Here is a 72,089-nt window from a genome sequence, read left to right on the forward strand (position 1 = left end):
AAATGAAAAATAGAAGTGTACTCAATGGGACATACATTGAGAATTGTCATTTTTTTCAATGATTTAAAAAGCAAAAATTGTGCCTTATTTAGAAAGTTGCCCCAGACATTCCTCAGGAAAAATAAAAACAACTTTCATAAAGATCTAGCATTGACTGACAAGCATCTTTAAAAATTTCAAGATCAACAGTAACTATCTGGCTGTTTGCAATGAATAGATCACTTGATAGCTCAATAAACATGTCAAATAAATGTTCCTTATAGTGCATAGTAAATTATTAGTAGATTAATTGTATTTCTCATATTTTGATTGTGTATGCATGAAATAACCATGATCATAAAATTGTCTGTCTAGAAGTTCAGAACTCAGATGTTCAGTATGTAGTAATTGGACAACAACTTTTATACTTTATGCCATATAAAATTAATTTAGTTAATGATGAATACTAGAAAATAAAATTACAAATTTCAGCAAGAAGAAACATAGGCTTGATTTTATATGAGGGAAAATGAGAGGGGAGGGGAGAAGGAGAAATAACTGACCAACACTTTGGTGTCCTAGTCAGGAGTCAACATAATTCACTTGATGTCAAAATGTTAAACATATTTTATTACCAAATACTGGACTAATAATCACTGGTGTAGTTAGTCTTGCCTTGGTAATCTTTTATGACAAAGTTAGTTTCTTTTTGCATGATTGAGAAAAAATAAATAACAGAAAAGTTTCAGAATAACATCCTTTTTTATATAAGAAAAAAACATAATACCTATTTCTTACAGCTACTCAATTTTTCAGAGAATCCAATATTTTCATTTTCAAAAGCACTTAATATTGTATTAGTTTCTTAATTTTAAAATGTCTTTGTTTATGGCATTTACCTCAAAGAAATAGAAACTATGTTTACACAAAAACCTATACATGAATGTTCATAGCAGCTTTATTTGTAAGAGTCAGAGTTAGTGGTCACCAGGTATTAAGGAAGTAGAGAGAGAAAATTTTTGTTTCTGGCTATAAAATGTGGCACACAGGGTCTTTGTGATGGAACTATTATGTATCTTGACTGTACTGATGGTCACAGGAGTCTACATTGTGGGGAAATTGCATAGAGTTAATGCATACACAAACACAAATGAGTAGATGTAAAACTGGTAAGATAAATAAGGTTGATGAATTGTATCGATGCCTATTTCCTGGTTGTGATATTGTGTAATATTGTGTGACAGTTAGGCAAGATGTCACCATTGAAGAAACTGGGTGTAGGGTGAATGGTATATTATTTCTTATAACTGTATAAAAATCTACAATTATACCAAAATAAAAATGTTTTAAAAGCAAAGGTGCCACTCATGTTCAAGGGAGAAAGAGATCAGTTTTAGCTGAGAAATTGGGTAAGAGTAACGAAGGTATCATTTGAGTTAACCTGTAGATGTTGAATATTATTTTCTTTTAGGTGGAGATTTTTGTGCCAAAATATTCTAGGAGGGGAGAACTAGCAAAAGTATTAGTGCTATTCATTCATTCTTTAACAATTATTGATTGACCATTACTAGATATCAGGTACTGTGCAGCATGTTAGAAATAAAAAGGTAAGTAAAAAATATACTTTTGTAAATGGCATATTGCTAGAGTGAATTCTAATATAATTAAATATTGTACAAATATATGTACAATTTTCACTTTGGCTTTCATAGAGAACAAATCAGAAGGGGAAAATTTTCAAAGATGTGCAATCAGTTATATTGTAATATTCCAGGTGACAGGAGCTAATGCAAGACATGTTTGGAAGTATCAGATTTAATTTTAATGAAACAAATGATATGTGGAATAAAAAATAAGATTAGGAATGCAGGTTTAATATCAGACCTTTTTGCATTTGGCATACCATTTATATCAGGCACTGTACTAAATGCTAAGGAGTGAAGGGCATGTCTATTTCATGAACTAGTCTAGTAGTTGGAGAAAGAGACAGAGTGACTAGACAAATAAAAAAGATGGTTATCGAATATGATAAGTTTTGGCAAGAGAACAAAACTGAATGTTATGCTAAAGTATATGATGAGATGATGCTGCTGATGGTGGGACTCAATAAAGCATTGAATAGAATAATCAGACAAAGCTTCTCAGAACAAAGTGCCTTTTAGCTGAAACCTGGTAAAATGTGGCCAGTGATTGGAAATAGGAATGGGAAGACATTCTAGGCAGTATGAAAGCAAATGCAAAAGCCTAAAATAGAAAATGACTTGCCATCTTAGACGAACAGAAAAGAGGCTGCGTAGAATTTAGTGATTGCCTGAAGGATACTTGGATTTGTTACATACTTTACAGGCTAACTCTAGAATAGCTCCAGTATCCTCCTGCTACAGCCAAATTGTTTCCCCAGCACAGGCTGTGCATTGTAATGAGTGGTTCTTGGTTCCGTCTCAAGATTCTTCTGTCTTCCTGTTCTCATACCGATTTGGTTCCAGTTTGTCTCTTTACTGACATAGCCTATGTCTAAATGCAAAGTCCTGCACACAAAACTCACATATAAGAAGATGTAGTTTTCCCTTGGAAAAGTTGTCACTTTGTGGGGGGGCGGGGAGGGAGAAAATGAGGGAGGGCTTGGGATTGAGAGAAAGATAGAACTTTCTCTGCTCTAGGGGCAAACATGCAAATGTGAAAGAAGAGTCTGGAGGCAAATGTAGCTAAGAATGAACCACCTTAATCCTATCTACTCCTGCACTAAAGACCTGCTTTTGGAAAAATAGCTTAGTGGAGGCTGACCCTCGGCTTCCAACATATGAGGTGCTGGTGTCCCTCAGCTGAGGTCACACAGAGTAAGGTGAATGGCTATGGCTTTATTCACTTTGACATGTGACTTTAAGCAGGTGATCGTGGAAACATTTAAAGCACTAAATAAGAAGAAAAATGATTGCTAAAATAATTTGTATAATGTTAAAAACATCACCTCCTATTTTATGAGAAATTTATGAGGTTGGTATTATATTATTATTCTTGGTTTACATGGGAAGCATATGAAGCCTGATGAAGTTAGGCAACTTACAAGATTTGCCAGCAAATACATGCCAAGGCCAGTGCCTAAATTTAGTTTTTCTGATTCAAAAACCCATGCTCATAACTTCAGTATTAGACTGCCACCAAAGGAAAGTGACAATGGGCCTCAATTTCCACATCTGTCAAAGGGGAGAATTGGGCTTTAAGTGCTTTAACATCTCCAGCACTAACATGCTATAATGTTCCTGGAAATTTACAAAGAACATTTTCCCATTTAAAACACCTGAAAAAGCACTTTTTTTGTTTGCCATATGTTTTCAGTAGAAATATTACACTTATTTCCCCATGGAGTACTGTGCTGAGGACTTTTTTTTTTTTTTTTTTTTTGTAGGTTAGTGTTTATGATGAAGTATTTCATATGATTTTATGTTTTTAATATATCACATTAAATCTTGGGAAAGTAATGGACAAAAAGAGAAGAAATATGTTTATAAATGAACTAAATCTAATCACCTTCTGTCTAGATTATGCACATGGCAAAAAGGAAAACTGTAACAATTATTAGAATTCTTGAGAATCCAAGATTTTCAAGCACCTGAATTATTCAAGCTAATGATTAGATTATTGTAACATGACTGAAATCACATTCACAAAAGTTGAAAAAGATTTGTAAATTGTTAAATTTCCAATCCTATGAAACGATATTTATAACACTTAAGTAAAATTTTTATTTTTAAGATCATTTAAAAAATTTGGAATAAATATTTAGAATACTATGAATGTCATCATTTTATTTGGTTTGAATGCCTGTACTGTTTAATTATTCTCTCATTCTACCTGAAATTTTCCAAGAGAAAAAAATAAAATTAATATGGAGGTAGTATACAGGCACTAGATTTGGTCTTTATTAATCCAAATAATGATTTATACTTTTATTTTATTTTTTGATTGCTACTTTTAAATAAAACGGAATTTTGCCTATGTGTATAACTAGTACACTGAAGAACTATAGCTCATCAAGTGCAATCAGTAGATCAACTATTCTTTACTTCTGGCCATTTAACCCTACTCTGTGAAATCATGCTATCTGCTCACACTTTGATAATAACAAATGTCCTCTGATGAGTTTTAGTAACAAACAAACAAAATTCTCAGTTCCATAATTAGTACATCTAGAGCCAGTGCTAATAAAAATATTCTACATCTGTATTGTCTGCCAAAGTAGTTATGTGTAGTTATTGAGCACTTCAAATATGGCTGGTGTGACTGATGAACTGAATTTTTAATCTTGTTTAATTTAAATTTAAATAGTCAAACTTGGCTAGCGGCTACTGTACTGGGTAGCACAGGTTTAGACCAGAGTGAACTTTAAAACCTCCAAACTTTATTTTAAAAAGCCTCTTTTCCTTACCCAGTCTAGGACCCTTTGAGTTTGGTAGCCTGTAGCAAGGATGGAAAGTTTGGTCAGCTTTTCCCCTTTATCTTGTTATTTGGCCAGGTTCCTGCCCCCTTACACACCTCCCAAGAATCTCTTCTGCTGTGTTGGGAGTCGAGGCATTAAGGTAGTGAGGAAACAAATACATGAACAAGAGTGGGAGCCATAGAGCATTGATTACCTCAGGCTCTGACCAGTGTTTACAGCTAATCTTTCTAGGCTGGGTGATTGATGTTGCATTCTTTTCTTGGAGTGCATTTGAGACGATTGGAAACTTTCTGCGTTGCTCCCCATGATATAAGCAATTTATTTTCCTTCAGCCAGACACCTATCATTTACTTTCTTCTCTCCCTTTAGAATCCAGTAGTTAATAGTTTCTCCCCCACCTCTTTTTTTTTTTTTTTTTTTTTTTTTTGAGCAGTGGTCACCTTGCCTAGCCACCCAGTCTTCTTGCAGGTGATTTCAATTAGCTCTGGAACTTCTCTCAGTCTTCACTATGGTCCATGAAAAACAGTCATGCACTCTCATCTCTTAGATGAAATATAACTATTATCTAGTATGCTAGTCAGTCCACTTTGTTCCATTTGTTTACTTCTGGTTAATGAGAAACACTCATACATCCTTGTCCTTATCTCAAATGGAAATGTAAAGCTTCTGAGCTACCTGGCTCTCTCTCTCTCTCTCTCTCTCTCTCTCTCTCTCTCTCTCTCTCTCTCTCTCCCCACACACCTTCCTCTTTCTCTCTCTCCCCATAGGTGAGTAACCACACTTCTCGCATATACATTTTTTAAAAGTATGGGTTCAGCTCTAGGCTCTGAGCCCCAAAGACTTCAGGCGACCACAAGTTAAACTTTCCTTGTGTGAGGGAGAGGACGCTTCACCGCTGCTCTGGAGGGTGAAGTTGGGAGTCATTTCAAACTTAAAGTTCCCAGTAATAGCCATTGACTATTTGCGTCTTCTCCACCTCTTTAAAGGTTGGAGTGAGTGTTCAGCTCAGCTAAGTACCTAAGCCATTTCCTTTACAAGTCTTACTTAAGGGATCCAGATTTTTCAATTTGCAATGTTGGAATAGCAGACAAAATGTCTCAAAGGTCTCAGCTGAAACAGAAAGAAAAAGTTCCAATTTTAAAATTGTTTTACTTATATAGCAATTACATGAGCCGTTTTTTATCATAAGCAATTTAAATGCATTATTTTATATCAACTATATATGGAGTAACTATTATTAGTATGCACAATTTACAAGTAAGGAAAGTAGATGAGATAAATTAAGTAACTTGCCATGGTCACATAGATTAGGAAAAAATTGCAGGTAGGTAAGGGATAAAAATCAGAAACTCAAGTTTTTCTTTCCTTAAATTCACTTTGTTGTACTAGAGGTATGATCACAAGATGCGGTGAATGTTTAAATGAAAAAAAAATTGCTACAGTAAAGACATTGCCATTAATCCCCCTCAGCCCAAGAGTCCCGCTTGCTTTGAATGCACTTATCCCATCATTCTTGCCACTTTCTGAGTGTCTAGTTGTACTGTTGTGGCTACCTTGTGTCCTGAATCAGTTTAAAACGTTTTCCTTTCATGGTCATTTTGATGTTGGGGAAGAGCCAGAAGTTGCACAGTGTCAGATCCAGTGAATACTGTGGATGAGGACACACCGTAATGTTTTGATTTGAGAGAACTTGCTGTACCAGAAGCAATGTGTGATACAGAGCATTGTATGATGGAGAATGAAGTAAAGACACCCACTAAAGAGGACTTCCAGAACTGCTTCAATAAGTGGCAAGAACAATGGGATAAGTGTGTTCGAAGCGAGGGGGGGTATTTTGAGGGGAATTAATGGCAATGTGTCTTTTACTTTAATAATTTTTTTTTAAATTTAAACATTCACCGTATTTTGCAATCACACCTCGTACTTTTCTTAGTTAGTTTAGGCATCAGTTTCTATAACCGCAAAGTAGTAAGTTGTGTTTGAGCAAGTAGTGTAAATACCGTGCAGAGGAAAATATTTTATATGCATATATATTAGTAAATATGCATATGTATATTTCTTTTCTTCTAAGTCACACTTTTTTCCTCCTATATTTATAGGTATTATAAATTTGAGTGCTTCTTAGAATCAGTGTATAATTTGCTTTACTAAAGTATTTCCTCTGTTTTCTAGAAATGCCATTAATAAATTAATGTTGTATTTAACAATTTGGCATCTTAGAATCCAATACATATTGAATGAGCCACTCAAAGAGAGACTCTATCAATACAAATGTGCACTGACCCATTCCTAATGCAGAAAACATATCAAGGTTCAACAGGAAATAACTAACATGTAAACACATTCTGATAATAGTCAATGAAGAATTGGATAGATCCCTAGAGTTTGATCAATTAACAAGACAATGAAAACCTCAATAAGTTTCATTTTAGACATCATGTTTTTGAAAACGCAATTTGGGACAGTTTGAAAGATAAAGAATATAAAACTAGATCTTGTTAAAGTAAAAGCAATTTATCCTGTCATTAATCCATTGATAAATTCAACAGTTATTAAATATATGGTATTGTATTAGTCAGAACCAATAATCATAAAGAATGTAAAAGGAAGGTGGCCAGTTGGCTCAGTTGGTTAGAGTGCAGTGTTCATAGCATTCAGGTTGTTGGTTCGATTCCCACATGGGCCAGTGAGCAGCGCCCTCCACAAATAGATTGGAAACAATGACTTGACCTGGAGCTTATGAGTCGTGGAAAAACAGACTGTTCATCAATATTACCCAACGAAAAATTAAAAAGAAAAAAAATAATGTAAAAGGAAAAGAATATTCAAACTTCTCAGAAACCTGTCTAAAGATTGATATCTTTGACCAAGAGAAATTTATTGAAATTTTACCCTGAACACAGTTAATACTTTACTAGTTGTATCTTGTTGACTTTAAGCATGTAAAGAATGCAGGAGCCTCTTTACTTTAAAGCTATTGGTACTGTACTGTTGATACAAGAAAAAATAAATCTATATGCATGCAGTTAAAGATTGATACTATAAACATGTCAGGATGTATGAAACTGATTTCACATCTCTATCATGAACACATCATGTCCTATGAGCATGACAAGTTTATTAGGTATGTGCACATAGAACTTTAAGTGAAATAATGAAGTGCCTCGTTTTACATACAAGATCTAAGGAAGTTATGTGATTCTCTCAAGTGCTAGTGTCAGTTGATTGCAGAAAAAAAACAGATGCATTTAGGATTCCTCTCACATATTCAGGGAATGAATATTTTGAGATATCTTTTAAGAGAAATGATTCTGAGTTTCTGGGTTATTCTCAATCTAACGTTATATTGCATATGTTATATTTTCTTTTAGCAGAATATAATTTATGAACATAGCATAGCCAAACACATACAAATACAATTTAATAGTGAACAAAATGTTGTATCCTGGGAATAAATATGATCGGGTGTACTTATAAATAAACATCTATGTACATCAGATGTTTTTATTCATGAAGGATATATGCTCAATAGCACAAAAAATGTTAATTTTTCTTCTCACACTCTTCCTTCTCCTAGCCCAATTGATATTTGTCTTGACATCAACGTTTTCTTATCTCTTGATGTAGCCAAGCCCCAGTTTCATCCATGTCCTAACATCTTAGAACATCCAATTAACAGGTCATTTAATTTATTGCCCAAAGTCATTCTCTCTTTTCTTCCTCGCACCAAAGTTACTGTGAGTATGTGAAGATGTGAGCCGTTATTATGCTGATACATCTCTTCCCTACCTGAATTTTGCAGCAGAGGGAGATTTTGGCCTATTTAGTGAATAGTAGTTTAGAGTGAAAGGCAATTTCAAGTAGTCACAATTATATCTACCACTTACTGTCTGCTGAATAGTCTCATTTCTTTACTGCTCAAAGAAAAGTATAAAACATGGGCTTTGCCATATTCATAAAAACTTATCTTCTGATATTGAAAGACTTTCACCAGTTGAGATGTTGGAGGAAAGAAGAGGTTAGTGAGATTTGCACATGCCCCACATCACATGATTTTAAAAAGTTATTATTTATTTACCAATTGCTAAAATTAAGTTATTCCTCAATTTAGTGTTTCACAATACATTAAAGTTTTTTCTTAAAAGTAACTGTAATTTTGAAAAAAAAATTAAGTGATAGATTTTTGGAAAATACTGTGTTTCCTACTTCATATGTTTAATGTTTGTTCATTCTATAAAGACTGAGTAGCTTATGGTTTGCAGGGGCTGGGAATACAGAGATGAATAAGAAATGAATACTGACCCCAGGAAGCTCACAGTTTAAAGTATAAAAGAAACAATATAGTTGAAAGCTGTTAAATTTTATGAAGCTATGATATATCTCTGATCCCTATCATAGAATCAGAGAAATGTAAAGCTGAGTCCTTAAATATCACCTGTTACACTAACTTATTCATCTTACAGATAAAGAAAACATGCCCTGGAAATTACCATTTCTATTTAATAATTATTGAGTCTATTCCATGTGCCAAGCACAGAGGATACAGTAGAGAACAATAAAACTTAGTTCCTGATTCAATACTTGTAGTAATTTCAAAATATGAGATGAATACTATTACAAAGGAAGTAAAGAAAAGTAAAGGAGCACAGAAGATGGGAAATTTACCTAGATTTGCAGGGTTTGGGGATAGTTACTGGTCGAGGTGTTGTTTAAGATTAATCTTGGGAGTTGAGTAGTTTTTCATCAAAGAAGAAAAGGTGATGGTGGGACTTCAGGCTGAGGGCTAGCAAAAGTAGAAACCTCAGAGGGAAAGAGAACTCAGTAGGCTGGAGAAACTTTTGCTGTATCATAAAGGGTGGTCCTGACATGAGATAGAGAGGTCAGCTCTCAGATGAGGGCTCATATTCTTCAGGGCAGTGAAGGACTTTCAGAAGGTTTTAAGCAGGGGATGGCATGCTCATGTAGTCTTTTTAAAATGCTACTGTATCTTTATAAAGTGGATGGGGGAGTAGTAACACTAAAGGTAGAGAGGCCTATTAGCAAGTGATTTCAGTCATTTAAGTAAAAGATGATAGGAACCAAAACAAATAGTGAGAGTGTGGAAAGGGACCAAAAGAATAGATTTGAAAGATCTTTGGGAGGTTGAACTGGAAATATTTGGTAACTGAATGGAAGTACAGTATGTGAGACAAAGAGTCAAGGATTTCCCCAGATGTCTAACTTGGTCAAGAGAGTAGCAAGGAGAGACTCTGATTTCAGCAAGATGGATGATTATCTTTTCAATTATAATATACTTTGAAGAAACTATGAAACATCTAAGAAATATGAAGGAGACAATTACATAAATGTCTTTGAGCCTCTGGAGAGATGTGGGCTGGCCAGTCTGTCTGTCTGTCTGTCTAGAATATCCCTCTTGGGTGTCTTTGCCCAGCTAATGCTCATTCATCATTTAAAATTCAAATCATGGATTGTCTCTTTAATGCCTGAACTGACCACATCTTACGTATTGCCATAGGAGGGATGTTTGTCATAGCTCTTATCTTTTTCAATTGCTTATTTTCTCTTATTACAAAATTGCTTATTTCTCCTTTCTCATGGGAAGGAGAAAGATTTGCCTCTCCTTCTTGCTCAGTTCCTTGAAGACAGTAATAACTCCTCCTGTTTAGGGCCTTCCTTAATTCCTGGAATAAATCTAGACTCATAATAGGCTATTATAGTAAATGTTTGTTGGATTGAAACTGTACCAACTAAATAAAGTAAAGCTATATATACTATGAAAGCAGTAGAATTTAGGTTGGCTCCAGATTGTTCAAGGTCTTGTATGCTTAAGCCAAGAGTTTGGATTTATTGTTTTCATTGTGACTACCAATCTAATTGTTAATGTCTAAAAGAGTTATTTTATCATGATTTATATGCAGTTTAGTGAACATTTATTCCTATCCTCAGGAATGTCAGATATAAATTATGTGTAACCTTGGAAGTTACCATGCTCCTTATTCAAATGGTTAATGATAAGACAAGGCAATGGTTTCTGTTTGCTTTTGGTAAGCTAATGTCACCTTTTTTCAGCTGTTTTGACTACAATACAAAAACCAAACAGCTTTGTCCTTGCCTTGGTATGCTAGAAAACTGGGCTCTATTTTGGGTCTGCCACTTAATGTATATCATCTATATCTATATCTAGATCTATCTTAATCATGTCATCTATTAAATTTGGTGGTTAGATTAAATTATATCTAGATTCACTAGAGCTAAAATATATAGTGGAATTATATCTAAAGTATGCCAGGACTAAATTGCTTGATATCTCCTTCCTAAATAAAATCCTATTATCTTTTTGGTTCTGCATAAGATTTCATATGGTTAAACTTACTATGGCTAAGCTTACTACAAATCTACACATTTTAGATGGGCTTTTTAATCAGAAGCAAACTGAACTCCTGTAATGAAATCTTCACTAAAAGCACTAATTATAATGATTACTTATCAAACTTAGTACGGATGTGTTTTTAAATATCCACTTTATACTTTTGTTTCAAGAATTCTGCTAATATTATTCTGAGTAAGGCAAGAGTTTACAGTTCTAATTGAGAAATTCACAATGATTATGAGCTAATTTGATAGATTGCCAAATGAATACTAATTTTTATACTCGTGAAGTGTTTTATTTCCATGTTTAATTGAAGGAATGATAACAGACCATTGTAGCAATTCCATTATTGTAAGTGGTGTGCATTGTGAATTAATCACATGGATGACAATAACTTGTTACTATCTATAGCTCCATTTTGATATGTAAAACTACTATCAAAATGGTTTCATTTCATCATCCCTAAAATAAAAAAGAAATTTAGTAGTCTTTTTGAATATTGAAAGTTATTATGTTTATGAATACCACACAAATGTAAATATAGACAATAATTTCTTCAGTGTTTTTTACTGTAATTTCTCAAATAATTTTCATATTTATTCTAGATGTAAAAGTTATTCTATAATAACAGACAGAGCTACCTAAAAGAGGAAGAGTCACTGGCTGGTACCTCATATCTCAGCAGAGAAGCCAATGATGGCTACTCAGCCTTATAAAGCAGGGTTTGGTTTCTACCCTCAGAGAAAAAAAAAAAAAAAAAGGGTCTGGCCACCCTTGAAATGACAATAGCCTCTAATGACAGCATTATGGAAGAACTCAATTTCTTTTCTTTTTTTTATTAAAGTTTATTGTGGTGACAATGGTTAGTAAAGTTACATAGGTTTCAGGTGTACAATTCTGTAATACATCGTCTATATATCACATTGTGTGTTCACCACCCAGAGTCAGTTCTCCTTCCATCACCATATATTTGATCCCTTTTACCCTCACATAGTACCCCTCGCCCCCCCTACCCTCTGGTAACCACTAAATTGTTGTCTATGTTGATGAGTTTTTGTTTCTTTCTTTCTTTGTCTTGTTCCTTTGTTGCTTTCAGTTTTATATCCCACATATCAGTGCAGCTTTATTTATGGTGACCAAGACATGGAAACAACCAAAGTGTCCTTCCGTAGATGATTGGATAAAGAAGACATGGTATATACACACCACGGAATGCTATTCTGCCATAAGAAAAGATGAAATAGTGCCATTTACGACAACATGTATGGATATTGAGATAATTATACTAAGCAAAATAAGTCAGAAAAGGTAAAAAACCATATGATTTCACTGATATATGGGATATAAAGCTACCCTATGTCTCTTGATTGGAGTATTTAATCAATTCACTACTAAAGTAGTATTAATAAGTAAGTAGTTATTGCCATTTTATTGTTTCTTTTTTTTCTTCTTTTCTTCTTTCTCCTACTTCTCCTCCTCCTCCTTCTCCTTCTCCTCCTCCTCCTCCTTCTCTTCCTCCTCCTCCTCTTCCTCCTTCTCCTCTTCCTCCTCCTTCTTCTTTTCTTCTTCTTTTCTTTTTATTCTTCTTCCTCCTCTCCTCCTCCTCTTCCTCCTTCTCCTCTTCATACTCCCCTCCTCCATCTTCTCTTCCTTCTGCTTAAATACCATGTTTTGCTGAAAATAAGACCTAGCCAGACCATCAGCTCTAATGTGCCTTTTGGAGCAAAAATTAATATGAGACCCGGTATTATGTTATGTTATATTATATTATATTATATTATATTATATTATATTATATTATACTGGGTCTTATATTAAAACAAGACTGGGTCTTATATTAATTTTTGCTCCAAAAGATGCATTAGAGCTCATGGTCTGGCTAGATCTTATTTTCGGGGAAACACAGTAATTCCCTTTAACATTTCTTGTAATACTGATTTGGTGTTAACAAATTCCTTTAGCTTTTTCTTATCTGGGAAACTCTATCTGCCCTTCCATTCTAAATTATAGCCTTAATGGGTAGAGTAATCTTGGTTGTAGGTTCTAACTTTTTATCACTTTTGATATTCCGTGCCAAACCCTCTGGCCTGCAAAGTTTTCATTGAGTTATCAGCTGACAGTCTTATGGGAGCTCCCTTGTACATACCTCCTTTTCTCTTGCTGCTTTTAAGACTTTCTCTTTGTCTTTAAACTTTGTCATTTTAATTATGCTGTACCTTGGTATGGGCCTCTTTGGGTTCATCTTATTTGGAACTCTCTTAGCTTCCTGGACTTGTATGTCTATTTCCTTCATGAAGTTAGGGAACATCTCCATCATTATTTCTTCTAATAGATTTTCAATCCCTTGCTCTCTCTCTCTCTTATTCTTCTGGTATCCCATATGATGCGAATGTTGTTATGCTTGATGTTTCCCAGATGTCCTTTAAACTATCCTCATTTTTTAAAATTCTTTTTTCTTTTTATTGTTCTGATTGGTTGTTTTCTGTTGCCTTGTATTCAAATCACTGATTCGATTCTCTGTTTCATCTAATCTGCTATTGATTGCATCTAATGTTTTTTTTCATTTCAGTTATTGTATTCTTTCTTTCTGATTGGCTCTATTTTTATGGTTTCTATCTCTTTGTGTAAGTTCTCACTGAGTTCAATTATTTCACCTAAGTTCATTGAGCATGCTTATAATCAGTGTTTTGAACTCTGTGTCTGATTGCTTATCTCCAGTCCCTTTAGTTTTTTTGTTTAGTTTGTTTGTTTGTTTGTTTGTTTTTTTCCTTGAGTTTTGTCCTGTTCTTTCATATGGGACAGAACTTTTGTTTCCTCATTTTGGCTGACTCCCTGATTGTTTCTACTTATCAAGTATATCTGTGGCTCTGAGACTTAGCATAGTGGCCTTATGTAGAAATTTTCTTGTAAGGCCCAGTGGCACAGTTTCACTGGTCACCTGAGCCAGGTGATACAGGGTTGTCCCTTGTGTGGGTTGTGTGTGCTCTCCAATTGTAGTTGACCTTGATTTATGTTGGCCCATCAGTGGGTAGGATTGACACTCAGGCTGACTGTCTGTGAGGAATGGCTGTGACTACAGTTGATGAGCTGTTGTGTGGGGTCTGACCCCATGCAGCAGGACTCGCTTTGTCGAGGCTCTGTTGTCTGCCAATCCCCCATTTGGGTGTGTTGTTTATGGCACTAATTTGGTGGTGCTCTGTTGAAGTCAAAAGCTAAACACCAGGTGTATCTGTTCGGGAGCCAGTTGGGAGGGGCTACAGTCTAGGCAAAGTTCAGCTGCTGCCTGTACTCAGTCCTGGGCCACCAGTAGGAGCTACAAAGTGATCTGCAGTTGGTATCCACATGTTCTGGGCTTGGAGGAACCTGGGAGAGGATATGCTATGATCTGAGGCTGGCTGCCACTAGTGCCATGCTTGGGGCCACTTAGAATGAGACACAGGGCATGCTGTTGCCAGCCGTTGATTGTTTGAGTTTTTGGACCTTTGAGAGATTGTAGGAAGGTCAGCAGCACTGGCCATGGCTAGGTGTTTCTGAGGAATAGCCACTGAAAGGGGTTTGGGGCAAAGTGTGAGTTGGGTGGGGCAGGACCTCAGGGACTCTCCAGGGTGAGGAGGGCAATGGTAGCCAGGTTGATGGAAACTCAGATTTGGTGCTCACCTGAGTCTTCAGGCTGGGTGGGGGTAGGACTCAACATGGGAACAACATTGCCAACCAGTAGCACTGTCCTTGAAAGAGCTGCTCCCTCCAGCCCTTGACCTAAAGCTGTACAATTCAGCTCCTCCTCATATGTCTCTGGTGCTTTTTCAGTTGCTACCCTAGTGATGGAGCTGAGAATGAGTGAGTTTGTGAGTGAGTTAGTCTATGCACCAGTCCTTTAAGACCCTTAGCACCTAGGTCTCCACCAGCCCTCAGTATCACTCAGCCACAAACCCCACTTATTTTCACAGCAGACATGAGAACTTCTCTTCCCCTCACTGAAGCTGTGTCCTGGGGAACCTGGTGTGGGGCTGGGACCCCTTGCTCCTCAGGGAGGATCTCTGCAGCCTAGATATTCCTTCCATGTTTTAACCACCACACAGGGGTATGGGACCAGCCTATTCAGCATCTCCACCCCCCTATCAGTCTTGATGTGGCATTTTCTTTATATTTTTAGTTATAAAAGTTCTGTTCTGCTAATCTTCAGATGGTTCTCAATTATATTTATTCTGTAAGTTAGTTGCAATTTTGATGTGGTCGTGGTAGGTGAGCACAACAGTTACCTACTCCACCATCTTGAACTAAAGTCACCTGGAAGACCTTTCTTTCCTAATTTTTAATTTCATAAAAAGTTAATAATTTCAAAGAAATATATTGGCTATTAAGAGTAATATATGACAGCAATTTTTGATTCCAGATCATTGAGTTTGTTAAAATAGCTTTCTTATTGCTATTTAATGACTTAAAAATAAAAACATTTTAAGGATTTTTGCTTAAAATTGATATTTCATCAGCATAATTTTTTAAATATACTTTCGATAATATACATAATGTACAAAGTATCATTTGAAATGAGTTTTTTGCTCAAAAAGAATATATACATATTCCTTTTGAGGATATATATATATATATATATATATATATATATATATATATATACACACACACACACATACATATATATATATACACACATATGTATGTATATATACATACATATGTGTGTATGTATATACATATATATTCTTTTTGAGCAAAAAACTCATTTCAAATGATACCTTAAATACATAATTTAATACTAGTGCCTAGGGAAATAGGTGTTTTATCCATCCCTTGGGTTTGTCTTTGTTCAAACTCCATAACATTACTCTATTATTTACCCTGTTTCAAACTTCTCCCACCTTCTTCATTTTCAAATCACTGGCCTCTTTTTTAGTGACTCCTCTGATCACTACATATAGGAGGTATTTTGCTCTCTTGTGAGCAAGTCTTGCACTTACTATAATATTTTAAATTATGTGCCTGGAATTTAGTAGGGTACTTGTCACACAGCAAATGATTTGTATATACTTGGGGAATAAATGAGTGGTTACACAAAACATGCACATGATAATGATTAGAGTTTACACCTGTTTATTTTCTCATGATCAGTACTATCACAGGTGGAAACGTTGGCCATTGCTCTGGAATGAAACTATTGGAGGGTGGGATCATTCCTGTTATACCTTTGGATCATTGAATTCCTCTCCTCACCAGCATACAGGAAGTATACATAAAATATGTTTCATTTAGATGGTATTTGATGGTATATCTCACCCTACAAATGAGGTTCCTAGGTCCAAGGGAATCCAAAGGTACTTAAAATTGAGTTGGAATTTTATCCAAATTAGGCTTCGTGAGTCCTCGCCCAGCTCATATCCATTCATTCGGTAAAGGATTATAAACATCTACTTTTTGTTTCCAATTTTCAGAGATGAATTTATTAAAAATTCTGGCATGAGTTTGTTAGTCTTCATGGTCTAGACTGACTGTATTTGGTATCAAATTCAACACACCAAACAATTTTGTTTGGATTAGCTACATTTAATATTTTAGATAAAAGAGACTCATAATGAAGTTTACATTAAGTAAACCTAAGAGTCAGGTCAAATTTTATTACTTATGTAATTATGACATTTATTGGAGTGGTAACTTCTCCTTAAAAATAATAATTCTTAAAAGTGTGAGAAAATAGGTTTTAGCCACAATTTTAAGAGAAAAATGTCTCCATTAATGAAGTTTATCTCTTTCTAGATCTTTTGAGAAATAAATTTGTTGGAATAAAAATTAGCTATGATTGTAACAAATAATAAGGCATACATAGAAAAGGTGTTGGTAGTGGCCTTAGTAGAAAAGCCGATGGACCCTAGCAAAATAGGAATGCTATGGAAGTAGTAGCTAGACATGTGATTTAATATTTGGTTGAATCACCTGGTTTGGCTTAAGAATTGATATTTGGGAACTTACAACTGACTTTTCTACTACACAGTGAAGTCTTTAGAGCAAGATATGGTTCTTAATCTTGTGAATATACATAATACCTGGCTCTAAGTGAATAAAGAATTTAATGAATGAATAAATGCATGAATAGACCACAATAGTAAAAAAGGCGTGAAATTTTTGTTTCTATTGGGTCAGTTTAATTTTGAGCTACTTTCCATTTTGTATATACTTAACCTGAAGAAAAGTGCTAAATACCACGTTAAAAGGAAATACTAGCTGTGACTTGTCTCAATTTCAAAAGTGAATTGTATGCGTTTCATAACATTATATTATGTGGACATACATGATGTACTAGAGACACTTTTGACCTGAGAGAAATTTCTTGTGATTGTTATATCACAGCCTTGTTGAATATTCAATTATTTGTACAGATTAAAGTAAGCATCACAGAAGATAATAGTCTTATCTGTAATATTCTAGATTTTTGTTGGAAGATAATCACTGCATATCTTAAGTTATTAAAATACAAAATAATTAAAAATGGAAATCACAGCAGAAAGAAAAATTATAATTAACAAAATGCAGGTGTGAAACAGGGAAGGTAGCAGGTTTGAGATAAATTCCTCAGTTTTATTCTAGAGAGGGGAAAATTGATTTGGACTAAGAATAATAAAACAAAATACAGAAAAATAGGCTGATTATTTAGAATTGTGTTGGGACTAACAATGCTACTCTTGAGAGTGGAACTAGAGATTAGATGAGAATATTCAATTTCCAGTATTCTGTCCATTGCCGTTTTAATGGACCCTCCCCTGACCACAGGCACACACATATATTTTCAGCTGTTAAACTAGCAATAGTTTTTACATAATTTTAAAGAGATTCATGCCCCTAGAGGTAGCAAAAGGGTCTTGAAGTAGAGATTTTAACTACTAACAAACAAAAGCCTTTCATCCATTGGCAAAATCTTTGAATAACATCATCCAGGTTTAGACAAACCTCAGAAAGTTGGCGTTCACCTAGTTCCTCCTTTCTGCTTATAAACAGAGACAGCATAAAACAGAAAGGAAGCTGCGCCAGACACCACAATAACACAACTCTTCTTGAAACACATATTTATTATTATTGTCTCAAGTAATTTTTAAAACTCTGGTTCTTAATACAGAATTCTAGTAGAAGCCAACAAAAATGGAGTAAAATAATTTACTTCAAATTCCTTCCCTTATGTCTACCTGCTATGATCTTTGATCATGGGATCATTTACTATTCTGGATGTATTTTTTATCCAATGGTAATTTTTAAATCAACTATTATACGCAAAGCTAGGAATTTTGGGGGCTTATAGGTATGAACACTGAAATATCTAATACATAAAATTCTGGGTATATAAATTCATTAATCTCTTTTCTTCAACTTCCAAAATACTATTACAATTTAATGTGGATCCAAACAATTCCTCTAAGACATGAGTTTATGCAATAACGAGGGATTTAGCATCTGAATGCAAGTCTTTCTCCCACCAGTTTGTTGACCTGCCATAATCTGTACCTCCATCAGCAAGTCTTTCTAAAGGATCAGCGACCCACTGATAGGTGCATTCATGATGTGTGCAGCACTATTGTTTAACACTGTGAGTTTCTGCCTGCCAGACGGTGCCATAGGGAAACGTTATCATGGCAGGTGGCTGGTTTGCCTTGATATTGCGATAACTATTTCTGGTGAGGTGCTTTGTCCTCCTTATTTTGTGATTCCCTGTCCTTTACAAAAAGCTGTCTTCCCAAGAGCCTTCCCCCCATGGCATGGACCAGAGTTCATTCCTGTCAGTCCTTAGGTTGATAGCTCATCACAGAGTAATGTCCAAACATAAGAAATTGTGATAATTAAACTCCTTTTTTTTTTCTTTGCACAGAATAACTAATTGTAAAAATTGGCAGTCAGCCTGCCGTTTGAAAGTGAAGAAAACATCTTGTTTTAACATCTGAGCAGGGATTTTTTTTTTGTAATCTATAAACAATTGGACCATATGTAGTGTGATGGGAAACATGAAGGCTGTGATAGAACATCATTGAAGGAACCTTGTGTTTAATCACTGTTCTTTGATTCACTGAAATAGAAATTTGCTTTTTAAGTTCTGGGCTTTGTCACGATTTTAAAGAGACAGTTTTTCTTAAAATATCAGACAACACCGACAATTTACCAAGTCATGACTGTGATAGAGGCAAAGGAATTCCAATTTTTAAAATGTAAATATGTTTTTAAGACACCTAAACAGGTAACAGATGTAGCCATGAGCTTTTACAGCCTTTGTTTTGACCTGCAATCCATTCAGTGATACAAAGAATCTCCACACAATATGGTTCAACTCTTAAAAGGTAAACTTTTATAAATAAAAACGTTGTTGAAATTAAATTAAAAGAATAATATTATCTATGATTAAGTTAAAATTTTTTTAAATGGAATTATATCTACTCATATATTTTATTTCAAGCTTGCATGAGTAAATTAACTATGGTGTTAAAAAAGAGAAACTGTTGAATTTCAATGGGTAACTGTTTAAATCTTTTATTTTATAGAGGGTCCTTACATGCCATGATTAAATTTCTTTATAATCAGTTGAAGATGCTTAAAGAAAAATAAAATGATCAAGAAAATTTCGAAGTCATTACAATGGCAGCAACCTGTGACGCTATATAAAATGGAAATGTGTTTGAAAAAGAGACAGAGCTAGGTTATCTATGTCTGACTTGCCATTAGCTAGGTTTCAGGTTTTGTGTGAATAACTTATCTTTCTGTGCCTTGGTGTCCTTTTCCCCAAACTTAGATTGTTATGATAAGATCAGTAATTTTCAAAGACAGGAGATGAGGCAAATAAGAATCACCTGAAGAACTTTTGCAAAACACTGCTGGCAGAAAAATGTTTCCTTTCACTTCCTCTCACCCTCACCTTTCTCCAAAAATTACTGCAGGAGAGTCATTTTTGCCAGTTGTTAAGTACGTCATATCTGAGAACTGTTAATCCAGAGTATTGCTCAATAATAATCTATTTAGCACTATTGAAGATTTAAAAGCATCTCATTGTTGGAAGTGCTGTATCTCATATCTTTCGTTCTAGGCCCATATGTTTTTGACTTGATAAACTTCTGTTTTAACTTTGATCATTTTGTATATTTTATTGGGTAATTCTTCCACATTACATTTAACCAGGAAGAAGGTATGCATTAATGTTTTCCTATAAACTCCTTTGTGCTTCAACTGGCTTCCAACTTCAGTGTTTTCTGGAGAGCTGTACTTACAGGTCTCAGCCCACAAACTGACAAACGACTGTTCCATTTCTCTCCTGTAAAAGTTGTACTTACCTTGTTTTCATGAAACCAACCTCCGTTTCCAAGGAAACAAGAACAAAAAGGCAGTTGGCAGCTAGCATCTGGGACTTAGAAGAACTCTCACATGTCAATTTCAACTGCTGGCTGCCGGCTCAATCCAAGAAATTGGAGTATTAAAATCACCTGCAGATTTTTAACACGCAAAAGAATGTTAAATCAATTTTTTCTTAATTTTTAAATAATTGGGTTTACAAGCAAATTATTTAAGGTGTCCTTCAAAATGATATAACTAATTAAAAGTATTTTGTTTGCTAGAAATAAGAATACAACTCAAGTTTTATTTTAAAACACGAGGTACATATATTGCAGGGATATTTAGAAAAAAATGTTGCCACTTTCCTCTTTTTACTTATATTATGCTACCTTTTTTCTTATTGCTTTCTATATACCCAACTCAGTACTTTTTCTTTTTTTTCCCTTTTTGACTTATACGAAAAACATACAGATATCTTTTGTTTTATCCGTACAGCTTTATTGTCATTTTATTGTTTCTAGTGTTTTAATGATGAGACATCTTAAAAATATACTTTCACAATCCTAGGACTGGCTATCCATTAGCACAGTCTGTTTGTTCTGAATAACATTGGCTTCTTTTGCTTGGCTTTGTACATCAGAGTTCTGTTGTACATCTCACCATTCTGTAGTCTCCAGGCCTTACTTCATCGCTCCTGTATTGTTTTGAGTTTTTAGACTCCTGCAAAAAGACAAACCTAGCTGGAATTCCAGATTCACACAGAGAAACAGTGAGAGATGAGACATTTTTTTTTTTTTCATGGAAGGCAAAAACGTGGAAACACTTTAAGCATTTAAACATTTTTAGGAGTTAATAATGGCCAGGAAAATGAAGTTTCAAACTGATACCTACTTTCCATCTTGTGGTTATATTATTTTATATTATTCTAATATTTGGTTACTATTTTCAAATTAAAAAATGTAGGTCTTTTAGAATTTCCCTCTTTTGACTCTTTTGTCATTTTATAGTATACCTGCTCACAGAACCCCAGAATGCCTGTGAATGTATATTAGTAGGTAAAATTCGTGGAAAGTTAGCATGCAGTGATTTATCATATTTGCAATGTGGACTCATCATTTCACTATGTTTTATTAATAGCCTATTTGTAATAAGCTATAAGGATAGATTTGTATAATATTTGAAATTGTTCCCATGTTTGACCTTTGCAAGTAAATGCTTTCTTTACTACAAAATACAAATATAGGTAATATCAAGATAATAAATTTAGGAAGAAGACTTTTAATTGTAATTTCTAATTATTTTATACTGAAACATATATATTTACAATCCTTTTTTCTTTGCTTGGCACACCATCCTAGAAATTATACTTTTTATTTTTTATTTCAAATAGTTCAATATTTACACTTTTTGGGGAGGGGGCATATGGAATTCTTATGTTCAAGATCTTTTCCTACAGTTAGAAAGCCAACGTTTCATAAGATGAGAAGTTATCAGCACTTTCTGGCAGACTGTATAAAGGCTATAGAAGAAATAATTTATTAAGAATTGATACATAATGTTATGAATGTAAAATTAATCTCCTAAATTTGAAAAACCTCCAAGGTAGAAAAAAAATACGGTAAACTTTATTCTAAAATTGTCAAATTAAACAATGAAGCCAAACTGAAATATTATTTTTAGGTTTTATTTTTTTAAGTTTGATATATAATTCACATACCATAAAATTTACCATTGAGAAGTGTACAATTTCATGATTTTCATATATTCACAATGTTGTGCACCCATCACCACTATCTAATTCCAGAATATTATTTTCACTTTAAAAAGAAACCCCACACCCATTACAAGCTACTGTGTCCTTTCCCACCCTCCATTCTCTGAAAACAGCTAATCTATTTTCTGTCTCTATGAATTTGCCTATTCTTGACATTCCTGTAAGTATAATCAACAATATGTGACCTTTTGTTTTGGGCTTCTTTCACTAAGCATGATATTCTCAAGGTGTACCTATGTTATGGCATATATCAGTACTTCATTCCTTTTCATGGTAAATAATATTCCAATGCATGGATATTACACATTATATTTATTGAATCATCAGTTCTTGGAAATTTGTGTTGTTTACATTTTTTGATTACTATAAATAATGCTGCTATGAATGTTAATGTACATTTTTATATGAACATATGCTTTTAATTCTCTTAGATTTACACACACAATTGCTGAGGCATATGGTAATTCTAAAATATTAGTTTAATTGAAATAGTACAAAGAATTTTTTAAATGTTGGAAATGGGACAAAAGGTAGAGGAATATGCAATTTACCCACATAAAATTGCTTAAAGTAGATGAAGTTAGATGAAGTTAATTCATTGTTGGTGGAATGGTGTTTCCATTTGTGTTTGTTTTTGTTTTTATTTATATAATGATTTTAATAACCAGAGATTTAGTGTGACATATTATGCAGATACTGGTCCTATTAATTCCATGTTTCAAGAAAATATCAAATATGGGCTCAAAATAGCTAGATTAGAAGCAGGCATATTATGTAACCTAGTAATTATAATGTATCACTATCTGAAGACAAAGGTCTCAATTTATTTCCAAGTAAGAGAGAAAATCATTTTATTTTACATAAACTGATGTTCAGTAAGAAAATATCCCCATATTATGTACTATCTTTCATTCTTAACATACTCAATTACTGTTAAAATTCTTTAAATCTATTTCATTTAAAGAACTAGTTTAGCCTAGTCTTTTTATTCAATTGGCTTATTTTCCTGTAATAATAAAAACATGTAACTGAGTGTAACAGATTTACCACTCTGTTACTTTAGAGTTTTCTGTCTTTTCCATGTGTGCGTGCATGTATGTGAGGGTTTTTCAGTATGAATATGTATTTAAAACATATATACATACCTATGTATGTATGTGTGTATATGTTTTTGTTTCTTTATAACTAGGAAGATTTTGCAAAATTGAACATCTCCATGCCATTGTGAAATTTACCTGGGATCAGCAATTTACTTCAATTTTACAAAAACCTTACAAATAATTTTTTACAAAAATTTATTTTAATTTAATTTTCCTTCTTCAAAGGCATAATAATAAACTCACTATTAGAAAATCCAATTGCCCTTTCTTTTTTCTAAATTTTTTTTATTAAAATATTTCTTATCATTTATTGAACATAGAATGTTTTAATCAAAGAAGTTTAAAATAATAGCCTGGAGAAACATGCTCTATTTTAAAAACAAATAAAAAGAAGGTACCAGGATTGTCTAATGCTACATTATTCTCTTGTAGAGATTGCCCTTACAGAGAACCTCTCCTTTTTTAATACCCATTATTCTATTTTTCTTCCCCTGAAAATGCTCACTTCCCTCTCTCAGTCTTCCCCAATGTCTTTCAATTATTCCTTCCTTTTCAGTCATCTAATTATCCATTATGATACTTTCCCATCTAAGTATTTTTTACCTTGTCCAGCTCAGAGCACTCAGTCATTCTTATTCAATCGATTCAACTAATATTTACTGAGTGGTTACTATGTCCCTGACTCTTTATGAAGAGTTCCTGGATACAGAAAAAGAAAGTAGGGTACTCAAGAAATCCAAACTAAGACACAATTTTTGACTTAATGTAATTATAATATTTATATACATAAAGAAAACAAGATAAGGATATGAGACAATACATGCAAGTTCTGACAATTAAGTTCGCATACTTGTTGCAACGATGTTGCTAACCTTTTTTTGACATCAGAGGGATTATTCATTACAAATTTGTACCAACTGAACAAACAGTTAACCACATTTACTATTTGGAAGTGCTAAAAAGGCTGTGTGTAAAAGTTAGATGACCTGAACTTTTCGCCAACAACTCATGGCTCCTGCATCATAACAATGCACCAGCTCACACGGCACTGTCTGTGAAGGAGTTTTTAGTCAGTAAACAAATAACTGTATTGGAACACTCTCCCTACTCACCTGATCTGGTCCCTAATGACTTGTTTCTTTACCTGAAGATAAAGGAAATATTGAAAGGTAGACATTTTGATGACATCCAGGACATCAAGGGTAATACGAAGACAGTTCTGATGTCCATTCCAGAAAAAGAGTTCCAAAATTGCTTTGAAGGATAGACTAGGCACTCTCTTTGGTGTATAGCTTCCCAAAGGGAGTACTTCAAAGGTGACTGTAGTGATATTCAGCAATGAAGTATGTAGCGCGTTTTCTAGGATGAGTTCGCAAACCTCATTGTTCGACCTCGTATTTCTGAAGACTGTCTTATGGCAAAAGTTTGGACTGATAAGAATCAAAATAAGTTAGTAACAACATATTTGGGCAGTAGATCGCCTAAGTGATATGGATCCAACTTTGGCTATTACATAAATCAAGTTTCTATGTGACAAGGTAATATGGACAAGAAGAGGTGAAGTGATCCAATGTCAAGAGGTAGATACAGGAATGTGTAGTGTGGATATGAGGTGTAGAAGGGGAAGAAAATAAAATTAAAATAAATTAGTGGGGTTGAGGAAAAGACTAGAGTAATGAAATTACATGAAGTGGAGTTAGTGAATTCGGAGAAGGCCCATTAATGTTATACCTTATGAGTTTGGATTTGATATTATATTTGATCATGACACTTTCCTTACACCCTGGTGATCAAATAACTGGCATGTGGAAAATCAGATATGAGTTTGAATATGCATGTGTCTATAGTCTATAATTATTTGCAAATTATGATATGACAAAAATGAGTCAGATTTGAGGTTTATCCATGAGTGAGTCTTAACTGAAATCATTATGATAGATGCATTCCTAAAAGCTTTGATTTGCTAGGCTTTCCCACCTCTCCATGCATGCCCTAGTCTTATTAAATTACCTAGATTCCTGCAGTAATGAACCAGTGCCATCATTGTCTTCTTAGAATTTATTACTACCCCGTCTTACTAGTGTTCACAAATCTCTAGAAGTTTATAGAATGGAATCTGAACTGCTTTACATGGTTTGCTCTTCTTTGTAATATTAATATTTCCACTTCAATATCCCTTGGTGAATTACAAAATGCTTTTAGTTACATCATATCATATAACTTTGTTATACTGCAGGGTAGGTCTGACCATTTCTTGGAAGTCTGAGGAGTCAAATGCTTTATTCATAGTTACACAGTTCATTCAACCATAGTCAAAACTAGAACTCAGGTATTCAGACTCTGGGCCTTTTAAATGTAAAAAATTCCTCATACAGTTTAAGTGCATGGGTGAGCCTAGTACATAGTACAAATGGAATACATATCCTTTGGGAGATTGTTGAGTCACATGTGCAGTAGGCAAAAGCAGCACTGAGGTGGGTCTTTCACACCCTGAAACCATAAGCAAAGGAAAATAAACACACATAGATATGTATGTAATCTTAGTAATATAAGATGCTACTTATTGATTGTTCATTGTACCCCAGGCATTAAATCAATATATGATATATATTTTCTCACTTAAATCTCTCAAAGCTGTATTGGAAATTGGAGCTTAAATGAGTTTTATATATATACATATATTTTCATAATTTTAAATGTAATTATTAGTAGTTTTTCTGAAGAAAGAATCAATACCAAATTGTTAGCTCATCTTAAATAAAAATATATTTGAAAAAAGGTGTATCTTAGAATGTGAGAATAAGATATGTACAAATAGCATATAAATAATCTAAAACTCTATATGAGGAAATACATTGGACAAAACATCATCACTATGACATACAGATATACCACACAGTATTTAACCAATATGTCTTTATATATCTATCTATATCTATATATCTATATATCTATATATCTATATATATATAAAACATTTGTATTATATAATACATATACTTGTATATATATGTATTATTGTTGAAAGCATTACATTTGCTGTATTAGACTATTTATTTATTTGAGAGATAGCCATAAAGAAGATAGGATTATTTGTTACGTAAGGCAGATTTAAAATTTAATGCAGTGTGTTTTCCATGATTTTAATCTAGCACATTCCATGGCTGTCATGTGTCTACATTATATAGTAAACCAGTGAACCCTGAGTCACTATGTAAAAAAGAGAAGAGAGGGGATTTCAACAGAAAAAAGTATCCTAGAAAAATACCACCTCAATGTAATCAACTTCTGAGTATTTCCTGGTAACATAGAAAATGATTATTTGAAATTCAAGAAAACCTTCATAATTACATTTAAGGTATTAGTTTCAATTGCATATCTCATGAAACTTATAGTCCTAGTGATACAAAACTGTAAAATTGACTGATTTGAGTCATGTCTACATTCTTCCATTGCCAAACAGATTTTGAAGGTGCTAATGAACTGTGGAATGGCCAAAGGCAGGCAGCCAGAAGGAAAAGAGGAGAAGCCACAGACCTAGATCACCACAAAATGAGTAATTAGTCCCTGAACAATGGGAAATTCAGCTACATTAAACCTCTATCTGCTGCGTGTATTTTCTATCAAAACTTGCTGGACATATCTTTCAAAATCCATTTTCTGAGTTTCTAAAGACTGTTGATTACATTCCTATAGCTGAAAGCAACTGTTAAGAGTACTTGATGTGGATTCAGAATGGGGAAAAACAGCCATTTTTTCCCATGAAAGATGGATCATTAGATGTTAGAACAAATTTAAATATTTTTGCAAGTTATCCTATTCCAATTGTAGAATATATTCTCTACATAGATAGATATATGTCTATTCTGTACTGAGATTATAGTGCTTTAGCCCAATTCCTCTCATCAACGGAACATTTTTATTGGACTTACTTTGAATATTTTCTGTGACCCTATTGATATATGTAGTATTTTAGTTGTATACTCATTGGTCCATGATTGATTTCAGTTTTATTAGGCTTGTGTTTGGAAAATAGTAAAACACAACTTAGTGTTTATGTATGTGCGTGTCTATATGTATGACACATCTGTGTACATGTTAAGTGATTTTATTTCATGGTACTGAGAACCAGTGAGGCCAAAAGAGAACATGGCATATGGTTTAAATTTTTTAATATAAATATGGATATACAAAAATGACTCTTTGGCAACGAGTACTTTCTCTTTAACTCAAGAATCATTATCATAAAACTAATAATAGTTATAATTTTTGGATAGAATTTAGATTCTGAAAAAGTAATTTGCAAATATTCTAGTTTTTATTATTTTCCACTCTGAGTTTTTTTCCTGGCTTTCAAACAGAATCTTTGATTTTTGTTTTTCTTTTCTTTTCTTTTTTCTTCTTGAGTAGGTGAAGATAACTTCTGCATATCTCTTTATCATCTTAGATCTCATTAAAAAAAAAAGTAAAACATGTTCTCTTTCTGTTTTGTTTCTAAGATTTGAGGTTTTCTTTTTTCCTAGACACTTGACAACGTAACTGAATTTACTCCATCTCCTTAACAAGATCTTTAGGAGTAAAATAAATTAAAATACAGCTTTATTTGGAAATTGTCTTAACATCTTAGTCCAATATCACAATTGTGTCAGTATAGAAATATGAAACGATTATTTCACAAACCGCCTCAGGGAATCTCAAAAATTTGTCAGGAATATAAGTATGATTTTCCAGGAACCCACTGTTAAACATTGTTTTATTTGCTTTGTAGATACTATGAAATAAAATAGGTGTTTATTTCTTAAAGTGTTCAAGTTACTCTTATCCTAATTTATTGTGATCATCTTCAAAACTTCTTCCAGGGAATCTATCAGTCTTCCTCAGTGTACAAGGCTAGAATCCTTGGTGGGTTTATTTTAGCATTGGTCACTATTACTGGAATCCTTTTTTTTTTTTCTTAGTCCTTTCAGTATTACCTTCAGAGAGTCTCTCACTTTCCATGGCTCTGATAGATCCTTCTTTGTTTGAGATATTATCTTATTGGGCTTTAATAACTATATTCTAGACCATCCCTTGAAAGCACTTTCTTCACCTTGGTAGTTTTTGTATTATTATTAATATTATTACTTCTACCCCTACTATAGCTACTACTTCTCTTGCTGAGGTGTAATTGCAAAGAAGTGGGAGACTGCCGAACCCAACTATAGCCTCTAAAATATTTAACTGTATATAATATAATTCACCTCGCTGGCCACATCTATTTCTTTTCTTTGGAATTTGGGACCTGAATTCAGGCATGCTAGCTCCATGTGAGTGCAGAATCTGTAATATCATGTGGACTCATGGCTTGAGGATTCCCTTTTGGAGCAGTGATCACTACAGAGTGAGCAATTGCTCAGAAAGCCACAAAAATAAGAAATCATGCATATCAGGAAAGGGGCTGGAGTGAATAGTGGAGTAATGATTCTGTCATGCCTGTGGTTAGTGACACTTCATTTCACTTATGTAAGACTCTCCTGTATTCACTATCAAAGACTGTATGTCCTGTTTTTTCTGTTTTACTTTAAGATACTTTCAACTGATTTCTGTTCTTGAAACTACATATGCCTTAAGACTAAACATATGGAACTTAATTATACTTTTATAATTTATGAGTCACTTGGGTTATTCTTAGGCTAAATTTCTTAGAAAAAAATTCAAAGCTTTATCAAAAGTTTGCTTTCATAAGGGACATTTTTGGGGTACTGAAACTTTATCTTGATTATGGTAATAGTTAGATAGTTCTATACATTTGTCTGAACTCATACAACTGTACATTAAAAAGAGTGCATTTTAATGTATACAAATTAAAAAATAACTTTTTAAAAGTATACTTTCAAGTTTCAGAATATACTACCATATTGATTTTTTTTTCAAATTAAAGTTTATTGAGGTGACAATTGTTAGTAAAGTTACATAGGTTTCTGGTGTACAATTCTGAAATACGTCATCCACATCACATTGTTTTTTCACCACCCAGAGTCTATTCTCCTTCCACCACCATATATTTGATCTCCTTTACCCTCATCTACTAGCCTCCTTCTCCCCTCCCCTCTGGTAATCACTAAACTATTGTCTGTGTCTCCTATGAGTATTTGAAATAGTGCCGTTTGCAACAACATGGATGGATCTTGAGATTATTATGCTAAGCAAGAAAAGTCGAGAACCATAGGATTTCACTGATATGTGGGATATAAAACTGAAAACAACAAAAGGACAAAACAAACAAATGAAGAAACTACCATATAATTTTGATGTGTTCATCTGATATCTGAGAGATCAAGAAAATATGAAATCAGAATTATCAGTGCCACCGTTTTGCTTTAGAATATAAACTTTAAGAAGAAAAGAACATTGTCTTGTTTAAGGTTTTTATCCTGATATCAAGACATTATAGGCACTTAAATGTTGAAAGAATAAATGAATGAATTCCGAAATATTACATGATACATAATAGCCTGAATATATCAAATGTCCAATTTCACTAGTCAAATACCAAAAACATTTTTGAAGAATGTGTACAGTTTATTGTATTTGTATATTATAAACTATAAAGATACATAATATCAGATATCAGTATCAATTTATTTGTTTGTTTTTAAGGAGCTGACCACAATCTTTCATAATGTGGCTCTCATCCAGTAGGTATTAAGTTCTTATCTCCACATTTTCCTTTTTACTCATTCAACACCTATTTATTAGCTTCTCCTGTGGATCATATAATGCACTTGTCCCATAAGATCTGGACCACAGTGACATATCAGGTTCATGCTTCAGAAATCTTGATTCTGTGAGTTGTTTTGTCTATGTACTACTTCCAGTTATACTTAAATATCCATGTCTACCTTGTTCACACCTCACCATAAATAAATAGAAACATTGATTGGTTAAGACATAAATTAACTTACGCACAATCACAAAACTCATAAGAAACAGTGTTAGATTCAAACCCATCCTTCTAACTGCAAATTATCCATTTTGCTATCTTGCATGTTTAGATAACACATTATGTACCCACTCAAACTATTCAAATAGAATTTTGCTCAATCAACATGTCTCTGGCTATAATTTGTTGTTGTTGTTTTTAAGATTAGCTCTTCAAAAAAGACTTCATCTTTCCTTTATCTGAGTTCCCATGTTACTTATTCTTTAGCTTAATGAAACATTGCATTGTATCTACTAAATTCCTATCATGTGCAGGAACAAAATCTTCCTCATGAAGGCTAGACCTATTATCAATTCATTTAATAATGAGTCATATAATTGGTTTGCCATGGTTTTGAACTATCTATTTCCCACTAATAGGCCTTACTTTAAATACTACAGTCATTAGTATGGTCAGGCTTACATTTTTAATAGACTTTTTAAAATTTTGAGCAGTTTTAAGTTCATAGCAAAATTAAGCAGAACATAGAGCAATTTCTCATTTATCCCCTGTCCCCACAAACACATAGCCTCCATCACTATCAGCTTCTCCCTCCCACTGGAGTAGTACATTTGTTATAATGATGAATCTACACTGACACATCATTATCATCCGAAGTCCATACTTTACTAAGTGTTGCACATTCTATGGGTTTGGACAAATGTATAATGACATGTATCTATCATCCACATCATACAGAGTAGTTTCACTGCCTTAAAAATTCTCTGTGATCCACTTACTTGCTTTTCCCTCTCCCCTAAACCCTGGCAACTATTGATCTTTTTAGTGGCTCCATAATTTTGCCTTTTCTAGAACGTCATATAGTTGGAACCATACAGATACAGCCTTTTCAGACTGTCTTCTTTCAGTAGTAATGTGCAATTACGCTTCCTCTAAGTTTCTTCGTAGCTTGATAGCTTAGGGTTTTTTGTTTATTTGTTTGTTTTTAGCACATACTAATAATCCATTGTTTGGCTGCACTGCAGACTATCCATTCTCCTATGAGGAACACCTCCGTTGCTTCCAAGTTTTGGCAAGTCTGAATAAAGCTGCCCTAAGATTTACATTTTTAAAGTAACTCCTTATCCTGTTGCCTTCAGCAAACTGGTATATATGTTACTTGAACTATTAATATCTCAATATACAGACAACAACATCATTTCAACTTCCATATATACAGTAAATAGGTGTTTTTTAGAACTAGGTGATGAATATCAGTTAGAATGTTACCATATGAGCTGTTTGAAGACCAGTCGTGTTTGATCATTGGCAGCTTCTTTGCCTTTTAACTGACACCAGGCAAATGAATATGAAGATTCATGAATATACTCTTCCAGTCCCACACTGTTATGTCAACCAGGATTCCCCATTTGGTAACTTCTTGGCATCTGCCAGTTACTAAGTTACTAAGGTCACTTATTTTGGTATATTAGTGGGAAAAAAAATCTCTAAGCAAAGAAACCTCAGTTAATTTAAAACATAAAATAATGGGCTCTGAAATAACAACTGCATTTTAACCAGTAAGTTCATTAAACATTTTCTCAAACTCATAACCATTATTTTGCTTAGTCAGATGTTTTCTCAAAGGAGAGTTCATTCATTTTAACTGCTTAAAATACATGAGGAATGAAGCAATTTACTTTTTATTTACATTTTACCACTGACAATATTTTATTGAAAACACTACCACAAAAGAGCACATTGTGACTTTAATCAGTGCTCACTGTCTAGGACAATGCTTTGTTTCACATTTAAAACTTCAGAGTTAGGTTTGTAAATGATACTGAATAATATGTCCCTAGAAATTACTAAAATACTGTTACAAAATTAATATATGCCCATTATTTAACATAGACATAAGCAGAAATACAGATTAGAGATCTCTGTTTAATAATGGTGATTTTTTTTCAGAGGTAACTAAAAATTGCAATATTTAGAATACAGAGAAATAGTACTGTATTAAAATGAGATGTTATAGTGCTGAAATGTTTTCTTAGTTATTTCAAATTTATTTGAGAGCAGATAAATCAAAACTGACCATTTGAGATTTCTAAAACACCATTATCAATATCACTCTTATTTTTCCATTCAAAAATAACAGTAACCCTACATTTTCTTCTCTTTGTTCAGTAGAATTTACAAAACACATTCATTATTGACCATCATTTCCTGATCAATTAATATGCACTTGCAATTTCTTACTACTACCCACAATACCCATAAAATCTGTAAAATAAATATTTTATTATTACTTGCAAATTAATTTTTTAAAAGGTAAAGTGAATAACTAGATAAAGAGAAAACCAGGATATTGTAAATGGGGTAACGTTTTGTTCTGTGTGTAGTTCATATTTAATTTTTTTATGACATTGCATTTTTTTCTTAGCTAGTAATTAGAATAGTTTTTTAAGATGATTTTCTTGAATTTTCCAAGTATATAATCTTATCATCTATAATGATGAGTCACATTTTGAGTTGTGTACCTCTCATATCTTTAACCTCTCTTACTGCATGTTCTAAGCCCTATAGTACAATCTCAAAGAATATCTTCAAAGTGGCAGTTCTATCTTGTTTTTGCATTGAATGCTAATGCTTATAATGTATCTTAATTAAAATGACATATGCTGGAGATTTCTGTTGAAAAGCTTATAAACGAAGGAAAATTCTTTTTATTCCTAGTTTGGCAAGAATTTTTTTAATAAAGAGTGAGTGTTGAGTTTTATTCAAATTATTTTGCAAGATTTATTAGGGAGATCATAATTGTTCTTCTTTAATCTGTTTATGTGAATAATTATATTAATACATTTTCTTATATTAAACTGTGATAATCCTATGATAATGGTCATAATGCATTATTTTAATCATATTTTTATAAATAACGTATCATTTTAATAACACTGTATTTTTTTGATAGTCTTTTATTAAAGATTTTCACATCTATCCTTGTATAAAATTAGCTTTTCTTGAGTATTATTCTTGCCCAGCTTTTAAATTAGCATTATGATAGTTTCATAAAATGTGCTTAATAACTTCCTATCTCTCTTTCTTTCCTCCCACCTTTTCTCTCTGCGCTAGAACATTTACATAACAGAATTATTTGTTCATTGGCATTTGGGTTAGAACTAAACTACTGGGCTTGGCGTTTCTCATAGGGAAGTATGGCTACTATTCTATACCCCAATTTTCCCACTTTCCAGCTCTTGTAACCATTATTCTACTTTCTGTTTCTATGATTTCAGCTTTTTTAGGGTCCACATATTAGTAACATCATACAGAATTTCTCTTTGTCTGGCCTATGTCACTTAGCCTAGTGCTCTCATGGTCCTTCCATGTTTCTGTAAATGGCAGGATATCCTTCTTTTTTGTGGCTGAGTAATAGTTTATAGTGTGTCTATATAATCTTATCTATGCATCAGTTAACAGTTAGGTTGTTTCCTGATCTGGGCTTTTGTGAATAATGCTTTAGTAAATATGGGAGTGCAGATATCTTTTCAAGATCCTGTTTTCATTTCCTTTGGACATATATACAGAAGTAGGATTGCTGGATTATATGATAGTTCTATTTTCAGTTTCTTGAAAAAAATCATAATATTTTCCATAGTGGCTATATCAATTTACATTCCCATCAAATTGTCAATTTTTTAGAAGTGTTAAATTATTGTGGTTTTGTCATCTTCTCTTTGAAATCTTGTCACGTCTAAGTTTTATATTTTGAAGTTATTGTCAGTTTATTATGGTTTATTTACTTTCATATATTCTTGGTAATCCTTTATAATGGGGATTCTTATATAATCCTTTATAATGAGGATTCTTTATAATCCACATAAATATCAAATATGTACCTTTATTTTTATGAATTTTGCCTTTAATTTGCTTTCTCAGAAACTAATATTTTGTACCATATTGATAGATAAGTCTTTTCTTATTTGTTTTTACCCAGTTTTCCAATTTTATTGTGTTTAGTATGCATGTGTGCCTTTTCTGGCCAGCATATGCTTGGGATATTTTCCCTACCCTACAGGTCCTTTTTCACTTTGAGGTAGGATAATGCTTTAGTTTGAATATCCCAGCTTTTACAGTGTGCCTATTTTTGTTCCTATCTATTGACATTATGCCACAATTCAAACATAATTTATAAAATGTCTACCTATTATAATTACACACACACACACACACACACACTTTATGTGCTGCTATAATTCTCTGGGAATTGATTATACTTAAACTCTTATCTTATTGATTTTATTTCCTTTGGCGTTGATTATTGTGTTCTTTGAACTTGGTGTCTCTATAGATAGGCTGGATTTCTAAAATTATGTTATTTGTTTTAAAGATCTCTTTTATACTTCAGATTTCCTATTAGCTTATGTATGCAATTGTGTTCATTAAAGATATTCTGTCTCCGTCCATTATGGCTATCCTGATGAGAAGATACCTAGACTTCATCCTGGTTCTTATGTCCGTCCCAGGGCCAGCACTGGTTGAATAGCCTATTATCATTGTGGTTCTCACCAAGTCACTGGTCACTATGCCATTTCTTACTTCTCTATATCTATCACCACACTGTGAATGTATTGCCTCTATAACTACTGCCTGTTCTCATAGAAGTCCTCTCCTATGAAAGTTTGGACTTTGGTTCTTCTGTCCTTTAGTCCATTACATTTACCTTCTACCTTTCACAGCTTATGCATCATTTCTAATATTTTGTGAATATTTCTTATTTTCTATTACGAATGTGGCAGAGATGGTCCCCCTGACATGATATAGAGTTGTTGCTGAAATGCAGCTGCCAGCAAGGGATTTGATCCCCAAACCATTTCACATCTAGATAGAACCATACCAATGTTTATCTTCAAAGGAATGTGAACAGAAATGATGTGTTAGGAAGCAAGTGTATCTTTCCCATCTTCTCTTTCTGCACATAACAACTGATGCAGAAAACAGCATGGCTCTGGGAAATGGCAGAGCCATAAAGCAGAAAGAGTCAAGTTACCTGAATTATCTGATGGGCAGTGCCACTAACCAACTCTGCACATGTGCAACAGCATTCTACTGTTATATAACTATGAAATAAATTTCAATTGTATGATGCCACTGAAATATTTCTTACTTTATATCATAGCAGGTGAAATTATCCTAAATCATATATGTAATATGGGTTTAATTTCCATAAAAATATATGTCCAGTATTTTTTATGGATTTTCAACTGGAATATGTACTTAATTTTACATATTGATGTAATCGCCCTCAATTTCTCTTTTACATACAGATTCATTTTTAAATGTTTAAATAATGTTTTTTCATAATGTTGAATCTTTGAACTCAAACATTATATTGGATTTTCAACATCTGGTGGTCTGGCATTTTGAGATATGGAAGATCTATAATTTGTCCAAACACTAATGTGTTTAACCCATGATTAAAGTTTTAATAAGAATATAGATTCCAATATGCTCATATGCTCATGATAATTTTCTAACATATTTATAATTACAAGTGTCTAAGTCAAATAAATGATATGACCCCCACACACATATACACTCAGATACACACACACAATCTGGATACACACAGTATTGTTTAAAGAGGATTACATTTGCTTGTTAAACCCCATCAACATGCTTGCTTCATTTATAAAGCCCCAAAATAAATCTCAGGGATTCTATATATCATACATTACTACTCCTTTTTCTATTGAAGAATAATTGACATATAACATTATATTACTTTTTGGTATACAACATAATGATTCAATATTTGCATATCATTTTTAATTAAAGTTTATTAGAGTGACAATTATTAGTAAAGTTACACAGATTTCAGGTGTACAATTCTGTAACACATCATCTATATATCACATTGTGTGTTCACCACCCAGAGCCAATTCTCTTTCCATCACCATATATTTGATGGAAACCCCTTTACCCTCATCTACCAACCCCCTCCCCCCTTACCCTTACCCTCTGGTAACCACTAAACTATTGTCTGTGTCTATCAGTTTTTGTTTCTTCTTTTGTTTTTCTTATTCTTTTGTTGTTTTCAGTTTTATATACCACATATTAATTAAATCATATGGTTCTCTACTTTTTCTGTCTCACTTATTTCGCCTAGCATTATAATCTCAAGAGCAATCCATGTTGTCACAAATGGTCCTATTTCATCTTTTCTTATGGCAGAATAGTATTCCATTGTTTATACATACCACAACTTCTTTATCCAATCATCAATCAAAGGACACTTTGGTTGTTTCCATGTTTTGGCCACTGTAAATAAAGCTGCAATGAACATGGGAGCACACTTGTCTTTATGAATTCATGTTTTCAGATTTTTTTTGGTAGATACACAGAAGAGGGATTGCTGGGTCATATAGTAATTATATTCGTAAGTTTTTGAGGAACCTCTACACTGCCTTCCATAGCAGCTGCACCAATCTGCATTCCCACCAACAGTGTATAAGGGTTCCTTTTTCTCCACAGCCTCTCCAACACTTGTTACTATTTGTCTTGCTGATGATAGCCATTCTGACTGAGGTGAGGTGATATCTCATTGTGGTTTTTATTTGCATTTCTCTGATGATTAGTGATGTTGAACATTTTTTCATATGTTTATTTGCCATTTGTACGTCCTCTGGAGAAATGTCTCTTCAGCTATTCTGCCCATTTTTTAATTGGATTGTTGTTTTTTGTTTTTGTTGAGTTGTATGAGTTCCTTACATATTTTGGATATTAGCCCCTTATCAGAGGCATTGTTTGCAAAAGTCTTATCCAATTCTGTTGGTTGCCTCTTTATTTTGTCAATGGTTTCTTTTGCTGTGTAGAAGCTTTTAAGTTTGATATAACCCCATTCATTTATTTTAGTTTTTACTTCCCTTGTGTTTGAAGTCAAATTCATAAAATGTTCTTTGAACCCAAGGTCTATAAATTTAGTACCTATGTTTTCTTCTATGCAGTTTATTGTTTCAAGTCTTATGTTTAGGTCTTTGATCCATTTTGAGTTAATTTTGGTACACAGTGACAGATAGAAATCTCGTTTCATTCTTTTGCATGTGTCTTTTCAATTCTCCCAGCACAATTTATTCAAGAGGCTCTCTTTTGTCCTTTGTATGTTTTTGGCTTCTTTGTCGAAAATTATCTGTCCATATTTATGTTGGTTTATTTCTGGGTTCTCAATTCTATTCCATTGGTCTGTGTGTCTGTTTTTCTGCCAATGCCATATTGTTTTGATTATTGTTGCCCTGTAGTACATCCCAGGCAACGTGTTCACAGAGGAGAAGCCCACATTCCAGGGAATCCCCCCATTGCTCCTATCTTGTGAAATGATCATCACAATAATTCTAGTTAACATCTGTCATCATACATAGTTACAATTTTTTCTTGTGATGAAAACTTTTAAGACCTACTCTCTTAGCAACTTTTAAATGTACAATATAGTATTATTAACTATAGTCACCATGCTGTACATTTATTATATAACTGAAAGTTTGTACCTTTTGATTGTCTTCACCCATTTTGCCCACCCCTACCCCCACCTCTGGCAACCACCAATATTGTCTTTGTATCTATGAGCGTCTTTGTTTGTTTGTTTTTTAGACTCCAGTTATAGTGAGATCACATGGCATTTGTCTTTCTTTGTCTGCTATTCACTTAGCATAATGCCCTAAAGTTTCATCTATGTTATTGTAAAAGGCAAGATTTTCTTCCTTTTTACAAATGAAAAATATTCCATTGAGTGTGTGTATATGTGTGTATCACATTTTCTTCATCAGTTCATCCAGTAATAAGCACTTAGGTTGCTTTCATGTCTTGGCTACTATAAATAATGCTGCAATTAACATGGGGTGCATATATCAAGTTAGTGTTTTCATTTTCTCAGGTAAATACTGAGAAGTAGAATTATTTGATCATATGGTAGTTCTATTTTTAATTTTTTGAGGAATTTCTATACTGTTTTCCATAGTAGCTGCACCAATTTACATTCCCACTAAGAAAGCATAAGGAATCTCTTTTCCCCACATCACCAGCAGCAGTTGTTATTTCTTGTATTTTGATAATAGCCATTCTGACAGGTATGAGGTGATAACTTATTGTGGTTCTGTTTGGCATTTTCCTGATGATTAGTGACGTTGAGCACCTCTTACCCATCTTTATGTCTACTTTGGAAAAAACGTCTACTCAGATATTCCCATTTTTAAATCAGATTGTATTTTCTTCTAATGAGTTTTATGAGTTCTTTATATATTTTGAATATTAACGACTTACTAGATATATGGTTTGCAAATATTTTCTCCCATTCAGTAGGTTGCCTTTCATTTGTTGCTGATGTCTTTTGCTGTGCAGAAGTTTTTAAGTTTGATATAGTCTCATTTATATTCGCTTTGGTCATATTTACTTTTGGGGCCAAATACAAATACACACACACACACACACACCCCACTGAGATTGATGTCAAGGAGCTTACCACTTATGTTTTCTCTTAGGAGTTTTATATTTCAGGCCTTATATTCAAGTTTTAATCCATTTTGAATTTATTTTTGTGTAATGGGTAAGATAGTGGTCCAGTTTCATTCTTTTGAATGTGGCTGTCCAATTTTCCCAGCACTATTTATTGAAGAGACTATCCTTTACCCATTGTATATTCTTGTCTCCTTTGTCATAAATTATAATAATTGACTATCTTTGTGTGGGCTCTCTATTCTATTCCATTGATCTATGTGTCTGTTTTCATGCCACTATCATACTATTCTGATTACTATAGTTTTGTAATACAGTTTGGAACTATGAAGAGTGATGCCTCCAGCTTTGTTTTTGCTCAAGATTGCTATGGCTATTTGAGGTCTTTGAGGATCCCTACAAATTTTAGGATTGTTTGTTTTATGTTGTGAAATATACCATTAAAATTATGATAGGGATTGCACTGAATCTGTAAATTGCTTTGGGTAGTATAGATATTTTAACAATATTAATTTTTCCGATCCATGAGCATGAAATATCTTTCCATTTATTTGTGTCTTAATTTCTTTTATCAATGTTTTGTAGTTCTCTGTACAGATCTTGGTTAAAATTATACCTAGGTATTTTATTCTTTTGATGCAATAGTAAATAGGATTGATTGTCCTTAATTTCTCATCTTGATAGATTGTTATTAGTGTATAAAAACGCAACAGATTTTATATATTGATTCTGTATCCTAAAACTTTACTGAATTTATTGATTAGATCTAGCCATTTTTTTGGTGGAGTCTTTCGGGTTTTCTATGTATAATATCATGGCATCTGCAAATAATGACAGTTTTACTTTTTCTTTTCCAATTCAAATGCCTTTATTACTGTTATTTTTTATTTGCTTAATTGCTCTGGCTATGATTTCCAATACTATGTTGAAAAAAAGCGGGAAGAGCAGGCATCGTGTTTTGTCTTTGATCTTAGAGGAAAAGCTTTCAGCTTTCCACCATTATAATGTGAGCTATAGACTTGTTATATGTGGGCTTTATTATTTTGAGGTACATTCCCTCTATACACCCTTTGTTGAGAGTTTTTATCATAAATGGATATTCAGTTTTGTTAAATGCTTTTTTTGCATCTATTGTGATGATTATATAATTTTTACCTTTCATTTTATTAGTATTGGTGTCTCATGTTGATTGATGTAAAGATGCTGAACCATGCTTTTTTCCCTGGAATAAATCCCACTTGATAATAGTGTATAATCCTTTTAATGTATTGTTGAATTTGGGTCACTAATACTTTGTAGAGGATTCTTGCATCTATGTTTATTAGGGGTATTGGCCTCTAATTTTCTTTTCTTGGGACATTCTTATCTAACTTTGGTATCAGGGTAATTCTGGCTTTATAAAATGAATTTGAAGTTTTCTTAGTCTTTTGAATTTTTGGAATAGTTTGAGAAACATTGATATTAATTCCTCTTTAAATATTTGGTAAAATTCACCAGTGAAGTCATCTTGTCCTGGACTTTTGTTTGTTGGGAGTTCTTTTTATTACTAATTCAGTCTTTTTACTAGTAATAAGTATGTTAAGATTTTCTATTTTTTCACGATTCAGTCTTGGTAGGTTGAATGTTTCTAGGACTTTATCATTTCTTTCAGATTGTTCAATTTGTTCACATAGAAATATTTAGAGTAGTCCCTCATGCTCCTTTGTCATATAGGTTATACCATCTCTTTTATTTTTTATTTTATTTGAATCCCCTCTTTTTCTTTTCTTAGTGAGTATAACTAAAGGTTTATCTATTTTGTGTACCTTAAAAACAAACAAACAAAAACCAAAAAAACAAAACAAAAAAAACAACAGCTCTTATTTTCATTAATCCTATCTATTGTCATTTTATCTCTATTTCACGTGTTTCCTCTCTGATCTTTATTTCCTTCCTTCCATTAATTTTTAGCTTAGTTTGTTCTTCTTTTTCTAGTTCCTTGAGGTATAAAGTTAGGTGTTTACCATGTTTTGCCATGTATAAGGCGCTCCCATGTATAATGTGCACCCACATTTTTGGCCCAAACGTTCAGGGAAAAAAATCTTTCATTTTAATTTTTTAATTCAAATTTTTATTTCTTTACATGTAGGTACTTGTTTTTTTGTATTATAAAGGAATTTCAGCATTTACATTTTAACATATTATGGTACAAGAAATTATATGTAACAAATAATTGCAAAACACAGATAGAACAGATACAAGGTACAAGAAATTTTATGTACTGGTAACAAATTTAAGATATTTATGCATCATACAAGGCCAAGAATTCTTCATTGTTGCAAGTTTGTCATAAGTGCGACAAAACCAATTATTGTAATCCAGGGTATTATTTTGCACACATATATTGTTATTGATTTCTAGAGTTACACTTTTAACTCATAAGTATCAATAAAAGAATTAAAAATATTTATATAGATACAGAATTGGTACTATCCATGTATAATGCATATTCTTATTTTTCCCTCACAAATTTGGTCAAAGAAGTGCAGATTACACATAGCAAAATACAGTACTTGAGTTTCTTATTTTAAGTAAACTTTTTTTTTTAATTAAAGTTTATTGGGGCAACAATTGTTAGTAAAGTTACATAGATTTAAGGTGTACAATTCTGTAATACCTTATCTATATCTCACATTGTGTGGTCACTACCCAGAGTCAGTTCTCTTTCCATCACAATATATTAGACCCCGTTTACCCTCTTCTAGAACCCTGCTCTCCCATTCCCCTGTACCTCCTGGTAAACCCTAAACTATTGTCTATGTCTATGAGTTTTTGTTCTTTCAGTTGTTTGTCATGTTCTTTGTTGTTTTCGGTTTATACATCACATATCAGTAAAATCATAAGGTTCTCTACATTTTCTTTCTGACATATTTTGCTTAACATTAGAAGCTCAAGAGCCATTCATATTATCACAAATGGTCCTATTTCATCCTTTCTTGCTGCCAAATAGTATTCCATTGTGTATATATACCACAATTTCTTTATTCATTCATCTATCGAAGGACATTTGGGTTGTTTCCATGTCTTGGCCACTGTAAATAAAGCTGCAATGAACATTGGAGCACACTAGTCTTTATGGATAAATGTTTTCAGATTTTATTGGACAGATACCCAGAAGAGGGATTGCTGGGTTATATGGTAATTCTATTCGTAATTTTTTGAGGAACCTCCACACTGTCTTCCATAGCAGCTGCACCAATCTGCATTCCCACCAACAGTATATGAGGGTTCCTTTTTCTCCACAGCCTCTCTAAAACTTGTTACTATTTGTCTTGTTGCTGATACCCATTCTAAATGGTGTGAGGTGACATCTCATTGTGATTTTTATTTGCATTTCTCTGATGATTAGTGATGTTGAACATTTTTTCATATGTCTATTTGCTATTTGTATGTCTTCTTTGGAGAAATGTCTCTTCAGGTCCTCTGCCCATTTTTCAATTGGGTTGTTTGTTTTTTGTTGTTGAGTTGTGTGAGTTCCTTGTGCATTTTGGATGTTAGCCCCTTATCAGAGGCATTATTTGCAAAAATCTTCTCCCATTCTGTTGGTTGACTCTTTATTTTGTCGATAATTTCTTTTGCTGTGCAGAAGCTTTATAGTTTGATACAGTCCCATTCATTTATTGTAGCTTTTACTTCCCTTGCCTTTGGAGTCAAATTCATAAAATGCTCTTTGAACCCAAGGTCCATAAATTTAGTAACTTTGTTTTCTTCTATGCATTTTATTGTTTCAGGTCTTATGTTTGGGTCTTTGATCCATTTCGAAGTAATTTTGGTACACGGTGATGGATAGCAGTCCAGAGTTGTTCTTTTCCCCGTGGTTTTACAATTCTCCCAGTACTGTTTATTGAAGAGGTTGTCTTTTCTCCTTTGTATGTTTTTTTGCTTCTTTGTCAAAAATTATCTGTCCATATATATGTGGGTTATTTCTCGGTTCTCAATTCTATTCCATTTGTCTATGTTTCTGCCGGTACCATGATATTTTGATTTTTGTTGCTCTGTAGTACAAGCTGAAGTCAAGGAGTGACTTTTTTCTTAACATTGTTTTGGCTATTCGGGGTCTTCTGTGGTTCCATACAAATCTAATGATTTTTCTGTTCTATTTCTTTAAAAAATGCCATTGGGATTCTGATGGGGATTTCATTAAATCTGTATATTGCTTTGGGTAATATGGCCATTTTAACTATGTTGATTCTTCCAATCCATGAACACGGAATGTCTTTCCATGTCTTTGCGTCTTCTTCAATTCCTTTTAAAAATGTCTTATATTTTTTCAGCATACAGGTCTTTCACATCCTTGATTAAGTTTATTCCTAGGTATATTATTCTTTTTGTAGCAATTGCAAAAGGAATTGTTTATTTTTTATTTATTTTTCGGAGATTTCATTGTTAGTATGTATAAATGTGGTGGACCTTTGTACGTTTGTTTTGCAGCTGGCAACTTGACTGTATTTGTTGATTGTTTCTTATATCTTTTCGGTGGGGACTTTAGGGTTTTCTATATATAGCACCATGTCATCAGCAAAGAGTGACAATTTAACTTCTTCATTCCCAATTTGGATGACTTTTATTTCTTTCTCTTGCCTGATTGCTCTGGCGAGTACTTTCAACATTATGTTGAAAAGCAGAGGTGATAGGGGACAGCACTGTCATGTTCCTAAATATTCTGAAGGGCTTCAATTTTTCACCATTAATTATGAGAGGGTTTCCCATATATGGCCTTTATTATGTTAAGGTATTTTCTTTATATAGCTATTTTATTAACTGTTTTAATCATAAATGGATGTTGTATCTTTTCAAAAGCTTTTTCTGTATCAATTGATATAATCATATGATTTTTGTCCTTTATTTTGTTTATGTGATGTATCACATTGATGGATTTGCATATGTTGAACCATCCTTGTGCCCCTGGGATGAAACCCACTTGGTTGTGATAAATAATCTTTTAATGTATTGTTGCATTTGATTTGCTAGAATTTTGTTTAGGATTTTTGCATCTGTATTCATCAGAGATATTGGTCTGTAGTTTTCTTGTTTTGTGTTATCCTTACCAGGTTTTGGTATCAGGGTAATGTTGGCCTCATAAAATGAGTTGGGGAATACTGCCTCTTCTTCAATTTTTTGGAAGAGTTTGAGTAGGACAGGTATTAGATCCTCTTTGAAGGCTTGGTAGAATTCACTAGTGAAGCCATCTGGTCTTGGACTTTTGCTTTGGGGAAGATTTTGGGTGACTGATTCAATTTTGTTACTGGCAATCGGTCTATTTAGATTTTCTGATTCTTCATAATTCAGCCTAGGAAGGCTATATGTTTCTAAGAACTTGTCCATTTCTTCTGGGTTATTGAATTTGGTGGCATATAGTTCTTCGTAGTATTCTTTCATGAAACTTTGTATTTCTATGTCATCTGTGATAATTTCCCATCTTTCATTTCTGATTTTATTAGTGTCTTTTTTCTCTTTTTATCTTAGTGAATCTAACCAAGGGCTTGTCAATTTTAGTAATCTTTTCAAAGAACCAGCTCTCTGTCACATTAATTTTCCTGTTATCTTTTTTGTTCTCTATTTCATTTAGTTCTGCTCTGATTTTTATTTATTTCTTTTCTTCTGGTTACCTTGGGTTTTCATTTGTTTTTCTTTTTCTAGTTCTTTAAGGTAATGTAAGGTTATACATCTGGAATTGTTCTTCCTTCTTGAGATAGGCCTGTAATGACATAAATTTCCCTCTTAAAACTATGTTTGCTGCATCCCTAAAATTTTGGTAGGATGTATTTTCATTCTCATTTATTTCAATATATCTTTTGATCTCTCCTCTTATTTCTTCTTTTATTTGGTAGTTCTTTAAAAGTATGTTGCTTAATCTCCATGTATTTGTGTTATTTTGTGCTTTCTTTTTGCAGTTGATACCAATTTCAAAGACTTGTGATCACAGAATATTCATGGTATGATTTCAATCTTAAATTTGCTGAGGCTACTTTTGTTTCTCAATGTATGGTCTATCCTTGAGAATGTTCCATGTACACCAGAAAAAAAAATGTATAATCTGGTGTTTTAGGATGAAGTGCTCTATAAGTGTCAATTATGTCCATTTCATCGAATGTGTAATTTAGGGTGAATATTTCTTCATTTATTGTCTGTTTGGATGATCTATCCATAGCTGTCAATGATGTATTTAGGTCCCCTACTATAATTGTGTTTTGGTCAATTTTTCGCTTTACTTCTATTAGTAGTTGCTTGGTATATTTCGGTGCTCCCTGATTGGGGGCATAAATATTGATGACTGTTATGTCTTCTTGTTGTATAGACCCCTTTATCATTATGAAATGTCCATCTTTGTCTCTTGTTACCTTTTTTATCCTGAAGTTTGTTTCATCTGATATCATTATGGCTACACCTGATTTTCTCTGGATACCATTTGTTTGGAGTGTCAATTTCCACCCTTTCACTTTGAGTCTATGCTTGTCCTTGTAGCCCAGATGTGCCTCTTGGAGGCAGCATATGGTTGGGTTTAGTTTTTTGATCCACTCTGCTACTCTGTGTCTTTTTATTGGTGAGTTCAGTCCATTTACATTTAGGGCAATTATTGATATGTGAGGATTTCCTCTCATTCTATCTTTAGTTTCTGGTAAGACTGTGTCTCCATTGTTTCTTTGCCTTTTTGTTGTTGTCTATTATTTCTGTGTGGTGGTATTCTCTGATTTTTCCCTCTGTTTCTTCTTTTATTACATTCTATATTTCAGTTCTAGATTTTTCTTTTTGAGTGGTTACCATTAAGTTTATGTAAAAGAAAGTTTGATATTTAGAGTATTCCATTTTCTTCAGCATGCTTACTTTCTTCATTCCCATATTCCGGTTCAGGCCTTTACTACCCTCCCCCCCCCTTTATGTTTTCGTTGCCACAAACTATCCCTCTTGATGCTGGTTGAATACCCTCCTTTAGTATTCCTTGTAGTGCAGGTCGTGTGTTGGAAAATCTCCCGCAGCCTCTGTATGTCTGGAAATGTCTTTACTCCTCCTTCATATCTAAAGGATGTCTTTGCTGGATATATTATTCTTGACTCATAATTTCTCTCTTTCAATAATTTGAATATTTGGTTCCCTCCTGGCTTGTACAATTTCTGCTGAAAAATCTGATGATTATCTAATGGGCTTTCCTTTGTAGGTTACCGTCTTCTTTTCCCTGGATGCCTTGAGGATTCTTTCTTTGTTGTTGATTTTTGACAGCTTCAACACAATATGACTTAGAGAATGCCTGTGGGATTGAGGTAATTAGGTGTTCTATTTGCTCCTTGGATTCGAGGATCCAGTTCTTTCCACAAGTTTAGGAAGTTCTCATCAACTATTTGTTTGAATATACTCTCTGTTCCCTTCTCTCTTTCTTCTCCTTCTGGTATGCCCATTATTCTTATATTGCTCTTTCTGATGGAGTCAGAAAGTTCTTGTAGAGTTCTTTCATTTCTTTTAAGTCTCAAGTCTCTTTCTCCTTCGATCTGTGTCATTTCCAGGTTTCTATCTTCGATGTCACTGATCTTTCCTCCATCTGGTCAACTCTACTACCTAAGCTGGCTATTTCATTCTTCATTTCTTTTATTGAGATCTTAATCTCCAGAAATTCTTTCGGTTATTTTTTTAAAATTCAATCTCTTTGGTAAAATGTTAATTTTGATCTTTGATTGTGTTTCTGAGTCCATTAAACGGCCTGTGTTTTCTTGCATCTTGTTTAGTTTTTTAACAACTGCAATCTTGCATTCTCTGTCATTTATGTCCCAAATTTCCATATCTTAAAGTTCATTTTCTTTCTGAGCTCTCTTGTTGCCTTGGTCATTCATGGCCATTAATGATTTATTATTTCTCTTCCTAGATATTTACAGGAGTGGGTTCTGCATAAGGTTGATAAAAAAGATATCTTTATTTTGTTTTCCAGTAGGTGTTGGTAGAATATTTCATTTTTTCTCTGACTGGGGGGGCAAGAAGAGCTTTTTTAGAAATTTTTTTTTTCTTTCATTCCATGGATGTGCCCAATGACCCCCGCGCGCGAACTGAAAAAAAAATGCCCCTGCCAGGGAATCCCCCCATTTTTTGAGAGAGGAAGAAGCAAGAAAAAAAAACAACACTACAGTGTGTGAGAAAAAAAAAGGCTGTAGTCAGAGAGAAAATAAAACATCCTACCAACACGTACAGGGATACAAAAGAAAGATCTCTTCCTATGAACCTGGTGCACAACCCACTCCTGTAGATGTCTAGGAAGAGAAATAATAAGTCATTAATTGCCATGAATAACCAAGGCAACAACACAGCTCAGAAAGAAAGTGAAAAGTCTCCAGAAAATGAACTTAAAGATATGGAAATATGTGACTTGAATGACAGAGAAGTCAAGATTGCAGTTCTGAGAAAACTCAATGAGATGCAAGAAAATACAGAATGGCAGTTTAATGAACTCAGAAACACAATCAAAGAACAGCATGACCATTTTATGAAAGAGATTGAAATTTTAAAAAAGAAACAAATAGAATTTCTGGAGATTAAGAACTCAGTAAAAGAAATTAAGAATGAAATAGGCAGCTTAGGAAGTAGAGTAGACCAGATGGAGGAAAGAATCAGTGACATCGAAGATGGAATCCTGGAAATGATTTGGATGGAAGGAGAAAGAGATTTGAGACTTAAAAGAAATGAAAGAACTCTACAAGAACTTTCTGACTCCATCAGAAAGAGCAATATAAGAATAATGGGCATACCAGAAGGAGAAGAAAGAGAGAAGGGAACAGAGAGTATATTCAAACAAATAGTTGATGAGAACTTCCTAAACTTGTGGAAAGAACTGGATCCTCGAATCCAAGAAGCAAATAGAACAACTAATTACCTCAATCCCAACAGGCCTTCTCTAAGAAACATTGTGTTGAAGCTGTCAAAAATCAACAACAAAGAAAGAATCCTCAAGGCATCCAGGGAAAAGAAGATGGTAACCTATAAAGGAAATCCCATTAGAATATCATCAGATTTTTCAGCAGAAATTGTACAAGCCAGGAGGTAGTGGAACCAAATATTCAAACTATTGAAAGAGAGAAATTATGAGTCAAGAATAATATATCCAGCAAAGATATCCTTTAGCTATGAAGGAGGAATAAAGACATTTCCAGACATACAGAAGCTGCAGGGATTTCCAACACACGACCTACACGACATGAAATACTAAAGGAGGCTATTTGACCACCATCAACAGGAACAATTTGTGGCAATGAAAATATAAAAAGGAGGAGAGTAAAGGCCTGAACTGGAATATGGGAATGAAGAAAGTAAGCATGCTAAAGAAAATGGAATACTCTAGATATCAAACTTTCTTTTACATAAACTTAATGGTAATCACTCAAAAAAAAATCTAGAACTGAAATATAGAATGTAATAAAAGAAGAAACAGGGAAAAATCAGAGAATACCACCACACAGAAATAATAGACAAAAAAGGCAAAGAAACAATGGAGACACAGTCTTACCAGAAAGCTAAAGATAAAATGAGAGGAAATCCTCACATATCAATAATTGCCCTAAATGTAAATGGACTGAACTCACCAATAAAAAGACACAGAGTAGCAGAGTGGATCAAAAAACTAAACCCAACCATATGCTGCCTCCAAGAGGCACATCTGGGCTACAAGGACAAGCATAGACTCAAAGTGAAAGGGTGGAAATTGACACTCAAAGCAAATGGTATCCAGAGAAAATCAGGTGTAGCCATATACTGATATCAGATGAAACAAACTTCAGGATAAAAAAGGTAACAAGAGACAAAGATGGACATTTCATAATGGTAAAGGGGACTATACAACAAGAAGACATAACAGTCATCAATATTTATGTCCCCAATCAGGGAATATCGAAATATACCAAGCAACGACTAATAGAAGTAAAGGGAAAAATTGACCAAAACACAATTGTTGTAGTAAGAGACCTAAATACATCATTGACAGCTATGGATAGATCATCCAAACAGAAAATAAATGAAGAAACATTAGCACTAAATGACAGATTAGATGAAATGGACATAATTGTTACTTATAGTGCACTTCATCCTAAAACATCAGATTGTATAATTTTTCTTGTTTACATGGAACATTCTCAAGGATAGACCATATATTGAGAAATAAAACTAGCCTCACAAATTTAAGAAGATTAAAATCATACCAAGCATAATCTATGCTCATAAGCATTTTAAATTAGAGTTCGACTGAAGAAAGAAAGCAGAAAAAACCACACACACGGAGATTAAGCAACATACTTTTAAAGGATGTCAAAGAAGAAATAAGAGGAGATCAAGAGATACATAGAAACAAACGACAATGAAAATATATCCTACCAAAATTTTGGGAATGCAGCAAAACCAGTTTTAATAGGAAAATGTATATCATTACAGGCCTATCTCAAGAAACAAGAAAAATCCCAAATAAATAACCCCATGTTACACTTTAAAGAACTAGAAATAGAAGAACAAATGAAACCCAAGGTCATCAGGAGAAAAGAAATAAGAAAAATGAGAGCAGAACTGAATGAAACAGAGAACAAAATGACAATAGACAAAATTAATGTGACCTATAGCTGGTTCTTTGAAAAGATTTCTAAAATTGACAAACCTTGGCTAGACTCACTAAGTTAAAAAGAGAAAAGACACTAATAAAATCAGACATAGAAGAGGGGAAGTTATCACGGATGACACAGAAATACAAAGTTCATGAAAGAATATTACGAAGGACTATATGCCACCAAATTCAATAACCCAGACGAAATGCACAAGTTCTTAGAAACATATAGCCTTCCTAGGCTGAATTATGAAGAATCAGAAAATCTAAATAGACCGATTGCCAGTAACAAAATTGAATCAGTCACCCAAAATCTTCCCCAAAGCAAAAGTCCAAGACCAGATGGCTTCACTAGTGAATTCTACCAAGCCTTCAAAGAGGATCTAATACCTGTCCTACTCAAACTCTTCCAAAAAATTGAAGAAGAGGTAGTACTCCCCAACTCATTTTATGAGGCCAACATTACCCTGATACCAAAACTTGGTAAAGATAACACAAAAAGAAAACTACAGACCAATATCTCTGATGAATACAGATGCAAAAATCCTAAACAAAATTCTAGCAAATTGTATGCAACAATGCATTAAAAAGATTATTCATCACGACCGAGTGGGTATCATCCCAGGGGCACAAGGATGGTCCAACATATGCAAATCCATCAATGTGATACATCACATAAACAAAATAAAGGACAAAAATCATATACTTATATCAATTGAGGCAGAAAAAACATTTGAAGAGATACAACATCCATTTATGGTTAAAACACTTTATAAAATAGGTATAGAAGGAAAATTCTGTAACATAAGATAGGCCATATATGACAAAGCCTCAGCTAATCTCATAATTAATGGTGGAAAACTGAAACCCTTTGAGCTACGTTCAGGAACATGACAGGGCTGTCCCCTATCACCTCTGCTTTTCAACACAGTGTTGCAAGTCCTCGGCAGAGCAATCAGGCAAGAGAAAGAAATAAAAGGCATCCAAATTGGGAATGAAGAAGTTAAATTTTCACTGTTTGCTGATGAAATGTTGCTATATATGGAAAACCCTAAAGTCCCACCAAAAAGCTATTAGAAACAATCAAAGAATACAGTAAAGTTGCTGGCTACAAAATTAATGTACAACTGTCCATTACATTCCTATATACTAACAATGAAATGTCAGAAAAAGAATTAAAAATAAATTCCTTTTGCAATTGGACAAACAAAATGATAAAAATACCTAGGAATAAACCTAACCAGGATGTGAAAGACGTATATGCTGAAAACTACAAGACATTTTAAAAAGAAATTGAAGAAGACACAAGAAATGGAAAGAATTCCGTGTTCATAGATTGGAGGAATCAACATAGTGGCCATATTACCCAAAGCAATATACAGATTTTGCAATCCCCATCAAAATCCTAATGGCATTTTTTAAAGAAAAAGAAAAAAAAAATCAGATTTGTTTGGAACCACAAAAGACCCTGAATAGCCAAAGAAAACTTTGGAAAAAAAGAACAATGCTGGAGGTATCACACTCTCTGACTCTAGCTTGTAGTACAGGGTGACAATAATCAAAACAGCATGGTATTGGCAGAAAAACAGACACATAGACCAATGGAATAGAATTGAGAATCCAGAAATTAATCCACATAAATACGGACAGATAATTTTTGACACAGAAGCAAAAGCATACAATGGAAAAAACACAGCGTCTTCAATAAATGGTGCTGGCAGAATTGAAAAGCCACATGCAAAAGAATAAAACTGGACTGCTATTTGTCACCATGTACCAAAATTAATTCAAAATGGATCAAAGACTTAAGCATAACACCTGAAACAATAAACTGCATAGAAGAAAACATAAGAACTAAACTTATGGACCTTGGGTTCAAAGAGCATTTTATGAATTTGACTCCAAAGGCAAGGGAAGTAAAAGCTAAAATAAATGAGTGGGAATATACGAAATTTAAAAGCTTCTGCACAGCAAAAGAAACCATCAATAAAATAAAGAGTCAACCAATAGAATGGGAGAAGATTTTTGCAAATAGTGCCTCTAATAAGGGGCTAACATCCAAAATGCACAAGGAACTCACACAACTCGACAACAAAAAAACAAACAACCCAATTGAAAAATGGGCAGAGGACCTGAAGAGACATTTCTCCAAAGAAGACATACAAATAGCAAATAGATATGAAAAAATGTTCAACATCACTAATCATCAGAGAAATGTAAATAAAAACCACAATGAGATGTCACCTCACACCAGTTAGAATGGGCATCATCAACAAGGCAAATAATAACAACTGTTGGAGAGGCTGTGGAGAAAAAGGATCACTTATACACTGTTGGTGGGAATGCAGACTGGTGCAGCCATTATGGAAGGCAGTGTGGAGGTTCCTCAAAAAATTACGAATATAATTACCATATGACCCAGCAATCCCTTTCCTGGGAATCTACCCAAAAATCTGAAAACATTTATCTATAAAGACACGTGTGCTCCAATGTTCATTGCAGCTTTATTTATGGTGGTCAAGACATGGAAACAACCAAAATATCCTTAGATAGATGAATTGATAAAGAAGTTGTGGTATATATACACAATGGAATACTATTTGGTGGTAAGAAAAGATGAAATAGGACCATTTGTCACAACATGGATTGATCTTGAGAGTATAACGCTAAGCAAAATAAGTCAGACAGAAAAAGCAGAGAACCATATGATTTCACTGATATGTGGTACATAAACCGAAAACAACAAAAAATCAAGACAAGTAAACGAGAAACAAAAACTCATAGACACGGACAATAGTTTAGTGGCTACCAAACAGTAAGGGGGACGGGGGTGGTAGATGAGGGTAAAGGGGATCCAGTATATGGTGAATGAAGGAGAACTGACTCTGGGTGGTGAAAACACAGTATGATTTATAGAGGATGTAATACAGAATTGTATACCTGAAATTTATGTAACTTTACTAACAATTGTCACCCCAATAAACTTTAATTAACAAAAAAAAAGAAAAAAAATATTACAAAAAGACTGTTTAAGAAACATGTATAAATTCAGGACTCAAACAGGATGATCAAATCTAATTCTGTTGTGTTAGAAAAGTCAGACAAACACAGCAAGTCTCAAATGCCTCTACTGTTACACAGATATCATAATGTCTATCTTATAATGATATAGTGAGGGTTATGTACACACACGGAGGTAGTAAATACTAGTTTGTAGCTATAAAAGAGAGGACTAATTACTGGACAACCGATGCTCAAATTATAGTAGTTAAATGATTGCATGTCTATTTCTCATCTTAGTCTGATGTTTTTAGTACTCTCCTCCTAAGAGATAACTCAGAAATCCAAGCTACTGTCCTACTGTGGCCATAGTTTTGTGGCTGCAAAGTCACTTTGGTTTGATCTATCTGGCAGAAATGTGGTGAGACCTCTCAGAGTAGGCCCACTATGTGATTATGTACCTTAGCTCAGAAGTGACACATGTCAATTCAATTACTTTGGGCACAACTAGTCACATGATTAATTCCAGATGCAGAGACTGGAAAATGTCTCTGGTGTAGTGGCTAGGCACAAATTGGTGGGGTCAGCTAGGTATCGTTGCCACAATTTAGCACCTCCTTTTCTTAACCATAAATTAGAATGTTGGGTTGTGCATTTACAAAAGTAAAATACACCCCCTTTTTTTAAATAGGGAAAGTTTATGATTTACTCCATTTCTCACTTTTCTTTATCTCCAGTTCCCACAGCCAGACTTCATTCTGTTTTCTCTGGATATTCCTGGGAGCTAATGATGAATTTAATCCATTCACAAATATCAGAAGGTAAGCAAAAGTGTTACTGTATTACAACTGAACATAAATATTTCAGTAGAATGGATAGACTTAAAGTTATTATAGAATCAAAACACTCATTTTTAAAGATGTTTTAAATAGCTATAACAAGTGCCAACACTTATTAAGAGATTATTTATGGAAAGCAGAGTGAACAGATCTTTAATTAAAACCAGGTAAATGACCACCTGGCCCCAAAGATGAACCTTAATCAAAATGCTCACCTTGGAGCAGAAAACGATCCCACAAAGTTATGTATGAGTAACACACATTATTTATTATGGGGACACTTTAGAGTAAAGTAGTCAGAAAAGAAGCTAACATGTGTAAGTCCCAGATACTTAGAAAATTTTACAAAACATTTTTTATATATGTTCCTCAAAATCTCAAGGTAACATGAACTAGAAAGAAAATATTCAACATACCCAGGAAACATTAAAATAATGCAAATTAAAATCAATATCTGGATATACCTCTTTGTATGGTAATTAATTACAATATTTTGTTAAACACAAAACAAACAATAATATTCAAACACTGTTAAGTCTGTTTCTGAAATCTCAGTCCAAGTAATTAACTGCTGGAAAATGCAAACACACTTAGGAGTAAACTATGCCAAAGAAGGATGAAGGCAAATTTAAGAAAGAAGAACACAATAAATGAAAATTGTATGTGGTGTTGAGATCTAAAGGTCTTAAATGTTCTACATGCAGCATCTATAGCAATAAAGGGAACACTATTGTTTACATATAGTAATCACAGAAGTAAATTTCTACATTATGCTGCAAATGTCATTCAAGAAATACAATTGTCTGATTGATATTCAGAATGTTTGCTGGGATGGTGACAGCCAAAGGAAGTTGAAAGTCACAGGAAATGTTGTCGTCATCCTAGTGTAAAAATGTACAATAACTTCCTATTCTTTTTCTGTTTAAAGGTGACTACTACTATCTTTTCCCTGGGCTACTTGTTCATTGTAGCTTATTAGCATTACAAAGTATTAAAATAGATTAGCTTTTCCATATTGTGTTCATATTGGGAAGGGCATGTTTTAGACAGCTCACTGACAAGGTTTTTGAAAAAAGCATTTTCTCCACTAAAAATTACCAGGCAGCTTGTTTTTGAGAATAAAACTCTAAATTGCATGCTTGCAAATTTCTCTCTCCTGATAATTTCATTTAATATAAAGAGACCAGAAAGACATGAGTGGTATTTAATTAATATCTTCTAATGCCCAACTAATGTCAAGCATCACTCCAATTTATAGTTCAACTGTATTTTTACATTGAAAAATTCAATTACATTTACTGACAGACTTTGAAATGCCACATTATTTATATTGGCAAACTTTGCAGGCTCATAGTATATTTATTAACATTCTTTCCACAGAATAAAGCATATATACAATGCAGATCACTACATTCTTTATTTTTTAATCTTTCAGAGTGATAGTGTATCTACCAGAGTAGCAATGGGCTGCTTCAGCCAAAGAGAGCAAAAAGACCAAATAGAGGCAGACATTAATGTGACTTTTCTTTTAATTCTCCAGGCAAAACAGGGTAACCTTGACATTTCACTATCCTCTCTTGATCCAGCTACGCATTTCTCATTCTCTCTCTGGTGTTTCCCCCTAAGCCCCTCCCAACTCTATCCCAGTTCCTACAAGCATACAGTATAACCACAGAGCCCTTGGTGCACACATCAACAATTCTGAGCTGTGAAGAGGTTCAATTGCCACATTGGTGACTCAGTTGCAATGCACAAATCATTTACTGGGATAGCTTGAGGATATGACAGTGACAGAGAGACATCTGTTGGGTAGATTGGAGGCAAAAAGTAGGTTATTCACAGCTGGTGCATCAGTCCTGCTAGCCACTAGGCCACCACAGTGTCCCCATCCTCCAGTTTCCTTCTCCTACTTGCTGCCTGCTCCCTGCTGTCAGCTGCCAAAAGATATCTGTTCTCACCCTTTGCTGAGTGAAAGGGTGCTAATGCATGACTTCAGGATATGTCAGAACATACAGTACTTACAAGTGTTTGGAGATGCAGCCAACCTGACCATGGGGAAAAGAAATAAGCACTAAAGAGATTTTCTTGAAAAGGGGCGGGGAAAACGGTCAAGGACTGTTCCTTTTCTTCGGCTGTACACTGCAGGGTGGGGTGATTGTGAGGGACTCTTCCTTAGCTTCAAACCACTTTTCCCTCCCTGCACAAGATATCTGATATCTTTTGCATATCCTGAATCCTAAGAAAACGCATATTCTTCAATGTGATTTTGGCAAATAGGCCAATAAAACACAATTCAAAATAATTATAGGGTTAATCTAGGAATATTAGAGTATTTTAAGAATACATTGTTATCTTTTTTTATATGCTAAGGAGAAAGAGACAAAATTAGAGAATGAAACAGACATTCTACTTCTCCCATCATAGATGTAATCAGATGACTCATTGCTATGTATATATTACTCAAATGTTTATCTCTTCTCAGGTAACACCTAATATATAAAATCCATTCCATTTACCACTAAGAAAAAGGAATTCCCCTAGGAATTGATAAAATCTGGACAATTCCTTTAACAACCAGAGTCTGCATCCAAATCTCCCAACTGATTTTTCTTTCTTTTTAAAATTTGTTTTTGAATTCTGATGCTCCAGATGAAACTAAAAACTTATCAAAAGATTTGAAGTTACATAGCTGTATTGATGCTATACACAATGCCAGATATACTACTAATAGAGCAATATTTCACACACACACACAAACACAAAGATAGGTCTAGAATGTAAAACAGCTTAAAAAACACGCAGCATAAGTGAAAAGATTTCATTGGGCAATAATGCCTGCCAAATAACAGAACCACAGAAAGGATTATCCTGGAAAGTCTGCTCTCAGCTGTCTGAAACACAATCAAGTTACTGATTAGCTTTTACCAATTCTCAAAATATACTTGTGGCTTTGATGGCGGAAATTAAAACGTCTGAAGGATTTCTTTGAGAAACAAAAAAGAAAAAAAAAGCAGGTAAACTGAGATCAAATTATCCATTTCAATTGTATTAGATGGTCATCTACTAACCTAGACTTTTCCAGAGGGAAAAATAAAATTTGTTTCTTCAGAAATAATAACACTTCTTTCCTGAAATCAAAGGACTCTCTTTGTAGGAGTTTAATCCACTAGATTAGAATTTTAAATATAATTAAAATTTTTTTCATATACAGAGTGTAATATTTTAATCCTATTTTGAAAGTTTGGCAAGACCATTAAATTTATTCCATTTATTTTGTCATATATATATATGACAGCTATTAGATAGATAGATAGATAGATAGATAGATAGATAGATAGATAGATAGATATCTCTATATATATAATTACATATTTCCAAATTTGGGGGTATTTTCTGTGTATTTTAATAGAAAATTGTGAAATGATCATAAATGAGTATCCATCTGTATATTAAACTATATAAAAAATGTTGATATGCTAGGAGGATTTATAAAAAACAATAAAATAGCTGTTCAAACAATTTGAATTTAATAGGAAATTACTGAATAAGTTGTTCTTAACAATGGCTCAAAAATACACTTTCCAAGAATCTTGCAACCTAAATAATTGAATTCATTTTCATCAAGTATTTTTAAGATAATATAAATTATAACAGAAAAATACTTTTTTTTGGTAAAAGTTAAAGATTCTTTATGTCTGCAATATATTCTAAAATACAGCTGTACAGAAAAAAAATTAGATTCTTGTTTTGTACAATAAATTATTGACCTAAAATCAAACTCTTTAACTGTGGATGAAACATAATCTCATGCAATGTGAAGTTTCCCTTAGAGAAATAATTGTTAAAATGCTTTCCTATAGTTAAAATAAAAAACAAATGAAGACCAACCTTAAATTTCCCTGAGCAGACAAAACTTTAGTTTTCCAAGCAAAGCTAACTTTTATTTGTTTGCTTATGCCTCTGGAAATCATAAGCAAAACTTGAATCGCTTCCCAAAGTTGATATGAGGTAAACACTGACCAATTCCCTATCATTTAAGAAAATTCTAATATCATGACTAATCACTCTGAAGAGTTAATAGCACTGCTTTGTCACTATATAAGCTGCTTTCTAATGATACATACATGTCCCTGAGCTTCATTCTATGTTTTGGTCTGAGTGCTCCCAGTTTGCAAACTGTCTTCTGGTGAGTGCCCAGTAAACTTTTACTAATCACTACTTTGGTGATTCATTGGTTTTACTTCTGAACATTTGACACTATATTTTAAAATGTAATAAATGTTCAAAGTAGTAACTCTACATTAACATATAAAGTTATAGCCTTTTCTGAAAACATGCAAAGTATTTATATATAAATGTATACTATATAGTATATGAACATTCCGTAACACTATTTTTTACTAAAAGGAAAATTTCAGAGTTTTTATATATAGAAAGTATTTTAGTATAATTATTATCCTTTATTAATAGTTGCTCTATGTACTTTACCTTTTGGCTTATTTTGATGTTATTATTTCATTTCTCGTTAATGATGAATATTGTTCAGTATTTTTCCCCAGCTGAGCTTGTTACATAAAAATAATAAAATCATTACTCTGGTAAAATCTTAGTTTGCAAATAGTTCAATAGCAGGATTATTTTGTAAAATAAATGCTATACAAACTTTGTGTTGATAATTTGCTTTTTTCCTAAAAAATAAAAAAATCATCTTATATTTCATCACATCTGATATACAGCATAAGTCCAACAAACAAAATATGAATTGCTATTAGAACAAAATTGTATCTAGTTTAAAATGTTACTCTGATCATGTCTCACTTGTACCAAAGAGATTGGGAAGTAAAAATAAAATATTCTTGTTCAATGATAGTTATTACCACAACTCCGTAGAGTAAGTCGAAGAAAAGAAAGTAGTTAAGGCAATTAATAGAAATAATTTTATCCTGTTCCAAAAGAAAGAATAAAGGAAAAATATGTCTGTATTATATTAATAAATTTTCCTATTTTATGAACTTTCCATTTTGCTTTGCCTACACATGCATTCTTTTTGTTTCATAATACCCAATAATTCTTAAGAATAAACTAGAAGAACATACAAAGAAGACCTTAATATCTATATCTTATAGATACTAAAACACTCATGCATTTGTATATATAAAACAACATTGATGAGGCTTCTACTCAAGGTGGCAGAGTAGGTAAATGCTCTGCTCAACTCCTCCCATGACCACATTAAAATTAGAACTAGATTATAGAACAACCACAGTTGAGAACCACGTGAATACTAGCTAAACAGAAATCCGGTAACTAAGATTGTTAAAAAGAAGGCATGAGAAGACTAGTAGTAGGGGCAGAGATGCTGAATAGACAGATTCAACACCCACATGTGGCAATTAGGAATCGGGATGAATATGTCAGCTTTGGAGGTTCCTGCTGTGGAGCAAGGGGTCTTAACCACACACCAGCCTCCCCAGCCCAAGGCAGCAATGCCAGGAAGACAAGTCCCCATAACACCTGGCTGTGAAGACCATTTGAAATGCATTCAAGTAAGACGGAGTTCTTCTGGAGCCTCAGGCATTCCTCTTCAGGGTCCCATGCACAGACTCACCCACACACAAATTCATTCACTGTGGGTGCCAGTGCTGGGAAAGCAGCTCAAAAAGTACCAGGGGCATAAAGAGAGAAACTGAATTGACTAGATTCAGGGCAAGGGCTGGAAGGGCTGGGTCAGGGCAGCTCTCCAGGAAGGAAGTGTTAGCAGATGCCATTGTTCCTTTGTTGAGCACTCCCCCCAAACAGCTGGCAAGCACCACTAGGGGTCAAATCTGTACTTGCTATTAACCTGGCTAAAACACCATTCACCCCACCCTGGTGTGTCCCTAACCTTGCCCCACTAACTCAAATGCCTAGTCCGAACCCCTTCCAGTGACTTTTTCACACACGCAGCCTGCCTTGACTCTGCAGACTTTCCCAAAATCTCTGAAAGCCCACAAACCCCAAAGAAGCAGTGGCTGGCCTCAGCATGCCCTGTACCTCTTGCTAATTGTCCCCAAGCCTGACACAAGCATGACGAGTCTCAACTTGCATTGTAACACCCATCAAGTGGCCCCAAGCCTGGCATAAGCTACAGGTAGTGTTGGCTTGGAACATAGGTTCTACTAAGCAGTCACAAGCTTGTCAAAAGTAGTGAGTGGCCTCAGCTCACTCTGTGGTGCCCACCAAAAGTTCCTAAGTCCAGAACTAGTGGCAGCTGATCTTGGTTCACAGCATAGCCTCTTCAAGAGCTTCCAAGCCCAGTACAAGTGGCAACCAATGACAGACCACTTTGCAGCTCCCACCGGGTAGCCCCAAGTTGAGCACAAATGGCAGCTGACCTTGGCCATGACCTGAATCCCTACCAAGAGGCTACATCACCAACAACCCTAGTTGGTGGTTGCAGACCACCCAGAGCACCACCCAACCAGCTCCATAAATGACTGGCATCAGAGCCTGGCTAAAGTGACTCCTGCTGTATTGGTTAGCCCCTGCACAGTAGCTCATATGTTGTAGTTATGGCCAGCTTTCACAATCAGCCTGAGGGTCAATCCCACCCACTGATATGCCAATGGCATTCAAGTCTCAACTATAAAAAGAGAACACACACACACACACACAACCCACACAGGAGAAACTTCCAGAGCACCTGGCTTAGGTGACCAGGAAGACCATGCCACTAGACCCCATAGGACACCTACTACATAAGGCCATTATGTCAATATTTGGAGATATAACAGATCTACCTAATATAGAGAAACAAACACAGGAAGTTACCCAAATGAAGAGACAAAAAACATGTTCCCAAAGAAAGAACAGGACAAAAATCCATAGAAAAAGAACTCAACGAAATGGAGACAAGCAATCCACCAGATATAGAGTTGAAAACACTGATTATAAGCATGCTCAATGAACTTAGGGGAAGACTAGATGAACTCAGTGAGAATTTTAAGAGCGATAGAAATCATAAAAGAAAAAGAAAAAATCCAGTCAAAAATACAGAACATAATAACTGAAATGAACAATACATTAGAGGAAATTAACAGCAGATTAGATTAAACAGATGATCGAATAACTGATGTGGAAGATAAGGTAGTGGGAAACACCCAATCAGAAAAAAAGAAAAAGAAAAAAGAATTTTAAAAATAAGGATAGCTTGAGGGACTTCTGGGATTACATCAAGCATAACAACATTCTCATCATTGGTGTACCAGAAGAAGAGAGAGAGCAAGGGATTGAAGAAATAATGACTATAAACTTCCATAACCTAGCAAAGGAAATAGAAAGGGAAGTCCAAGAATTGCAGTGTTCTAAACAAGATAAATCCAAAGAAGCTCATACCAAGACATACCAAATTAAAATTCTAAAGTTTAAAGACAAAGAGAGAATCTTAAAAGTAACGAAAGAAAACAGTTATTTACATATAAGGGAACTCCCATAAGACTGTCAGTTTATTTATCAATAGAAACTATGCAGGCAGGGAGAAATTGGCATGAGATATTCAAAGTGATGAAAAGAAAAGACTTACAACCAATGTTACCCTAACCAGCAAGGCTGCCATTTAGAATCAAAGAAGATAAGATCTCCCAAGGCAAGAAAAAGCTAAAGGAGTTCATCACCACTAAACCAGTATTATAAGAAATGTTAAAGGGACTTTCTTAATTAGATTAAAAAATAATAAGAAAATATAAGAAAGAAAAAAATTCTCACTGATTAAGGCAAACATGTAGTAAAAACATACCAACTAACTATAATGCTAGCATAAAGGTTAAAAGGCAAAAGTTGGAAGATCACGTGTAATTACAAATATAAATTAAGGAATATACACACACACAGAATAAGCAAAAAGTAATGACAAAACTATAACCATAGAGGGGGTGAGTAAAAATTATAGTGATTTATGAATGGGTCCAAACTTCAGTGACCATCAACTTAAAATAATAAACTGCTATAAACATAGTTTTGTATATAGGAACCACAGGGTAACCATAAAGAAAAAAAAAAAATCTGTAAGAGACATATAAGAAATAAAGAAAAAGGAATCAAAAGATAACACTGTAGAAAGTCATCAACACACAAGAGAAGAGAGCAAGAGAACAAGGAACAAAGAATAACTACAAAATAATCAGAAAACAATAATATGCCAATAACCACATACCTATCAATAATTAATGTAAGTGTAAATGAACTAAATGCTTCAATGAAAAAACATAGAGTGGCTGCATGGATTAAAAAACAAAACAAAACAGAACAAAAAAACCCACAAAACCTGTACATATGCTACCTACAAGATAATTACTTCAGATTGAAAGACACATACAGACTGAAAGTAAGGGGATTGTAAAAGACATTTCATGCAAATAGAAACAAAGAAAAAGTTGGGGTAGCAATACTTACAGCACACAAAATAGACTTCCTAACAAGGGCTATAACAAGAGACAGAGAAGGGCATTTCATAATGATAAATGAATCAATCCAACAAAAGTATATACCTCTTGTAAACATCTATATAACCAAATGCAGGACTATCTATATATATAAAGCAAATATTGACAGACATAAAGGGAGGGATCAACAGTAATAAAGTGATAGTAGGGTACTTTTACACCCCATTGATATCAATGGATACATCATCCAGATGGAAAAACAACAAAGAAACAATGGCCTTAAATGACACATTATTTCAGATGGACTTAATAGATATTTGTAGGACATTTCACCCAACAGCAGCATACTACATTCTTTTTCACACAGTCTTTTCAGCACTTCCAAATAGTAAACTTGGTTAACTGTTTGTCTGGTTGGTACAAATTCAGGAAGACTACATGTTAAACCACAAAGCAAGTCTAAATAAATTTAAGATGATTAAAATCCTATTAAGCATCTTCTCTGGTCACAATGGTATGAAACCAGAAATCAGTTACAAGAAGAAAACTGAACAACACACAAATATATGGAGGGTAAATAATACACTACTAAACAATGAATGGGCTAACAACAAGACCAAGGAATAAACCAAAAGATACCGTGAGACAAATTAAAATGAAAACACAACATCAAATTTGTGGGGCACAACCAAAGTAATTCTCAGAGAGAAATTTATAGCAGTATGGGCCTACCTCAAGAAACAAGAAAAATCTCATATAAACAATATATACTTCCACCTAAAGGAACTAAAAAAGGAAGGGGAAAAAAAAGCTCAAAGGGAGTAGAAGGATGGAAATGATAAAGATTGAAGGAGAAATAAATGAAATAAAGCCTAAAAAAATACAAAAGATCAATGAAACCAAGAGTTGGTTCTTTGAAGAAAAACAAAATTGATAAACCTTTAACTAAACACATCAAGAAAAAAAAAGAGAACAGACATAAATAAATAAAACCAGAAGTGAAAGTGGAGAAGTGAAACAGACAACATAGAAATACAAAGAATTATAAGAAAATACTATGAACAATTATATGCCAACAAATTGGACAATCTGAAAGAAATGGATAAATTCCTAGAAACACAATCTTCCATGACTAAATCAAAAAGAAACAGAAAACCTGAACAGATTGATAACTACTAATGAAATCATACCAGTAATCAGAGACTCCCCACAAGCCAATGTCCTGGACCAGATAGCCTCACAGAGGAATTTTACCAAACATTCAAAGAAGAAATAACACCCATCCTTCTCAAACTATTCCCAAAAATGTGAAGAGGAGGGAAGGCTCCCAAGCTCACTTTACGAGGCCAACATTATCCTGATTCCAAAACCAGACAAAGACATCACAAAAAAAGAAAAGTATAGGCTGATATCCCTGATGAACACAGAAGCAAAAATCTACCCCCTCGCAAAAAAAAAAAAAAAAAATATATATATATATATATATATATATATATATATATATATATATTAGAAAGCCGAATTCAGCAATATAATATATATATATATATATATATATATATATATATATATATATATATATAAGGTCATACACCATGACCAAGTAGAATTTATTCTTAGGATGCAAGTTTGGTTCAATATCTACAAATCAATATGACACACCACATAAAAAAATGAAGGATAAAAAAACCACACATATGATCATTATCAATAGATGGCAGAAAAAGCATTTGACAAAATCCAACATCCATTTGTGTTATAAACTCTCAGCAATGTGGGCATAGAGGGAACATATCTCAACATAATAAACACCTTATATGACAAACCCACAGCTAACAGTACACTCAGTGGTGAAAAGCTGAAAACTTTTTCCTTAAGATTAACAGCAAGACAAGGATACCCACTTTCACTACTTTTATTCAACATAGTATCAGAAGTCTTAACCACAGCAATCAGTCAAGACAAATAAATAAAATACATCCAAATCGGAAAGGAAGAATTAAAACTGTCATTATTTGAAGATAGCATGGTACTATATAGAGAGAACCCTAACGATTCCACACAAAAAAATGATTATAATAAATGAATTCAGTAAAGTATCAGGATACAAAACTAATATTCATAAAGTAGTTGCATTTTTATACACCAATAATGAACTATCGTTCAGGAAAATTAAGGAAACAATCCCACTTACAATTGCATCAAAAAGAATAAGATTGGAGCAATAGTCCAAGGAAAGGATGGCATAACTCTTGCAATTATTCATCTATAATATTAGCTTAACTGCTAAATCTGTGGTTTATAATTTATTGGAATAAAACATGGGTACACCAATTTTTAAATGACAAATAAAGTGCCCATTACACAAAGAATCTCTGGCTTCATGTACTGTAGCACAGAACAAATAATTTTTAGTTTATCTCCCACTCCTGCTTTGACTCATCACAAGCAACTGAAAGATATGTGGCAACATTCTTTGGAAGAATAAAAAGCATATTGACACTCCTATTAATTTCTAAGATCTTTGAAACTAGCTGCAAAATTGTGGGTTTCATATGGCATGAAACATAAATAGAAACTTTTGAATGGTCAACTTTGTTTAGTTTTAGTATAGCTTATTCATTACACCTATGATTAGTGTTTATTTAAGTAACATTTAATCATTTATTGTCACTAAGAGTTTCATGTTATGTGATTTACAGTATTTTTAAATGCTAGTATCTTCAAAAAAACATAGCCTTTGAAAATGTTCCCCAATTTCGTTCTCAATCAATAATAAATTGGTTAATAAGTTTACTTGATTAATAAAGTTTGGAGTGATTTTATTATGACAGAATTTTAATTATAAGACAGAGCTCACACTGCATTATAAAGAAAATGGTAAACTACTAGACACAAAGGTCCACTTCAGAACAGCAACTGTTAAATACAAAAGTCTAGATACCTTTTATTATTTGTATTTGTCTAAATTCTAACATATAAATTGTATCCTCCCAGAAGTTGTTTCCACTATACATTATTAAAATTCTTAGCATATAGTCCAAAAAGTAAACTATGCTAACACTTCCTTTCTCATATGCAAGGCATAAAAGAGATCATGAGTAACTTTTTGGTTTAGCATGGCACAATTAAATGAGGATTAGGTCAACCGCCAGAAAAAAAGACAGTCAAACAATTTAGTTAGCAATATGGTGCCGAGAGTGAATATAAACTATATGCTACTATATGCTCTGCTGCTGTGACTCATTAAAAAAAAAAAAGAAAAAAGAAACTCTGAATTATGCAGGTTACTCAAGAAATACATATGCAACACACAAATACAATAGAAATTTCTCACCAAAGTAAAAAAAAAAAAAAAAAAGTCCTCCTTGGGTATCTGAGGTCCTCAACTCCACCCCTCTATAAGAACTTAATATAATACAGGCTGAATCAATATTTTTAGCTGTAATTTTTTAATCGATATAATTTTGACAGCATTCAAATGACCAAAACTAATCACTTAAACAAACAAACAAAAAAACACACATAAAAAAAAAAAAAAACCACCACCACCAGAATTGGAATGCAGGCAACCTAACTAGAAGTTTTGCTAATTAGCTTAAGTTATATGGAAGAAATGACAACAATACCCAAGGAAATGAATACACAATATACAATTTGGAGTGCTGTGAAGTAGCAACCACGTAAAGTGAGAGATTTGAAGAAGAATGTTGTATGCTAAGCACTATTATCAATCAACTTATTGGAAAAGAGTGTGGAAAATATACAGGTACTTATTTATTCATCCATATGAGTATCTTCTCATATTTCCAAGTTCTTAAGACAAACAAAAATAAAATGATCCTAGTACTTGAGGTGAAAAGAGTATTATGTGGAAATATAAAGCTTAGAAGAATACCATGAGATATGAGCAAAAGTTCAGATATCACAAGCAAATAAGAAAGCCAACCGCGTTTTCTGGTATGACTGTGTTTTTTTTTTTTTTTTCTAGATTTATTTATCTTGAAATATGCCATGTCAGTAGCCCTTTCTATGGAAAGATGCCCCACTCACAGATCTTAATGGAGGAGAGGGTCAGGCTAGCCCTGTGACCTCCTTCTTCTTTTTGGAATCACAACAGCCTAGGTCAACAGGTTATATGGCAGGCTAATTGGGCAATTCACAAAAGAATAGCTTCACCCAAATAAACATAGTACAGGCCATGATGGTCTATCAATAAGCTAACACTAAGTGGAAACTGAAGCCATGAGATCGAGAAAATATTTAGGTTCAAGGAAAAAGAAACCACTTGGTGTGGGGAGAGAAGACACAGAGAGGTAAACAAGAGCATAACTAGACATCATCATTAAAGATGAAGCATTAGTGTGATAAGTCACAAATTCCTGTGCTGAGGTACATCGAAGGGCCCTGGCCCTAGTCCAAGTTACACTGATTCCTGGTTCTGATATATTTCTTGTCCCTCCCTTGGGATTGCTAGTCATTTTGTGACAATATCTGCATCCTCCTCTCTTGAATAAACCAGTAAGTCTTAGTGTCACACATCCAAAAGAATCTCACTAAAATTCCTGTTCAAAAAGATAGCAATGCCAATAGCTTTGAATGCTCTGCTAATTCTCCCTTTTCTCTCTATCAAACCAGATACTCACTTTCTCTTCTATGATAGTTTATATGTAGGTCCTACAGCCTCCTTCAGATAAACCAATTCTGCTCTGAAATTTTCAATGTGTTCAGTGACAGGGTAGGAAAAATTGTTCCACTTTGAGTCATTAAAAGAGAACTTTTTGCTGCTAAGTAAGCTGACGCATTTCCTCTTTCCTTCCTATATACTTTCTCCTCTTGGTCTTTTTCATCTGAACTATTCATTCGCCTTGCTCACAGTAAACCAGATTTCCTTTTTCATATACAACCTTAAAGTTAGCTGAGAATAAAACTAATTAATTAGCATGCTTGATTTTCGATCTTTAGTGTCTTCCAAGGAAATGTAATTGGCATTGATATATGAAGAGGTAGGTATATTAACCACCTTTATGTGGTATTGAATTCTTTTATATTAATTACTACTCTGCCTTATGTTTTATTCATATATATTAGCACATATCCCCCCAATAAAATTATAAATAATGAAGGACAGAGATGCCTTATTATACTCAATCAAACGTATTGCTACATGAAATTGTTTTTGTCCAAAAGTTAGTAGTTAATAACAACACTTTTAATACTCTTTTCAAAGTAAAGACATACAAATATGCACTAAAAACATTCAAAATGTTTTTACGTTAGTATAGAAATCGCAAATTTAATTTGTTTTTCTAAGAGCCAACAAATAGTCTTTTAAGAAACATTCTTAGAATTTGTGATTCTGAGATGAGGAAACATTTTGCAGAGAATATCATTTATAAAGCTGGTGCTATACATATAAGTGCCATATGAACTAGTGCCCTATAGAAATGTAAGAGATCAAGATATATCTCTTTTTTAGAAATATGATAAAGCAAAGAAATGAAGGACCTGTGGGAGCCTTATGTATCAAGACTTTGGAAGAGAAATAATTTCTTGAATCTTCTCCCTTTTTAGAGCAAAAGAATGACTAACATTCTCAAAATCCTGCAATTTTGATGCCTTCTAACATTTAAACTTGTAAGATACAATCTGTGCTTCTTCATAAATTCTGATTGACAGCTTAATAGAACAGTCTGGTTCTCTGCCTTTCTGGATAAGTGTAAACAGTGTGGTTATCAAAGGATAATACCCTACCATTAGTGGGTTTCCCCATAGTCTTTCACTGCAATGAAAGTAAGCTTGATATATTTACTTGCATGAATGCTTGCCAGGAAACTAAATCTAGGTGTTTGGAAATGCTTGTCTCTAGCTTGGAGACTATACTGATGAAACACCTGGTAACTACAGTGTTCCATATTAAGTATGACAGGTGTATAACAGGAGATGCCCTACATTGGACAGGAAGAGAATTAGTTGTTGCTCTGTACTATTATTTTTCCAGGAATGTGCTTTTATCAACTCACTTCACTTCCTATTTCTCATGGTTAGTTTTCCTTGGGTGTGGATAACAATCCAACTTCCTATTGTTGCCAAAGAGAAGTGGAAATGGATCAAAAGAAAACAGCAACATACTAGCTGACTGGGTCAGGCCCAGATTCTGATGGGAGCCTAGTGGTCCTTTCTGGGTTTTTGTCAAATATCTCCTTTGGAAAAATTCCATAAATGTCATAAAGTGTTATAAGAATGTTAAGTGATATTTAAATAGAAACAAGGCATCATCATATGTGAATGGGGACAGATCTTGATCCACGTTTATAATCTGGATTCCGGTGTAGACAGGGAGCAGCAGAGGACATGTTACACAGGAAAAGATACAATCACTACTGGAGAGGAAGGTGGGCCTGGCTGAGGAAATGAGTCAGAGGTGCTTAAAAGTGCTGTGAGAGCTATAGGGAATCAGTCCCACATCTCATTCTCCTCTCCCTGATAAGGAGAGACTGAATTGAGAATTTAATATTTCTGTCAGGGAAGCTGTATGTGTGAAGCAGAAGGCAATATCTTACAAGAGAAAAAGTAGCTATCAGGAGACAGGAAGCTCAGAGCTGTTTTTCACATTTTTGTGTCTAGTTTATCCCAAATAGTTAAAATTCAAGAGCTAAAAATTGAGTCATAGACTGCACAAATTGTCCAAGCAAATGTGGAGAGTTCAGAAACTCTCCAGCAAACTATCAGACCTGCTGAGAAGCTAATCTTTCTACTGTGCTCCCATTTCCTAAGTAATGATTTTCCAAGTTGATACCTGAAAATATAGATGTCATGCTGTTTGTAGGCAAGAATATTTCTGATGTATGTATATATATATATATATATATATATATATATATATATATATATATATATAAATGCTTTTATATATATAAATATATATGGTCTTCTATTCTTTGATAGTCTACATTTCAAAGTAAATAACTGAATTAGTCCTTGTATGGATGACATCCAACGTGATAACAGGCTGGTGGCATTCCTGGGAGACCTGCAATTCTCTGCTACTACTGCAGCTAGTGGAAAAGTGCTCTCGAATCTAGCACCAGTGTTTTTCCTGAAGAGCTTGGCCATCTCCTTTTGAAGACCTGGGCCCACCCCAGGACCCCCTATCCATGAATCAAGTTGTTCTCAGGTCTGGGCGGTCCACTTTTCAGCTTTGGACAGTCATTGGCCAAGCTCTGCTGCATTCCTGACACACAAGAATCCCTATGACATTTCCATAACCTAAGGGAACAGAGGGAGGCTTGGAATGCTAATTTGGGTTCTTTTACACCCTCTCCAAGCAGTGACACCCTTTCTACTGTTACAGTTTTTCTATTCTAACTGCCTTAAATTGGGGCTGGGCAATCAATGAAATGGTCCCTGCCTGAGTCCCATTTGAAGAGAAAGAACAGAAGCACAGTGATTATTATTTTCCTCTCTACCTCGCTACCTTGTTGTCCTCATGACTTCAGTCTGGATAGGGCTGAATACTTTTGTATATCGCTATGCTTTACCTGACACTCTTCCCATAGTTTGCCAAGACTCTTTCTTCTTGGCTTAGATTTACCCTGTGTCAAACTATTCATATTTTCAAATATATTAGGCTTTATATATCAGGGGAGAGTGGGATGATTTTATCTATGATTTTAACAGTTTATGTCATACTTTATTCAAGGACAGAGTTTTTGGTGAGTTGATAGAAGTTAAAAATAATCCAGGAAAGCCTTTTCTTTGGATAAATCCACATTTTCAAAACTATTGTTTTCTGTAGACTAACATAATTTTCTTTCAGCTATAAAAACCTAAATACTGATTCTGTCTTTATTTTCCTTTCCTGTTGCAAAAATACTAATTCTACTAGAGATAAATGGGTACCTCTTGCAGAATAGTATGGGCATTAAACGCTAGGAAATAAAAAAAGGGAAAAATGCATATTAATGTATTTCCCTGAAGTCCCATCACACTATTTAGGAAATGAAAGACACACCAGAGACTAGGAGAATATATTTATGAAATACATATGTAAAAGGCCATGTATTCAGAATATATAAACTTTTCCAACTTAAAAAAATAAGATCAGCAACCTATTTTTAAAAATTGGCAAAATACTTTAAAATGTAATTCACACAGAAAATACACCTCACAAAGCAGCAATAAACACATGTAAAGTTTTTAGCATTATCATCATTATGAATGTGCAACAAAAACTATAATAAAACAGCACTATACTTGAATTACTAAAATTGAAAAGATGCACAATACTAAATGTTGGTAAAGATACAGAACAATTAGAACTTGAATACCTTATTGGGAAAATGCAAAGTGGGATAGTCATACTGAAAAAACAGTTTGATAATTTCTTATAAAATTAACCATATATTTACCAGATGATCTACCCATTCTACACTTAAGTATTTCCCAAGAGAAATGAAAACACATGTCTACATAAACAGCTGTAAGAAAATATTCATACCAGCTTTATTATAAAACTAGAAGCAACCAAAATGTCTGTGAACTGCCCAACAAATAATGATATACAGATACAATGAAATACTAGCTCAAAAATAAAAAGTACTGAACTACTGACATGTACAGCAACATCGATCAATCTCAAAAGTGTTATGCTACATAAAAGAAGCTCTCCATAATCCCCCATAGACTAAGCCAATCCCAATATGTACTCAAGCTATATTTACATTACTAGTATGTTTATACCTCCCCTGCCACCAGTTTGTAAGCTATTTAGCTTACTCTGCATTCCCAACCCTTCTTTCCTAGGCCAATATCTAACTTTAAAAATCAAATTGAAGTACAAAAATCAAATTCTATCATCTTTAAAAATCAGATTGAAATATAGCATTCAACCTTTCCTGAGTTCCTCACATGGTTCCTTACTCTCCTCTTTAACCTTCACAGCACTAGACATTATAACATTAGCATTGGATAGGCAGTCTGTTCATGGTGACAGACACATAGCTTATTTCACTGTGATAATTTTCATGGTTGTCTCCCCAAGAATGTGCTCCTCAAGATAAAGATATTTGTTTTCCTTTCATCTGTATATGCCCTGGCATCTCTTAGAGCATCCTACACATCGTTGGCATCCAAGAAATGTCTGTTGAATCCATGCAGTTTTGATTAACCAGAAAGACAGTGACATATAATATATAATTATATATTAAAACCACATAATATATGTTACCACATAATATATATTAAAACCACATAATATTATATTACCACGTAATACATATTAAAAAAATAAAGCTCTATGGTGATGACTGTTTTTGTTTTCTACAGTTACTCGTATCTTATATCTATCTCGTATATAAGGGCATTTGAAGATGGTGCCCTTATATTATGTGCTATTCCATAATTGCAAGAAATATTTTAGGTCCTTGAAATATAGGAAATAACAGCTAGTTTATTTAATTACTTTGGTTGTCTTTTAACTATTCATTATTAGCTATATTTGAAAATGACTTAGATCTTAAAATTTTAAGAATACAGACAAGCTAGTGTGCTAAAATATTACTAAATAACAAAAGAAAATAAGTAGAGACAATTTAATTTAACTTTAATACTGACAGAAATATTAGAAAATATCAAATATTTATTAATTTATTTAACTTGGATCTGTGAGGAATATAGTTGGTGAGACTGATTGATATGACTGACTAGCTTATGAGTAGGAGGAAGAAATTGATTCCTCATTAATTCTGAAGGGTGGTGATTCTATCTAGTATAGATTTACAAAGGAAAAGTACAAAAAAGACTTATAAAAACATTTGGATGTTTGATGTTCGAATAGTTGTTCAGAATATAAGTTTTGGTAATAATATCAACTCAGAAGACTCACTAACATAAACAATGAATAGTTGGTCCTGAGAGCAGTGGATTTTGATGATTTTATGAATAGTTTTGATACAAGGTAGATTGGCACATCTTATCTTCATACTTAAAATATGGGAGAAAAATAATTAACAAAAGAATATTCACTGGGCCCTGATTTAGAATAAAACCCTTAACAAACACAAATTCTAGAATAGCACAATGAATAACACCTGGAAATGTGACAGGTAGGATCTAAAACTTTTGAAAGACATTAAAATTTTCAATATAGAATTTATGTCAATACAGCAAATGTGTCTATCACTGATTAATATCCATTAAATCCAAAACTTACACCAATTAATTAAAAGTCCTTAAGACTTACGTATTTCTGTCTCATAGGGTCTCACAGAGTATTTTGCTAACAATAGTCACTCGATATATGTTTATTAAGTAAATTATTCAGTTGCACTAAAATTTGGTTGTTTTTATCTTGCTAGAAATAAATGGGTCATCTCATAGACAAAATCTTTTGTTGTAGAGAATTATCTATTATAATATAGCCTGTGGCATTTTGTAACAATAAATCTCATAAAAAAACATTATTTTAGAGATCCTCATTTATTTAGGCCACAACTACAGTAATTCTCTTCATTAATATTTCTATGTGAGAAGGTTGAAAATTAATTATTATAATAAGAGATTGATGAAGGATAAGAGGAAACTGGGCTAATTTAAATGAAGACTGAAACCCTGAAACCATCCTTAATAGTAATTTAAAATATATAAAGATGGCAAATGATAAGTGATTTTTTAAAATTCTATGGTGAAAACAAACAAAAAAACATTACTTACTGAAATAGAATATGCTGGATATAATCTTTTTCTGATTATAAAGCACAAGTTTGCCAGCAAAATGAATTCTGAAAGCAATCTTAGAATTATTCATAATAAAGACTTTTGTGTATTTGTCATCAAGCA

The sequence above is a fragment of the Rhinolophus sinicus genome, linkage group LG03 (assembly GCF_036562045.2).
Source record: "Rhinolophus sinicus isolate RSC01 linkage group LG03, ASM3656204v1, whole genome shotgun sequence".
NCBI classification, from domain to species: Eukaryota; Metazoa; Chordata; class Mammalia; order Chiroptera; family Rhinolophidae; genus Rhinolophus; species Rhinolophus sinicus.